We start from the raw sequence: 72,089 nt of genomic DNA, 5'->3' as shown, positions 1-72,089 counted from the left end.
AAGGAACTAGAAGACATAAAGAGTATCACGTGCTTGACCTCACACTACCCAGATTCAAATATACCTTCCGAAATATTTTTCAAAATTACTATGTGAATCCCACACTTGCAAAAATGTTTGCAAACAACCAACTTTTAAAACAGACAAATTTGTTAAAGTAAGTACATTCACAGACAGTTGCTGAGGGTCAAATATATCACTATTATAAAACATGACAACATACACCAGGGATGTTGATAGACAAAAAATACAAGAATACATGCAGGTCAATGGGAAAAGGTGGCACTATAACCTTAACATCAGCCTTGGAAAGAAAAGAAAATAGAAGCCAGGGAAAACAACATTAAATTAACTTCAGAGAACTAGATGCTGAAAAGCAGGGGTACATTTTTGGGCAGAATTCTTTACAGGACCTGCCAACCAGTTATGGACCCTCACAAATATTGCCCCAGAGAGTGGTTGCAAAGGAAAAATAAACATTACTGAATAGGATGGAAACCTAAGAAAACAAGATATTATTGCTTAAATGGTGAATTATGGCTTGCACACTGTTCCTGTAACTAGTAGTCTGAAGATAGTTTAGGGGATGGAACAATATGTTTATGTGTGGCAGAGCGCCTCTTGCCTTCCTTTCAAAGCTCCTGGTAGAGAAAGTACAGATATTGTCAATTCTAGTACCTCCTCAAACATCAGTCCTAAACAGCTTCTGAGATAGAGCATATGATGATACACTTTATTTCTCTTCTCTTCTACCTCTAGTTGATGCACAGATGGGAAATGTCCATAGCCTTATCTGAAATGAAGTGAGAAAAAACGTATTCTGTAAGCTCTGACATTGATTTAAGATCCAAGAAGCTAAAATGCCAGTTACTTCATGAGGGAAACAGCACAATTAATTTCAAGGCACTCAGTATTCATTCCTGTTTCTGATGAGTTTTTGCTAGGATACCTATTAAATCTACATTGGTCTAAAAGTGATATTGCTAGGCGTGTGTAAGGTTCAAATGGATTGATGTTTAATTGGTTGAGACAGCCTGACGCCCATGCTATTCTACTGAAAGAATGAAAGATAAAATATCATTACACTATGCAGATCCATCTCCCAAGAAAGGAACATGACTAATATAAAAGCTTTTCAGCCCTGCATTAAAGTGTCAATGAGACATAGAATAATCCAGAAGCAATTTTTGTCTATGAACAGGCTGAAAAGTTTGCTCATTTATAATGAAATACCAAATAAGCATCCATCTTATACCCATGTCCAGAATTAAAAAAAAGAGTGGATGATACTGTAAGAATGAGTAGAAACAAAGATGGATATCCTTGACTAATAGGAGTGGATGCATTGCTTCACTTGTTTCTCAAACACAGCTAGTCTGCATAATGCCTAGTTTTCTATGACAGTATGTTTCCGGCACTTACAATCTTAATTTTGTATAGGCATGTACCAAACATGGATTAAACATCGGTTAAATTATACTTTTGTTCTCTAATTACGCTTAAGCAGACAAAGTCTTGCATCTTCATTCTCCAGCAGTTTTTCAAGCTTGTTTTTTTTTTTTTCTTAATAATAAAACAAGATTAATTCTAGATGGCTCTGACATTTTATGCAGGCAGAATGTGGAACATCTTTATTATGTCCTTGGGGATGTTGTCTTCTTCACATATGCTCTTCTACCTCCCATTAGTTTTAATGGAATTTCCTTGTGCTAATCCACATGAGAACAAATATGTATCTAATACATGTAATCCTTTGTTTAAAGGCCACAGTCTTGAAGCATTATTCTGAAGGGCTTTTGGTACATAAGGATATACAGTGCATATCCTTCAGATCTAAACATATGTGTTTTGACACCTTTTTTTTCATGTGTTGAAAAATCCTGAGGAGATGGAGGATCAAGCTGAAAGTGGGGGGAAAAAAAAAAAAGTTATTTTAACAAAGACTATTCACAAAAAATGCCAGAAATAAAAGGGGGGGAAAGATGTTAATATACGACTTCTCAGCACTACGGTATTGCTCTCTACATTTCTCTCCATAAGGAGTCACAAAAAGTCAATGAGATATAGCAGAATGCTAACGTGGCAATTGGTAGAAATTTGCTATAGTTTCTCATAACTGTGTTTAATACACATGATAATAACGGTTCATTCTTATCCGGAATCTTGCATTCAACAACTCTAAGCATAAATACATTAATTCTCAGAGTCCATCAGTGAAGTTGTCAGCATTGTTATTTTACAGAGGAAAGACAGATATGCTGCTCTCCTCTTGAGCTACCTAGAAAGGGCACCTGAGTATTGAAAAGCTTCCATAGGGATTCATTCATATGCTTTTCTACTGAATCTACTCTAGGCAGGACTGCATCTACAGAATTGCTTCTACCTTCAGCAAAATGTCAAGACTTGTAGAGATTTGACTGACAATAAAATTAAAGGTGTCTTTTCTTTATTTGGGCTAATGTGCTTACAAAGGCTACTATCTCACTGTGTAAGGGAGCCATTGTGGCATTGATTAGGCAAAAGAGAACAAAACAAGTCCTTATCTGAAATTGTAGGGATTTCTTCTTCATAATATGTGATTGCACACTACTAAAGGAATGACAAGTTTTTTTCATTTTATGTAGATTGGCTAAACACCATGATATTTTGGTAACAACATTATTATAGAAACACTGAACATTAATATGTTACATGTAGTCTTACCAGAATTGCCTAAAAGGAGTAGCTAATTGCTAACTAATTTACAGTTACATGGAAGGAAGGAGAACTCTACTATAGCTAAAACAAACCCTCTCAAATTAAATCTACAGCTTCTTTTAGACGAAAATAATTGATAGACAATTTATTTTCTTCCTTCTGTCAAGAAACAGAAATTTCACAGCTGCAAAACTCTGTAACAAGCTAAACAAGATAGCTCTCTAAATTAAATTTGGTTTTAGCTATTGACCAAAATTTAAATGTGGTTTTATTTCTAAAGAAGATAGAGCTTCTTAAAACAGGTTTTGTCACCTTTGGGTAAATACTAGCGGTATTTCCCAAATTGTTTTTATAACTTATACCCACATCTCATTGATATGCTTGTAAATCTATCCCTAGTTGCTATAGCTATACAGACTAGCATAGCCTTCAGAATGTATTCTATATGCACACCAGTTCTGAAAGTATTTCTAGTCCTTGTACTGTTACAAAACAGTTCTCAGTATTTCAATAATAAAAAAAAAACAAACCTAAGCTTCTGAAGATTTTTGAGGAAAAAAGAAGTGCATTCCTGTAACTGCTGGCTCAACAGCGCATTGATATTCATGAAACACTTCTGGCATGTTTAATGTTAGGTTTTCTCTTAAAGCCAGGTTATCTTTGTGGTATTGTAGCATTTTCATGAAATTTAAGTATTTTTTCTTAATGGATTTTTTTTCTGAACTGAGGACTTGTCCCTAAATGCTGCTTATAACTGAGATTTTAAATATACCTTGTGTTGCTATTCTGCAAGTCACTTACAATCAGTTATTCCCAAGAATATACCTGCTGGTAAACTTAAATTGAAGCACTATTTAGAACTCACATAAAGGTTTTCAAGTACAAGCACTGTAAATCTCTGTTTTTAAAACTAGAATTACATTCATGCAGAAACAAAATGAAAACTATAGTCACAAGCTAAACTGATACCTATGAAAGTAAAAGCATCAAGGAGCAGAGAAAGCACGTCATTACAGCTTGCTGAGCCCACACACCAGCTGTTTTGAAATTCAGTGTGATTTTCAACTCTACACCTGGGCAATAGCAAGAATTCAAAAGTGTGATGTTAATGAAGCCAATCATGGTGGCATGAGGAGAGGACCTCTAGGTAAGTCAAAGCAATTTTATGCAGGGATAAGTGCTCAATCCTCTAAATTCAGACTATAGCTGCACTTTGAAAAATTCAACTTTTAGATAAATTCCAAAATTATTATATTTCTGAAGAAGTATGCCTCACTATTACAGTTTGGGGAGTTTTAGGAAGAGATTTTTTTATATGCAAATACATGCATATTTAGAAGTAATAATTATAAATATTGGTAGCAGTGGTAATTTAGCTACTAAAAGCTAGCTGTGATGGTAAATTACCATCCAAATTGTTCTTTGACTAAAAGTATATTTTTCACTGAATTCAAATATTCTCATTTTTCCTATTCCTGACTGAAGCCAGCACTCAGTTTGGGAAATTCTAGTGATATAATTTGGTTTGCATCAAATGAGTATTCTTATGTTGCATTAAAATGTTGCAGTTTAAGATTCCTCTGTCTTAATCACACCTCTTCTGATCTGCTGTAGCTCTCTTGTGCAATAACATTTTGACTTTGCCATTATTTCATTCCTCTGTAAAAGTAAAGATATCCATCTAGATCTATACACATAACAGTGTACTGGCATTTTCCATAATTTGCAGTGAAATTGCTAGAGGCAATCACAGACAAGAGGGGTTGTACTGATAACCCCATCCACACGAAAGAGTAGGACCATGAGATATTCAAAGAAAACCTCAAGGTAGCACTATGTATGCAAGTGGTTTGTCCCTGAAATATGTGTGCTAGATGCTCATGCTATTTTAACTGAGCTCATACTATTTTAACTGAGTGCTCAAGTGTCAAGCACCACACATCAAGGTTGGTGTAAAGGCTGGCCTGGTGTCTTCAGGAAATACTGGCTTTCCATCTTTCACTGTCCTAACCAGCCATGACTGGGGTGCCAATTTTCCAGCAAATGTCTGCACCAACAGATGTCTCTCCAGACAGGAAGGAAACGGGTCTCTGAGATGACCTACTGGAGCAAGCAGAGTGTCTCTGGGAGATGACATTGGGCAGAAAGTTCTTGCTAAAGGTGCAGTAATGTCAACTGCTAGAATTTAAATTGTTAATAAATTTAAATTTTAATTTATTTTTCTTTTGATTTTAATTTTTAATGATATTTAATTTATTGATGCTCTCATTCTTTCTGGGTTACCTGGAAATCTGTAACTGAAGTCTGTAAAATACTAAAATTATCTTTTTTTTTGCTATTCTGTACAATCCTTGGGAATTTTAAAATGTGACACAGAGAAACAATTAGCTTCAGGTAGTAACACTGTGATTTTTGACCAGTATTTCACCTGACAAAAAAATGGAAACACAGAAGTTATGTCCATTTGACTTGCTCATTGAATCTGGGTGGGGATTTAGTTCATTCATTTGGGGAAAAAAAGCAACTCCTTTCAACTCTGACCAATAGAGTAGGAAAGAAAAAAACATTATATGAACTTGCTACATAAATGTGGACTGTGGACCCCCGGTACACAAATCAGAGTCCACAGATTGAGGTGAGGCAACAGAAACTCCTTCCTATAGGCATAACCCATTCTCACATTTTAATTAGAAATCGTAAGGGCAGATCAGAGATCTTTTACTCATAGTAACACATGGTTATGGGTCTCCACTTTTATTTAGTGCCTGTACAAAACCATAAGGTTAAAGAAAATGTCATAGTTATTTAAAAGCGAAACAAGATGCCAAGCGGGGTTGCTAGACCGCCATGATTCTATGAACACCTCATATCTACGAATTCAACAGAAATATTTCTTTCTTGTCCACTGCTGGGATAGTCACAGAACTAAGAGCCACCTGGCCATCCCCTTCCCAGTTTGTATTGGGTTTAAATGGCCAGTCATGAGTTACAATAGGATGCAAGAAACAGTGAATTCGGGGAAGATGATACAATCAGTGTCTATCTGCATGGTCTTGTGGGAAATAGAGCTTTTCAAACTTGTTTTGTACAAAAACAACTCAGATTTGGTAGAAAAAAAGTAGCCAAAATACAACTTATATCTGGAAGTTTCAGAACCAGCAAAGGAGATTTTCTTTAGAAAGTACTAGATTTGCATGCAGCTGACCATGATTCAGGTTCAGCTCTCTTTGTCACCTTCTTCATAGAACAACAGCCAGGATATCTTTCAGATTCAGGGTCACTTTCTCAACCTTCCCTGACTCCGTGGTATCAGCATCACCTGTTGTCATGTGAGAAAGAGAGAGAGAGAGAGGGAAATCTTCTCTGTATTCCACCACCCTGAGCCTTCTAGACAAGTGCTTCCATGGAGGAAGACTGAGGAAGTTTTGAAAGATGTCCTTGGACAGATAATCTCCAAAGCTGTTTAGAGGCAAGAGCCTCTCAACGCTACTTGTCCAAGGTGCCTGTGGTTTGCTTCCTGCAGCAAATGCACGAGCAACATAAAAAAAATTATATATATATATATATCTTTGTCAAGTGTTTTCAGAGCTTCTGGATAACAACAGGGTACTGAGGTCATGAGAGTGCTGTGCTTTAAGTAAGGTCTTTAGTTTGCCTAAACTGTGTGCCCAAATTGTTTGCCAAATTTGCTCTGCAAAGGAGAGCAAAGACAATAGGTTTGTAAAGGTAAAACAAACTGAATGCCAGCTATTCTCTTGCTTGCTGACTGTTAGTCCTAGCAAATGGCCTTACATAAATCTATTTATTTTTAACTCGGGAAGGATCCTCTTGTCCTCTTCTGCATGTGTTGGACTGTGTACTTTTTGTCGAGGCATATGAGATTATTCTAGGGAGACAGTGAGTCAGACTTGTTCTCATCACCCACTGAGAACATGTCAGAGGGGAGCTTCTAGGTCTAATCTAGCCATTAATGTGAAGTGTCTCATACAGGCCTGCAGGGTCAGTAGGGAATACCAAAGGCCACATGGTCAGTGTGTGGACACTGGGCTCCTTGAGTAGACACTGGAATAAGAGAGGGCAGGTGAGTTCATGGATACACTGAGTACTGGGAAAGTCTGATAAGGTGTCATGGCCCTGAGGATACCCACCAGCTCTGCCTCCTTTCTCCTTCCCAAAAGACTCAGTGCCCGTGATTCGATCTGACCACTGACTTGGCTTTTCATCAAGGATTCTGGTGAAACAGAGGTATTAGTAGAGCAAGTAAAAGTTTCACAAAGCATTTTAAGAGATGCAAACTAATTTCTATGCAAAATCTATGTCACAGAAACATCTCATACTCTCTGTTTTTGTTACTGAAATTAGTTATTGGAGCTTGAGAAGATTAATAGTGACATTTTCTTTTTTCCTTCTAACTTTTGTTAAGAAAAATAAGATGTCAGATGTTCTTCAAAATATTAATGCTTCAGCAGATTATAATCAAAATGAAATTTCTAAAGGCATTTCCTATTATCTTTTAATTACATGGCTCATGACTGCCTGTATATTCCCCCAGTTTCTTATACATCAAGAAACAAAAAAAAAATCATGATGAAAAACACAGAAAATTTCTAAAAACATTCCTACTTTACCTCAATAAAATTCTATTTAAAATGTTCTTGGAAGCTGCTTTTTATAGAAAATAGCATTTTAAGAAATATTTTATTTTATTTTTATTTTATTCCAAGAAGTATCCAAAAAGGCAGTGTCTCCATGACCCAGGGAAAAAAAACTTACAGGAAAGACCATTGCACAATAACTAGTTACAAAAGGTGACGGCAGATGCATAGGTGAACTCCTTACCCTGGGCAGTTGAATATCAATGAAGACATATATGAAATATATAGGCACTCCCTAAGGTCAAAGTTAAAACATTTTTAAAATTAAATCAAAACCTTGTTTATCAGGAGTGGCATCCACTATCTACTTGAAGATTAAAATTTTCTAAAGAAAAATCTTGAATTTTGTAAGGTTATTGATTAAAATATCCAAAGATATTTCTTAGAGTCTCAGTGTTACTCTGTGTTGAACTTTTTCCCACCTTATAAATGTGGACTCAATACTCTAGGTAATCAACTAATGTCCACCGCTTCTCTGTATCAAAGTGTCCCACATTTTAATACAACTACATTCCAGTGAGAACATGGGTGTAAGGGAAAATAGTTCCTTTCATATTCAAGCACATTAGAGTCTAACAAGTAAGAATTGAAGTGTATCAGTATTGCACAGCAAAAAAGTCTCACAGTAGGCAAGGCTTGTGAGGATTACACCAACCAATACAAAGAAGAACATAATATCAGTAAAAAATACTGCCTTTCATCTCAGACCTTGACTTTTTTATATTCTTTGACAGTCACAGCTACCATAAGAATACTTTTACTTTAGGAAAGCACTTAGCAGGCATGTCTGTGGCTGAATGCTGAAGGCTTTAAATGGGCATTATTACAAACTGAAGTGCTTATGCTCACCTAGTGTATTTGGATCCACAGCACAATAGCAAAGGCTACCATGTAAGAGGCTATTGAAAAAAAAAACAAAACCCAAAAATCAACAAATAAGTATTTCCTTAATCTATATCATAGAAGATTAAAAAAACTTGAACTATATATCACTTCATTCCTCCAGTTGTACTGATTCCCTGTTTGCTTTATTTTTTTTCTCAGGTTTTGCATACGTACTAAGATTAGTACAAATTTCTCAGAAAGAGAGCAAGTATTTCTCCTTTCCAAAAAAGTTGATCGAATGGGATGGCTTGCCCAGTTAGCCAATCACAAATATATATTGGAGGGCATTTAAGGAGAAATTCTTTTTTTTTTTAACCATAGTGGGAAATAAGGAAATGGTTGCAATTTTTCATATTTAAATAGGAATCTTAAAATAGCCTCAGTAAAGGGATTTCTTTTTGTGAATTTATCTCCTATTCAGAAACCATTTGAGAAATCCATTTCCTCACGCTATTTTTTCCTCATTTTAATCCACAGTTCAGAATAAGTTTTCACACTGTTTTGTAACATCCTTCACTCAAATTGCATGATAATACACCGCTGTGTTGCTAGTTGCAAGACTGCTTATCTTGGAAAGCCTATTTAATACTGATATGCAAATTGTTGTACTCTGCTTTCAGAGGAGCACCATGCTGATTCTTTGTGGTGTTGTCTGTGATAAAAATGCATGTGAATATAGAGATAGAAAATTAAATTTGGGGACTGCATACATTTTAATAGTAGCCTTTCTACCCACTTAGAAGCCTCTGTACTTCCTCCTTTAAGAGCTTTTGGGTTTTTATGCTTGAAAAATGTATAAACTGCTTTAAAAAACACCATATTCTGTGGATTAATATCCTTTTTTTTAAAAATTCCTTTCATTTTTAACCCATTTAAGCTAATAGCATATGTCATAGATCAACTGGACTCTTTCAGAAATTAGGACTCCCAACAACTGAGATTTAGCTATTTATGTCCCTCGGTAGTACAAAGTCCACATGCTTGGAATACTGTTATTTTTCAGAGGGAAAGATCAAAAAATCAGCTCTTCAGAGATCTGTCAAATGTTCTGTGACTTTATTCCTTTGTGCTTCTGACCTTTATTGCTTTGATTTGAGTGCTCTAAAGTGGCCAAAGTTGCCCTTGCTGCAGCTAGTCCCAGCAGCAACAAGGAACATCCCTCCCTGGATCCCCTCTCTAACATACAGAAACATGAGAAAGAACCTTTCCAGCTAGCCAAAAAGCAGTGCACATTGTAAAGAGTAGGAATGCAACAGACTGGATCCCTAGTCCACCAGCACTTTACTAAGGAGCTCTGCATCGATGATTATCACTGTAATGGTTCCCCATAATCAGCAGTTCATTCAGTCTCTTTAGATAAAATAAACTTTGTTTCCTTCCAAGAAAAGGAATTTTCTCCTTCTCACATGATCTTATATATTTGCAGTATGTAATGCTCTATAAAATTGCCTGAAACTCTCATATTTCTTCTTACTAGCTATCTTCTGTCATTTTATATTCCTGACTAGTGGGATAGCTAAAATACCTATCTTCTCTCAATCTTTTCAGCTAGAACTGTATCTGCCTTGGTGCCTTTTGGAGTACTTTGTTATATTTACCTCAAAGTTTGTTCTCCTTTACTGACTTGACATAAATCCAGTTAATTCAAACCTTCTAAAGGGTTGTGTAATATTTTTTTTTTTTTTTAATCACCTTATGTTTCAGTTCCAGACCTGAAAAGAGAGATAGTCATATACTGCTTATCCATGGATTCTAGGTTGTAGTTAGTTTGGTTTTTTACAGCTGAGAAACTTTTCTAAAACAATACTCTTTATCACTGCTTTGCCTGAATAGCAGCTATCTTTTTGGTACTCTGCATTTTCTTTAAAATATCTTTGAAAATTCACACATAATTTTTGTATTTTCAAAGGAAACAAAGACTACCGTTCCATTTTCTCTCTGAAAGGTCTGCATGTTTTGATTGCCTGTGTTTTAACACTAAATACGCTACCAAGTACTCAGTGGCTACTCCTATGGAGAGGGGTAACTTGATTTTCCTGAGTACTGGATTTATAGGATTAACCAGTTCTAGAATAAGTCATGATAAATAAGTCATAGTAAATCAGTCCTTGAAGTTGAATCGCATGACACAGATTAGTCAATGTAGTCCATAACTTTCAAATATACTTTGGATGTTAACCTGCCAGAACAAAGAATAATGTCTTGTCTCAAAATTTCCTGAAAACACTAAAAAGCTCTGAACAATAAACAAAACAATACAAGACAAACAAACAACAAAAAAAAAGAAAGATAATTATGAATTTGGAGGATCAGGGTTTAGGTAGCTATTGCTACTAATTTTCACCTTGAATAATTCTGGATTAGACTGCTGTGACTCTTCACCTGTCTTCAAAAACAAAATAAGCATTTTAAATAATAAAGCTGCTATTTGTCTGTCTTGGAGAATTTTATGGTGCCTGACTGTTACGTTCAGGCATTTTTCATCACCATTCCACAAATAGGTTTTTTTGCAACAGTTCACTGCAATATTTCTCTCTTTACTCCTTGTAAAAAACTTTATTTTGACAAAGACATTCAAACCTTCTAATAGTTGTAGAATATTTTTTTATCAGTTCACTGATTCCAATCTAGTTTACCACCACATATTCTTTCATTCTTTTTATTGTGGGAATATAATTCCATTCCTGTCACATAGTCCTTGTCAATATTTTCATGGACTGCTAAGTACTTACCATCAGTTGTAATAACATATGTATTTATTAGCACTTTCTTCACCTCCTTTTCAGACTATACTCCTTCAGTGAGATTTGTTTTTTAAATGTGAAAATCATGAGCCTTTTCATGAACACTTCACTCTGCCTATGTATTGCCAATGTAATACACCACAGAACTAATGTCTATCAGATCCAGAAGAGAAAGATTTTGCCTAATAGAAGCTTTTTCTCTTCAGAGAGATATCAAGTGAAATATTTTAAAATATTTCTAAAGTTCAAAAGAAAATTTCCAGCCGCATTGACATTAGATGTTGGAAAAACCCAAATCCACAACCAATGGAGTTCAGAAACATTAAAAAATCAGAAACATTTTGTTGTTTCCAGTGACAGTCTTATATACCTTATTAATAAATTTCTCATAGAAGATTGCCATCAGACATTGTGGCTGCTTTGTACTACCCCATAGACACTATAACTAGACAATCCTAAACAGGCAGAACATGTTGGCATAGCTGGAGCTATTTCAAATCCAATTTATTTTGCAAAAATATTTATGCCTATGAAGAGAAAATAAGTTAAGTAGAAAGGAGTAACAGCATAAAGAATTTCTGCACTTTCAGGATTGGGGAAATTGCATGTTATGATTTTTTTTTTTTATAGTAAAAGCATGCTATTCCTCCTGCTCTTTCCACAATAAGCACTTTTGTCACCTTAAAGATTTCCAATATTTTCTCAAAAGCTCTTTATTTTTACATGTATTCTGCTTATTGACAATCATGCCATACAACCTATTGAAATGTTGTTGATTCACATCTAGTGTTTGGCATTTAACACAATATTTTCATCTATCAAATTGTACGAGTCATGGTACAATCAAAAATCATGTTAAACTTCAAATGTTTAGGATTTCAATTTTTCTTCATCTTCTACCTTTGATCCAGCCATCATAAGAATGTGTATTTTCTGTGGCAATGCAAAATAAATCTTAATAAATCTAAAATATTTTCTTGCTGTGCTGTCAAAGAAGTGGCTAAAAGGACATGGATTAAAATTCATCTTTGCTAGTTAAACTCAGAAAACAATTAAGGTGTCTATGATTATTTCTATCAGCTTAAAGTATACTTGGTTTTGATTGATATATAGAACATGAGACATTCATTAGCTAAAAATCTTTCGAGAGCCTGAGTCTAAGAGGTATCCTGAACAGAGTATTTGTCAAATTATTAAGGATATTCATTATTCTTTCAAAAATACCAGCACCCATTAGAAATGTTTCTTTGTCTGATTTTTGAAAAGCCTCTTCATGCTTTTCTCTCCTGTAATAAAACATATTCACCAATGTATCTGAGCAGTCTAAATTCTGAACAGCTTCACCATACAAAACTTTCCCTTTAAATATTTTTATTGCTGTGCAATGGGATGCCATATTCATACCAGATTCTTAAAAGTTAGGTTAGTACTAGTGCTAACGAGTAAAATACAAAACTTTTTAAGAATTCTGAGATAAATGCAGAAATTTGCCACTTGGCAGTCTTTAATTAAAAAAAATATTCTGTTTTACAGCATAGTTCATCCATGTTTCTTTATTACTTTCCTTTACTAAACATGCTGCTTAACAGCATTCATGGTTGAAAGTCATCTTTACAGTCAAAGTGGCTAGTTTAATATCAAAGAGGAAATGTTTACTAAAGAATGTAGCAGTTAAAAAAACCCAAGCAAACATGAACTATTAGAAACATGAAAATCACCAGATCACAGAAAACAGATTTTATATCTTCACAATTCATATGATATTTGAAAGGAAACCACTTTGCTCAATTCAAAACATTTTTAAGTGCCCAGCCAAAAGTCTTCTCACAAATCATAAATCTCTACCCAAAATTCTCTACCAAAATGTATGTCTTTCCATCTGTTCTCTTCTGTCACACATACCTTCAAAGTACAGTCAGCCCTGGACCTTTAAGGCAGACAGATCTCCACTTTGAACCAGAAACATCACTGCTTCCTCTTAGTTTTACATGGACACTTCGGCTTTCTCAGCTGTGAGTTTCTAGAAGATGAATCATCGCACATCTTGAGTACCATTTTCCCCATAAGCCATTACTATTTTCTGGTCTGTGTGTCAAGACACAAACCCCAAAGCCTGACTGCAAAACTCATCCCCAAAACTGTCTTTGGAGCTTCAGATGTATAAATATGACCTAGATTATCTACTGCAACAGGACGAAACGTTGCATAGAAATCATCACCTGGTCGTTCCCTCAGAATGCTCGTGTCCATCCAGAATTTTGTCTCTCCCACCATCGTTCCTTCTCCTAACTTTTTTCTTCTTTTTTTTCAGAAGAACATTCATCTTTCAGAGTAATTTCAAAGTATCATTAAACAGAACTTAAAAGGGAATACCCTTGCAATCTTAACAATGGAACAATAAAGACTTCATTAAAAAGCAGTGGTAAAGTGCATGTCATTGTAGTCCAAAATTACTGAGTGTGATGCACTCATTTTCTTCAGAACTAAAGAACACATCTGTTTTCACATCTCATTTGACGACATATTTCCCTCTATCACATTTTATTAAATTTGTTATTGTATTGTTATGCAGTGGGAGTGTAACCACACACAAAAAACCCAAAGCCATTGTTGCTCTGCTGTAAAGCAGATGACAGGTTCAGTTTCTTTTTTGATAAATTCCTTTTTTTTTTCTTCTTCCTTTGTTGAGGGAACTAAAACATACATTGCTGCTGCGGCAAAATTCTGCTCATGTAGAAATGAGGCAGCATTAAGACATTTGGTAACAATTTGTTTCCCTTTTGTGAAAGAAAAATAATGAAAAACTAATGAAAACTAAAGAAAACTATTAGGATGAGCAGGTTGGAGTGAGTCTGCTCAAACAGCAGTCTGAGGAAAATGATGGAGTGCAATTTTTATTAGAGTTTAATTCCATTCTCTGGTTTTTGATCTTACTGACGCGAGTATTACTTCATTGACTCTACAATTTCTTTTTATTAAAAGGCCAATGTAGCCCAGCATAATTATTCAGTATGCTCCATCTGCTTAACCATGCTTTTGCCCAACGGTCATTGGGATCTAAATATTAACTTAAACTCCTCTGCTGAATAGAGACACATTTACGTGTCCTGTGGAACTGAAGCTGGGAAAGGAGGCCGGGGGCAGGAGAGATGGAAGGGAAAGGAAGTGACAAAATAAAGAGGCATGATAGGTCCATGAATAGAAACATCACTGTGAAAGAGAACTCCTATTTCCTTGTAGTTTTTTTCCACTGGGGAGGGAGGGGGAGAAACCAGCATAATTTTTCCCAGCAAAGCAATGAACAAAAATTCACATCTCTGTAACACAGTGCCACATCAAATTTCTCATCAGATATATTTTTTCTTCTAGCTCCTTTCCTTCTGTGGATGTGCTAAGAACCTGCCTACAGCTTTCAACCAGAGCCATAGCAGCTGTCTCTCAGCAAAACACAACCACTGATCCTGGGGGAGCAGATGGTTTCTCTTTCAATGGGAATTCGAGGTTTCAAAAAAGGAAAAGTGTTATCTCTAGAAGTTAAAAAAGCCAAAGCCTTTTGAAATGGTAAAAAGAAACGCAGGCTGTTCATCACAGAACTGTTTGCTGAACTGGTTGTCTGGAACAGAGAAGGCTGAGATGCAAGCCCCAGTCCTCTGTAGCCCACAGTAGGGACATGAAGATAATGTTGGATGAATAGCGACCATGTCTCTAGTTGGCCTAATTAAGATTGCCAACAAATGGACAGTGATACTGAGATCAGGTTATTAGCTTAATTGCCACAGTCTTGTTTCTCGCTAAGGTTATGCAGGTCCTCAGTGTGACCAGAAATCCTGTCCATCTATTCCAAAACCTGCATATAATGACAACAGAAAGTTTCTGTCTTTGATTTTTGTTGCCTGACTTTCACCTGAAAACTCCCAATTAATACTGTCTATTGCAACACATACCGCTTCCCTGACATCTGCAGCTTGAAAATTCAACCAATACCTATAAATTCCATAAATATGGGTATGACACAGGCTAAACAATATACCTGTCACTTCTTTATACAGTCATGTGCAAACATGTATCTTACTTTCCACAGAAATGTTCAAAGCTTTTTGAAAGTGACACTTTCAACAGAAGCTTCTGTTTCTCGTGAGCTATTTAGAAACTATGCATCAGTTGACTTTCAAAGTTAGGCAAACTATTACTGTCAGAGTCTTGAATGTCTCTAATTTCATTCTGCTTTTTCTCCCTTCCAGAAGTCATTAATTAAGGACATTACTCTGAAACACTAGTGTCTGAATATGCCAATGAAAATTCACTTAAATGACTCAGCTTCTGAGAACAAATTTGTTTCTTTTTAAACAAAGAAACACTAGGCCTTCATGAATGCAGAAAAGCAAAAAAGTTTAGAGCAATCTGTTCAAATTTTGTGAGCTTCTTCCAAGCTTTGCTTGCTGCCAGTTAGTCTGTGACTTTCTCAATCTGCTGAAAACTAAACAAAAGTCAAAATCATTTGCTTTTTAACCTAAGAACTTCATAAATCACAACTCTATCCACGGCTTTGGCCACTGTAGCATGCTGCCTTCCTATAACTCTGTCTCTCATCCTCCTACGGAATACTTGTACTTTCAGGGAAAAAAAAAAAAAACAGAAAAGCCCCCAACAACAAAACACAACCAAACAGAAACTTTTAGTGGTGGAGTCATTTCCATGTAAGTAGGAAATATGGGTAAAACAGACCATTAGACAACCTTTGTAACAACTGCTGTAGTCTATGGCAGGGACATAAGGAAAACAGATTAGATCCATAAAGCACACCTCTTGTCGCTGTCTGCAGAGTCTAAAGAGAATGGACTGTTTCATTTCCTAGATTCATGGATCCCTAATGAAGTATAATTGTATCTCCATGATGGTTTCATGCTAATTGAAGAGACTACAGAGGAAACAAGCTTCTGAAAGGAATTTTTTAAATGGGCAGTTAGCATTAGTTTTGTTTCAAGGTAGTTACAGCTATTCTTCTTGCCAACATTTCAAGCATAACCTCATTTTTTAAGAGACATAGAAATAACAAGCACATAAAATAATTTTTATAATAAGAAAATATTGATTTTTTTAATATATTGTTGCAAAACTGTCATGTTTTTAATTAGGTTACAAATTTTCACTATCTTTCCTAAAATGGCATAAAGTCAGCCTCACATTCTCATGCTACACAGTTCTAGGTCCGTATCACTCTCTACAACTATGACAGTAGATTGTAGTGAGGTGGGAGTTGGTCTTTTCTCCCAAGTAATAAGCAATAGACACTGGGGGACCACTGCCCCAAGGACCTAGTGACCCACATAATAGCTAACCTGAGTAAGCACATTTCTGTGTGATGCTATGTCCAGCATGGCCTTTAGGTTGTGTTGTGCTACACAGCTCCTTGACCACTGGATGAGCTCCACCAGCTCACTGTAACAGAGGACCCTTCAGGCAGCTGAATTTTGTGGGATTTTCACACTATTTTTGTGGCATTGCTTTCATCTTAAAGTGAAGCAAGAAGTACTCATTGAAACATCCGTTATGAATAAAGCTATTTTCTTGTAAGAAAATTATCCCATCCATGGAAAATTACCATCATGGGTGGGATCTGCAGAACATGCCATGGGAAAATCAATCCAGGGTCTATCCAATCCTGCATGAATGTGGGGTTGCCAGTAGCTGAAGGGATATAAGAAATACTCACTATGTGTATTACTCATTCTTATTTTGTCTAAACAGTTATTTTATTAAGCCATTTATCAACAAGACTTTCCTACTGAGATCCAGACAGAGCTCTTCATAATCTTTCTCCCTTTCTTACCTCCTGACCACCCGTCCAGTGCAGAGCAGGCTCATTCATCATTTCTACTTCTGACTACTTTTTTCATTCCAAAATTGTTAATTACAGATGCAGAGAACAAAGCCAGGCTCTTTCTAACTATTTTCCCCCCATCTCCTCAGACAAGCTAATTATTCTGGCTCTGAGGCTAAACAATAGAGATTTTGGAATTGAAAAGAAGTTGCAAAGCAGAGGTGGTGTAAACAACGTTGCCTTCATTATGACAGTGGAGGGTTAAGATTTCACACACTCAGTTCACTTAACTGTGGCTCAGACATTGAGCAGTATCTTCTTACACTGTGACAACTTAATTCATTTTCATTAATTACATCACTGTAACCTCAGACCCCCCTTATACTGCTGAAGCAACATAAATTATCCTTAATGTGGCTGTACATAATTCACAGGGTTTTTGAACTCCATTTGCTTGGCCACAAAGTACAAGCAGACCCTAATGTAAGCCAAAGTCTATCCTGAAACCTCTTCTAACTGCATGCTTTGTTTTCCCCTACTGAGAAAGAGTTCCTATGCAATTGTGAATAACCACAGCCCTTCCTTCACTTTACTTTTAGCCTGGAGAAGAGAAGGCTCAGGGGAATCTTATTAATGTGTATAAATATTTGAAATGATTGTGTAAAAAAGACAGAGCCAGGCTCTTTTCAGTGGTGCCTACTGACATGAACAGAGGCAATGGGAACAAACTGAAACACAGCAGGTTCCCTCTAAACATTGGGAAACATTTTACTGTGAGGGTTACCAAGCTCTGGCACAGGTTGTCCAGAGAGGTTGTGGCATCTCCCTCCTTGGAGATGTCCAGAAGCCATCTGGACATGGTCCTGGGAAACCATCTTAAAGGAGGGGTGTTGGGCCAGGTGACCTCCAGAGGTCCTGTACAACCTCAACCATTCTGTGATTCCCCATCTTTAGCAGAAAGCCACATTAGTCCTTGTCCTTCCTGTTTTACCTCTTTTTTTTCAAAGCTGAATGGAAAAGTCTATATGCCAAACTCAGCAGCTTGTGAGAATGAGAAACTTTAAAAGTCTGAACTTTAATGACTGCTGGGTTATCACAGTAAATCACAAACAAGAGTAGAAAAACTCTATATTTGGTAATAGTTAGTAGTATCTGTACCCACGTTTACAACAGGATAATCCCTCTTGTGGAAAACAGTTACCAACACCCCACCCAACCCCACCCCCAGTAAATATTTTCTGTGTTTCCTAGGAGCTAGATAAACTTGCTGGCCATTTTAGAGTGATAAAATATTTTTAGTTTCTAGGAGATGATTCCTTATGTCACAGATTCAAAGTGTGTTTATCTGTATATCCTATACACAAAAATCCCATACCCTACTCTTGCAGTCTTCAGAGGTGTCACAGATTGAATGACCAGAAGGAAAAGCATGCTCACACCCCCCAAATATTTGTTTAAATGCTGCTCTGAAGTGATATTTTTGATTACATAAAAGTATTAATAAAAAAAGCATAATCAGTTCGGCAACTTACAAAAAATACATGCATTTAAGAAACGTCCAATGTTTAAGAAACTCAATTTTTTTTTTCTTATACAGATATCCCAGATGACCAGTTATACGGATGTTCTTGAGCACGCACAGAAAAACAAAATATACTGTCAGGCTTCATTTTGCTATTTCAGCTTTTACGTCTGCTTTTTCAAAAGAATGGTATTTTAGTTCTGTGGAAAAACTGTGCACACTAACCATTCTGTTCTCTACACTACTTACCTGGAAAGTATATCTTGCCTACACCTACTCAATTGACTCTGTGATGAACCTAAACTTCACTCTTTTTCAATCACTTTGGAGTTCTCCTTATTTTCGTAGAGAATTATGGAGGTGGCTCTGACTGAATCTAATTATGCTCCAAAAGCTTTTGAAGAGAAGTTCAGTCTCTCCAGGCATTCAGAATTCTCTTCTGTAGGCTCAAAAAGCTGGTGGAAAGGTTTAATCAGGTTTGATCAAAGGATCTCTCTTCCAGGGTTCAGATTTTCCGAAGTAGAGTAGAACTGGCATAATGAACCTTAACACTGTTACTAATGCATATGTTTAAAAGGAAAATAATTCTAAGATTTTTTTCTTTTATCTTAGAAAATGTGTGTGCATTCTACATTTCTACATCTGCCGACATAATTCGATTCCATTACCTATCACTAAATCATTTAAAGTTTCTATAAATTATTACAATTTCAATAAAATGTCACATTTAGAATTTATAATTCAAAGACATAACCTGGAAAATTAAGAGTGGATAACATAACCAATCATGACAGTAAAAATTAAGACAGGCATTAAGGGGAATATAAACACTGTAACTGTTTCTTCATGAGAGGAATTTGTGCATTTCATGTTTTGTTCTCTCAGGTGGTTTTCATTTTCTTAGATACGCTGCTTAACTTCATCAACTGCTGATTCTATAGTTAAGATCCTGCCATGGAGAGACCAGACCCCCACTGAAGTCAATAGGGCTCTTCTTGGGCACCACAGTTCACCTCTGTATTATCAGCCTGAAGAATTAATATATTTTTGGCTGCCTAGCCATAGAAAGCAATTCCACTAATCTGAGGGAAAAATATTCTTACGGGGTTGGATTTATTGCTAATGATTATTACTAATGATATTCTATGATTCTATGATTTATCAGTGAGCTAAAATTTTGTTTGGAAGGCTCCAGACATGTCTGAAACAAATGTTGCTGAAACTTTTCAATTACATATTTAATACATCCAATATTCTGATCAAAAACATTGACCTCTTAATGTTCAGATTCTTTCTTCAAAAAAAATGATATATTGTCAATCTGAGCTTCCGCTGCAGTCCTACGCACAGAAAAATTACCAAGCTAAGTCCAAATTGCATTTTTTCACCCTTAACCCTCCAATGCTATCAATTCATCTCTATACTGCTGTCAATTATTTGCACTGAGATATCCATTTTCAAAAAGCACATAAATTTTCTGTTGCAGCAAAATCTCTCTGGTGACATGTGGGAGGTGCTTTCACTCTTAGCTATCTGATTTTAGAAATGTCTCAACCTGAAGAGAGAGCCAAATGCTTTATTTGAGTCACTGGAGACTGTAAGTTTTCAACAAATGTTGAAAAATAGTTTTAAGATAAGTCTCAAAATGTAGCTAGTGAAACTGGTAGCTACTCTTTTTGCATATTCTTGGAAGGTATACCTGCTTAGTGAGATGAACTGTTATCTGCCTGCCTTTACAAACCAGTTTGAATGAGTGATTCAGAATAAATTTATCTACCAAGCTACTTATTTTCACTAATCAGCCAAGGAACCTGAGGCTTTTGAAATAGCCATAGAAGGGTTCTTCTATCATTTCTTTATCAAAATAGTAAAATATATGGAATTTAAGAAAAATAAATACTCTATATTTATTATCAAAAACATTGTGCAAAGATGTATTGAAAAGAAAAAAGAAAAAAGAAGAAAGAAAAGAAAGAAAAGAAGAAGAAAAGAAAAGAAAAGAAAAGAAAAGAAAAGAAAAGAAAAGAAAGAGAAAAAGAAAAGAAAAGAAAGAGAAGAGAAGAAAAGAAAAGAAAAGAAAAGAAAAGAAAAGAAAAGAAAAGAAAAGAAAAGAAAAGAAAAGAAAAGAAAAGAAAAGAAAAGAAAAGAAAAGAAAACAAAATAAAAGAAAAAAAAGAAAAGAAAAGAAAAGAAAAGAAAAGAAAAGAAAAGAAAAGAAAAGAAAAGAAAAGAAAAGAAAAGAAAAGAAAAGAAAAGAAAAGAAAAGAAAAGAAAAGAAAAGAAAAGAAAAGAAAAGAAAAGAAAAGAAAAGAAAAGAAAAGAAAAGAAAAGAAAAGAAAAGAAAAGAAATCTTATTTTTATTCTTCCAGTCTGTAGATAACTGTGAAAATCTCTGCCTGACTCAGGTTAACACTTAGCCCAGTCAATGGCAGAATTCCGAGAGAGCTGTTCATGAACTTACTCAAATATACTGTGAACCCAGAGCAAATACATCACTGGCATAGTGATGAACTAGTTACTCCTGGGAAAGTGGCAGACCCTACACAAACATATCCCAGTATCTACTGAATTAGTAAATTTAGTTGTTAATTAACTGTTATGCTTTACAAGAACGTTGTTCATTATCTGATTATATACATACAAAAGAGGTGCTGTTCCATTATATTTACATATTATTTTATAAGGACATTTTAATGCATTGTACAAGTATAAATTAACTCCTATTTGCCCATAAATTGTTAGAAGTTCAAATGCATATAAAATATTTATAGATGCAACTGATACCTCACGAAAGCTTTCCGCAACTGACAGATTCTTCACTACTGACTACAACTAATTTCTATATTTTGTTCAATTTGTATTGCAGCTGATTTTAAGTGAGTCCTTAAATTAATATTAATTGTTAAACTTCCTGGAAGTCTTTTAAAGATTCTTTTTTAGTGTCTCAACTATGAGTACTTCATTTTGTTTCTAACTAAATTAACATGAAACGCTTAATAATTTCAACTTTCTAGTCCTCTGAATCATAAAAAAATAAGGTTTTTTTTTAGTAGAAATATTAGATTATGAACACCTAAAGTCTTGTTCAACATCGTTGTCAGTGACATGGACAGTGGGATTGAGTGCACCCTCAGCAAGTTTGCCGATGACACCAAGCTGTGTGGTTCGGTTGATACGCTGGAGGGAAGGAATGCCATCCAGAGGGACCTTGACATGCTTGTGAGGTGGGCTGATGCCAACCTCATGAAGTTTAACCATGACAAGTGCAAGGTCCTACACCTGGGTCAAAGCAATCCCAAGCACAGCTACAGGTTGGGCAGAGAAGAGATTGAGAGCAGCCCTGCGGAGAAGGACTTGGGGGTGTTGGTCAATGAGAAAACGAACATGAGCCGGCTTCAGTGTGTGCTTGCAGCCCAGAAAGCCAACCGTATCCTGGGCTGCATCAAAAGGACAGTGACCAGCAGGTTGAAGGAGGTGATCCTGCCCCTCTACTCTGCTGTCGTGAGACCTCACCTGGAGTATTGTGTGCAGTTCTGGTGTCCTCAACATCAAAAGGACATGGAACTGTTGGAACAAGTCCAGAGAAGGGCCACGAGGATGATCAGGGGCTGGAGCACCTCCCGTATGAAGATAGGCTGAGAAAGTTGGGGCTGTTCAGCCTGGAGAAGAGAAGGCTGAGTGGAGACCTCATAGCAGCCTTCCAGTATCTGAAGGGGGCCTACAAGCATGCTGGGGATGGACTCTTCACTAGGGACTGTAGTGATAGGACAAGGGGTAACAGGTTAAAACTTAAACAGGGGAAGTTTAGATTGGATATAAGGAAGAAGTTCTTTACTGTAAGGGTGGTGAGGCACTGGAATGGGCTGCTCAAGGAACTTGTGAATGCTCCATCACCGCCAGGCGGTGTTCAAGGCCAGGTTGGACAGAGCCTTGAGTGACATGGTTTAGTGGAAGGTGTCCCTGCCCATGGTCTGGTGGTTGGAGCTAGATGATCTTCAGTTCCTTTCCAACCCTATCTGTTCTATGATTTTATAAAGGGTTTGAGTTGTATTGAACTCCTTTTCAATTCATACATAAAACTTGTTCCTGGAACATAAGGTAAAGAACATTTTGAATGTTCACCTTATTACCTTGAAAAAAGGTATTATCTTGAATCATGTGCCAAAAGTGCTGCAATATAAATATGTTTTTTTAATATTTAGAAAATCTCCTTTCTCTCAAATAGGGCAATGAATGACAGATTCTCTTAGCTTTTAAGTGTCCTTCCCTTATGTTTTTTTCCAGTTAATACTGGAAAATCCATGTGTCATTAGGTTAGGTGAGACTTTTCAGTTGAAATATAAGGAAGAAAGTGACAGTCACTGGAACTGCAAAAAAGCTGAGTGCAATGACTGCCAAAAAAGTCATGTGTATTGTAGGCTGGCTAGAATATAAAGTGTATCTATAGGCCACTATAGGAAAGTGGAGTTAAGTCTACACAAAGATATTCTTATCCAAGTCTAATTGAATTACCAAGCATATCACTTTATCTTCTGTTACTGTTTATAAAAATATCATTTGCTATCACATCTTTATGATTGCATAAATTCATACAATAAATGTTTTATAAATATAAGTATATATAAATTGGATTTTGCATGTATATATATATAGTAACTGTGATGTACCTCACTTAAGCCTATATCTCAATCCCATTAATAGGCTCTCTTTATTGTTATTAGTAGTTTAGTTAAGAGAATGAAGGGTGGGGAAAGGGGAAGAAGATATAACACACCCCTTTCATTCTATGGAGGAAGGGAAAACACAGCACACCCTTCTCAGGCTATAGGTCCAGAACCTAAATATTTGTGTTTCTTCCAATCCAAGAAATCTTGTTATATTTGAGCTAAATCGAAGAACACAATAACAGGTAAGAAAGGAAAGCTTCAGCATCAGGTCTCCGAAGCAGAAGTCAGTCATGACAATATACATATTTCTATAAGTTCCTGCATTTACTGAAGAAGGAAAATTTCAAAGGAAAGTAGGCATCTAGGTCCCACTGAAGCTGGGTACTGAGTTTTGTGAGGGTCGCTGGGGTCTCACAAGCAAAAGTATTTTAACATAATCACTCTGACTTTATATCATAAAAATAAGATTACGCATTAAATTCTCACAGATGGTAACTAGTAATATTTTCTTCTTTTTCTATAGTTTATCAATTGTCCTGATTATTCTTAAAAAGAAGAGATACTTAAAAATTATAGATTTAAAAAGACCTGTCATGACATAGAAAACAATCAATGAATCAGGGGAATGAGCTATTTACAAATGCAGCTGAAAGTAAAGAAAAAGCAAAAATTCCGTTTGATAAAAACAATCCTTGCATTTCATTTCTGAGCAAAACAAGCGAATCAGTGTGACTGAACTGTCAGGCTTTAATTGCTCCAGAAGTCTAATGACAAAAGGGGAGAAGTGCCAGAAATTCACATGATTTATTATCTTCTTACACTTCAGTTTCAAGAAAATGTACAATCCCAGAGGGATTCTCAAGCACTTCCTGACAGCCCCTCAGTGTTGAATTAATACACAAGGTGAAAGAAAATTTAATGTAGAGTATCAGAACTGATTAATGGAAGTCATGTCATCTGTCAGTTCTCTGCAAACTAATTAGGCAAAGCACTCAAGAAAACTCTGCACTGCATATGAAGGTTGTCGGAAACTTTAAAGGGGAACATAAAAATATCAGTAGATGACTATTAAAATATTTTTTTAATTGGAATTTTTTTCTTCCAGTGTTTAATCTGTATTTATTTGGCCAACCGATTTCGGCAAAGAAACTAGAATATCAGTCCTGCTAATTAATTCTATTGATTTCTGTTTGAAAATCTGTTTCTTATCTCTGGAGTAACATTTTACTTTGAGGCCTGTGTTTTTTCAGCAGAATTCTAAAACACTCCTGAAGTAATAAAACCCAAACAATTCTGAGTAAAAATAATTTCATTCACAATGTATGCATTTACATCAGGATGAAATAGTTCATAACACATGCCAGAACTACTGAAGACTGAAATATTCTGTCTTGAAAGAACCTCCTTCAAGAATGCCCAAAAATCAAACTGTTTAGACATAGACATACTCTTGGCCTTGAACCATGTTGGAGGTGTCATGTGAGAGGACATAGTATGCCAAGGGAGAAACATGCAATGCTTCATATAAGACAACATAGAACATCTTATCAAACAGTCTGAATATTCCTACAACAAATTCCTACAGCTGCTGCTTCTTTTTTATATATTGCCTGTTCTATGAAGCATCAATGAATCCTTTTCATTGCTGAGGCCCTTAGTCACAACACATGGCATTCATGAACATTATTCTCTCAAAAACGTTAGACTCAGTTCAGGCCTCCATCTGTTGAACTGTTCAAGCTACTGCACTAGTACCAAGTATTTCTGTTGAGTGCTATCACTTCTATCACAGAACAGTATCACCTCAAGGTATTTTCTCTGTGGAAAGCACATCCATGTGGAAGTGTCAGAATTCAGAGCTCACTGTAGCTTAGAACTGTGAGCAAAACTGAAATGTCTACTCCACCAGATTGCCTTTATTTTTTTATGTATATTCTACATATAATCCTATATGGGACCTTTACTGCACTACTGGAGACCAAAATGTGCCAAACACCTCTTCAAGAGCTTAAGTCCGTGATAAATTTAAACTTAAATAATCCCCACAAATTTTGTTTTTAATTCCTCACATCTCTGTGGCAACCAATACCTAATTCAAGCCAAAATATTGTCTAAGTAAAAACTGCCTAGTATGGTCACAAACATGTCAGCTTGAAATCATTAACAGCAGAGCAGCTATTACTTATGGTTCCATTTGCTGATAGATAATTCTTCAGTAATATTAAGTATAAATATGTCTTAAGAGTTACAGGCAGGTCCTGCCCTCTCACCATGGTTGTCATATTTTGCCAGGATCACCTGACCTCTTTATGGGTCTCCTCGGCTGTCCTTTGGAAAAAACAAAACCCCCAAAAAACAAAACAGATTAAAATATCATGGCAACCAGGGGCTACAGCCTGCTCTTATTTTACAAGTGATTGACATTGAGTTTCCTGGAGAGGAATCAGATCCATGCTGGGAATAGAGCCCTACACATCCTGTCTGCAAAGGCAACTTGCCCCCTGTCTGTCCCCAGGCATCCTGGTGAAATGCCATACTATTAAACCATAGGGACCAATCTTCAGCCCTGCCGCCCTCAGTGTGCAAACTCAGCACAGCAGCTTCCCTAAACCTCTTGAAAAGTCCATACTCCTTTTGCACATGGAGGCTACTACCACCATTACAGCCCTTAAGTCATGCCTACCACTGGCAGAGGCTGCAGGATAATGGACATGCAACTGCTGTATGCCTGCATCTCAATTCTGATTTCTATAAGCAAACTCATAGTACCATCCTAAATATCCTGCCAAGCTTGCTTTTACACATCCAAGCATGTTACATTCTTCAGCCAGCACATCAGATGCTCTCAGGGTAATTATGTCAGTGAATCTAAGCAAACACTTCACAGCAGGATGAACTCACCCAGGCAATCCATAAAGGATTATGCACTTGCCAGTGAATGAACATTTTTCACAGACTAATCATTCTATGTCTAATCTTCAGCCCTGCAGCTTAGGGAAAAATTGCAAAATACCTTCCAAAAATGAGCATGGGAGCTAGAATTCTTAACTTTACTGGATACAAAAAAATGCGGACTCAGCAGAGCTAGCATTTGTACCACGCACAATATGATCACTCCCTCCAGTAATGCAATGAACAGCCTGATAACTGTCTTTCGCTCTTCCCATGATATAAATATCTTATCACCTTTCTCCTTTTACCCTTTCTTTTCAAGGTGGCCTACCTGCTACATAAACTAACTGAACTCGAAACAGGTGTTCTCAAACTGTGTTTGGTTTTGAAATCTTCCACTTTTCTTTCAGACCTGAAGTGTGCCCAAACATTTGTCTAAGTTTTCCAAATGAGGAAAGAAATTTGCCTCTACCAACTAGAAAGCAACATGATGAGGACCTGTAAACTTCTATCATTTTAAAGGTCTTGCAGGAGAAAAACAGTATTTAACAAAAGGGAAGAAAGGGACATTTGCTAAAAAAAATATTTTCTGGAGCCATGATGTCCAGGTGAAAATGACCTCTGCAGGGCTTTAATTCCATACCAGGCTGGATACTTGTGATTATTTCACTTTATACTGACCTGAGAGTAGGATGTTATCTTGAAACAATCTGTCAAGGATTGAGTACCAATTTTTTATTCTCTGTTGCACTAGTGGAAAATTTCTTGTCCTGACTATGATTCTATGACTAATTTAAAGGAAAACTGGATTTTTTACTAAATAAATTGTTTCAAGATAAAAAGAGTGAGGGTGTGGCTGCTCACCTTGCAAAATGCCAACTTCTACCAGAAGCTATTGTAGCTTTTCAAATACTTTCCAAGCAAGAAGTGACAAATACTCAGCTTGTGGACAGATCTTTCTTTTTTCACAAAGGCTGGAAATTTCTATGGGTTAAATACTTCAACCAGTTCTATTTCCAGTCTTGGCCATTTTGTGAACTTGTATCACACTCTGAAGGAATAACTCACGAGTTGTGTATTGGCATAATTTTAAAATATCTGCACAAGCCATTGGAATGGCATAAACACCTTTTACACAGCTGACCTACAAAAAACCCAAGCATGCTACAAACTGCAGATGCATTTGGCAGCATGGGTCTCAGTCAATATAGAAAGCTGGTGAGTGCCTAATGAGCTGTACAAGAACATGACTTGAGGGGGTATGTTAACTAATGCAACATCAGCTGTGACTCTGCAGTCAGGGCTAACAGAGACAAGTCAGTGGTTAGTGAGCAGCTGCAGGCTTGTCATCGCCAGCGTTTTTGAGCCAGTGGTCAGCGGGTAAGGCAGCGACCAGAGAGATACAAGGTTTGCAAAGGTAACAAGTGACTGCTCCCTTTCCTTCCTACAGGCAGGGACGGTATGCCTACACAGCAGCCCCAGAGCCTGCTAGACTCAATCTTCTGACACTTTCATGAGCTTAATAGGCACTTCATTTCATCATTGATATGATAGCAAGAGACATCAAGCAGAGTTTTAATTTTATCTTCTGCCTGCTGGCCACTTAGGACATTTAACCCTCCTGCACCTCCTAATGCAGCTGACTAAACCAGATCACAGTACCAAGCAAAACACTTCTTTTCAGGCAAAATGTGTCAAACACTTCTTTATCCATGCTTTTATTTAAAAACAAAACAAAAAAAAAGAACAAAACCAGAAAAAAAACCAACCAAACAAAAAAAAACCAAACAAAAAAAAAACCACCACAAATGAAAACAAACAAACAACAAATTAATAGTGGGATTGAAGGTCTTTGAAATTAAATAAAGGAACAGAACATACAAGTAGTGACAGATGACAGCGGTTTGAAATACCTTCAAAATAGCTCTGAATTTTTCTAAGCCTTGTCCATGCCAAAGCTGTTGAGTTGGACAAGGCAGCCTACAAAGCAGGAAATGAAATGGAGTCTGAATTAATTTTATTTCATCAGCTGCAGCAGATGTTCAGGTGTACTGATGCAAAGATGTTTAAAGGTTGTTTATCACAGAAGCTTATCACAGAAGCCTACTACCTGCAACAGCAGTTAAAAGTGGTAAAATATGTCTAAGTAACAAGGAAAAGATCCAAAGGAAGAGAGTAACTAAATCATTCTCTCTTGATTGGCGAGACATGACTGCCATCCTTCACTTTATCTCAACTTATTTTAGTCTTATTTTACTCTTTGACCCTAGCCACTGGGAGAGGGGAACATATTTCTTTCTATTTGCTCACTTCAATATACAACCACAAAAATATCTGTAAAAAACAATGAAAAGTACAAGATTTTTGTACAGACATTAGTTAATAAAAATTATACTGTTATGATATTAGTAAAAATAGGAGTAGTTTGACTCCAGATATTACCATATTCACTATATTCTAGTACAGCCACCAAAACACAGCAAACATATTTATTATACATAGTGTTACGATACTTAAAATTATAGGTAAGGCATGCATAAATTGCTTCCATGGTAAATAAAATTAAAGCATTTGTATATTTCTTCTTTCATGCTCAGAAGATTTTTATCCTCTAAAATATTCCACACTTTACACTGAGAAAATTCAGATCTGAAAAAAAGCTAAATTTATTGACCTAAGGAAAACCAAAAGAAAAGTAGTCTTATTCTTTTAGTTTATTTTCCTACTATAAAATTATTTACAGCAAATTTTGCTATCCGGTCCACCTGGAACAAGTAAATGCTACTGGGAGTTCAGCATATTCAGGAACAATAGAGTGTCTGTCAAAATTGCCTATGCAGACCTCAGAGAAGGATGCTGACCACAGACAGTAACTGCAAAGCTTTCCTGGTTGGTTATTTTTATTGCTACTCAGTACACTACAAAATATCATGTCAGAAAAGACAGTTTGGGCCATTCAGCCTATCCTCTGCACTCTGAACTTCTCCCTACATCATTATATCACCTTGTTATTTAACCTCTTTAGTTTCCCCACCAGTGTTGCAGCTGCCCCAGCTATCTCTTGACTTCTTCCTTAGTGCGCAGCATTCTCTGCAACCCTACAGCACTTCAGCCACAGGAAGGGGCAGCATGTGTCCCTTGCCACATACCTATGAGCCTTTAAGCCCCACTCAGGGGTATATTCAAAGTGAAAATGATACAGATCTCTGCTACTGGCCTCTACAGTTGGATACCATCATGCCCTGAGAGGTGATGCGCATTCCCTCTTGTCCTTCATCTTCTGTCCACGCATGTGCTTTTCCTCCATATTCTCACAAGCTGAACAGAACAGCTGCCTATTGCAAGTCAATCTACACATTTTTCCATTCACTAGCTTTAGATCATAGAGGAACAAACATGCTGCCCCAGCTGGGAGGTTTAATGTTCAGTACATTGCTCACACGTTTGTATGGGAGCTGTGCACAACTGAAAATGCAGTTCCCTTTCAGTATTTGTTTTCCCAGGTGAAGTGACTAAGTATCAGTACATGGAAACATTTAAATATTTTTAGAGATATTTTAAATACCTGTCAAGTTTTATTTTTTGTTTATTCTCTACAGGTAAAACCAGAGGAACTGAGCTAGCTAAAGTTATGGAAGAAAAATGCAGAAAAGAATACCGCACATTTTTTAAAACAAACTGAACACTTACACGCCTCGAAAAAGTTTTACTTGCCCTCAAATAGAATGAATTTGCAATTTGGTAATATTTAATGATTGCTCTCTAATGCAAAACAGATGTGGAACAGACTTCTGGAAGTTGTCTGGTAAATGTCCAAGCAAGGTCGATGATACCCAATGTTTCGAATATCGAAAGGTTGCCGTGTCCAATATCCTCTTTGTAAACAGTCCCACTGCTTAAGAAGGCTAATTCAAGATTTTTTTACTGATGTAGAGGCAGAAATCCCCTTCCTACCGTTTGAAAGCCACCACCTTTCTTCTTTATACTAACATGCATGGAGACCCATAATTCCTTTTTTCTTTGTAGCCTCCTTTGCATACTTAAGGAGTGTTACCACATCACATCACCATCTCTTCTCAGCTTTCTAAACTCCTCCCTCACAGGCCACATTTTCTGTTCACGTTGCTCTATCCTTGACTTACTGCATTTATCCACATCAATTCACACCTTCAGTATTTTTCAGGCAATGTATCCAATTTGCCAGTTATTCTGAATTCTAAATACTGTCCACCAGAGTTCTTCCAGCTGCTTCTAGTTTACCATCTGCATGTGAAAGAAATATACCCTTTAATAACTAAGATATAATAATAACAATCTTTAAATACCCTTTAAATTAATGGAGGTAGTGAGCAACACTGGAAAATCAGTTTGAAACATCATTTCAGATATTTTCTCACCTTGACCAGGAACTTTTTGATGTATTTTGTGACACAGCTGCCCAGTCCCTTTTTCCATGTCATGGTAATTTCATCAAGACAATTTTGCCTAAGGTTTTCTAGGAGAACAGGGTATGACAGACAGACAGCCGGCATACAGTTGGGTTTTTTTTATTCTATCTGGAAAGCCTACTGTTCTTCATAGAAACAAATTTAGTTGCTGTGACATTATTTTTTTTCACAAATGTACTCTGGCTGTTATTTGTCATTTAGCTATTCTCCAAGCTTTTTGATTATTTCTTCTGCAACCATTCTAGACATTAAAGTTGAGCTGACTAGTCTGTAATTTCCTTTTTTACTACGGCTAAAGACAGGTAATATGTTTGCCCTTTCTGGAATGTCATCCTTTCTGAATAAATTTACAGAATAATAGTTAATGGCTCTGACATTGCTTCTGTTTGTTCTTGAAGAACTCTTGAAGAAGTTTTAAGTTGATTCAGTGTGAAGACACTAACCTATCCAAACACTCCGACATATTCTTTCACCAGTCTGCTGTTCTGGGCGTCCTGTCGCTGGTGTTAATGGTATTAACCATCTGATCGACACACACTCAGTGTGATGGCCACAACAGGCTGTATGCCAAACTCTTTCCACCTTTTTAGCATGATCTGCAATTAGGTGTTTGGGGGAAGGGGGGGAGGTATTATTTATTCATCTTCTTCTTACTATCAGTGTACTGATAAAGTGTATTCTTGTTATATTTTACACCCCTGACACTTGTGTCTCAGTTCTTGCTTTCTTGGTGCTGTGCACATAGGGTCCTCTCATCCTCAATACCAGACTGTCAGTTCAACATTTTGTTCAGGCCCAACAAGCACTCATGATCTAGTGAAGTTTTTTCATATCCATCCTTTGGACAGACATTGCACACATTTCTTCCTTTTCTGAGGCTGCTAACTCTCCCAAAATCTTTTTCCTTGACCTTCCTTCTGCAGAAAGGTTATGACTTGGCATTTTAAAGTCTGTCCACTGTCTTTATTCTTTTGTTGCTTCTCCATTCTTTCCAAAGAATCATGCCTTTCATCTTTAAATTTCCTTTTAATTTTTCCCTGTTATTCATCATCAAGAATAAATAGTTTTAATTACTTTCTTTTACTTTCCAGTCTCAAGAAATTGCTTTCAGCATATTGTAAGAGCTTTTCATATGGTTTGGTTGTACCTACAACTCATCTGATTGGTAGTTTCTGGTACTCCTATAGCCTTTGAAATTGTTACTCATTTTCTTGAGGGCAGTCAGGAATGCCTTTTTAGCTGATTTTTGCCAGTGCTCTTCAGGCCCAGGATTTCCTCTCTGAGGATACCCACCACCTGATACTATTGCAAGAACATGTGCAGTATGAGAAATTCCTGTGTCTAAAAAGAAGGATGAAAGATACTTCAAGTTGTCTTCAAGGACTATGGGCTGTATCACCCCAAAGCTGATGCTGCTTCAAAACAAATACGGGCTGTCACCCAGGCTGGAAGCCTCTCCTGCATAGCAAAGTAGAAGCAGCTTGCTTATCCAGTGGGCTCCTTCCCCAAGAGATATGCAACTCTTTTTGGAGAAATGTTAGTTTTAATAAAACAAACTTTTGCTTTACCTCATCAAAATTTTCATCACAGTTGACACTCATAAGGACAATTGCTTTATTCTCTCCTCCTTTTACAGAGTGTTTATATCTCTGTTTCCTCTTTCATTATATATTCTTAACTGTAGACCAATATATTTTTCTCATTTTATAAGCTCAAACTTCTTGAGCCAGCTAAACTCCTGAATATCAATATTTCAGTCATGTGAGCTATCCCCTAAAGCCTCTGCTATGCCAATTAGATAATAATTTTAATTATGTGTCTGCTCTTTCTAGAGACACCTTATTGAGCATGTGCACCAATAAAGCCTTCTATTCAGTTTTCCCATATTTTAGCTTCTCTATTTTTATTCAATGTTTGCATTACCCTTGCCTGGATACCAAATTGTACACCATGCACTCATTGGTCTGTTCTAGCCTATTAAATGTCCCTGAATGAGAAAACTACACTGTAAATTAATAAAAAATACATTTTAAATTGCAGGTAGCAGTTATGATACATTGTTAAGATACGTCAGCCCAATAGGCTTTTTGTTATTTGCTATAAACAGAGCATAGGCTCACATAGGAAAAACAGAATTTTGCTTATGCAAAATGAGCAGCTGAAGGTCTGCTTTAATACAGCAGTACTCAAAGTGTTAAATTCAGTTTCCTGAACAGAAAGACGCGCTGTTGAGAGTGTGGGGGAAAGCTGATGCTCAGTTTGTTATATTTCCTACTGGCTCCCACAGTGCTAAATCAATTTACACCAGTTCATGTTCTCTTCCTAGGTCATGACTGCCTTCTTTGTATCTCATTCGCAGGCAGTCAGAAATAATAATTTTAAGATATAATGTGTTCTTTAGCCAGAAATCTCTTCTGTGTCCACTAGTGCCTGAAGAAAAGATTATGTTGCAGGACATGACACAGTTGTAATTCCATTTCACTTCTTTTTGTTTAATTTTTGACAAGCAGTGGTTCCTGATAAAGGAATCCTCTGTGCACATTTTCCCTTTAGATTTTAGCTGTAAGATTTTCACTTGAAATAAACCAACATTATACCGAGGAAAATCTGTAAGTGGTAGCTACAAATGAAACACAGAAAATGAGACTAAGTGTACAAAATACCTAGAGGCAAACTCTGCTTTCAGTTCTGCTCAGTGAGGTTGGACTAGTACACTAAAAAAAAGAAAAGACTTACAACCTCAGGACATGGAACAAAAGAAGGGTTATGTTAAATTGAAAAAGCTAAACAAAAAGATGAAGGGTTTGATGTTTTCGAAATAGTATCTGCAGTGTTACTGAAGCCATTGGGGTTGTAGGGGTGTTACTAAGAACAGTGCAAATCAACAGTAATGTGTTACATAGGCTGCACTGCCAATATTTGTTACATGAAAATACACATTCAAGATACTTTTAGTTGTGTGTCCTGTTCACTAATTCCAACCACATCATATTAGAGGTCTCCTGTGATTCAGCCTAACAACTTTATCTTGCTCTTCTAATTCTTTGTCTTAAGACATTGTGCAAATTATAATTACCCAGATTTTCATACAGCAGCATAATCTTCTTAGTTGATTCTCCACAGGGATGATTTATTCAGCCTGCTTTCCCAGCTCTTGATATAATGTAGGCAGTAACCTTTTTCCACTTCTCTTCCACTGAAAGAAAAAATGTTTTTGTTAACAAGAGGCACCAAGGTTGACGCTGATCATTGAAAAATCCTTCTAAAGAATGCTTATGATTTATTCAATTTTAAGATTCAGCATACAGGTAAGGTATACAAATTGTGCTATTTAATACTGAGCAGTACTTTTTAGAAGGCTCTCTAATCTGTACAGTTATTAAGTGTAATGGGATTTACTCCAACAGAGTCTAACACTAGGAAGGAAATTACATGTGGTAAATCCTATTGTAACTAAAGAGATGGGTTGAATTTCCTTGTTTATTTTTAAATCTGCCTTTGGCAGGACACAAATTTTCAGGTGTTTGGAGTTTTTTCCCTTGACTGTCAATTTGATCACTTGAAAGGAGGGTGAAGGTTGAACACTTCCCTTTGAATTGGGCAAACAAGACTCTCATGAAGTTTAACAAAGAGAAACGCAAAGTCCTGCGCTTGGGCAGGCACAACCCCAGGAACCAGTACATGCTCGGGCCAACCAGCTAGGAAGGGTTTTGCAGAAAAGGATCTGGAGCCCCAGCAGACACAAAGGTGAACATCAAGCAGCACTGTACCTTTGTGGCAAAGGAGGCCAACAGCATCTGGGACTTCATTAGGAGAAGCACTGCCAGCAGACCAAGGGAAGTGATCCTTCCCCTCTGCTCAGCACTGATGAAACACATCTAGAGCACTGGGTACAACTCTGAGCTCCCCAGTGCTAAAAAGACATAGACATACTGGAATGAGTCCATCCAGGGCTTAGAGCACCTGAAAAACATGAGAAGCTGACAGAACTGGGACTGTTCAGCCTTGAGAAGGCTCAGGAAGATCCTGTCCATGTGTATAAATTCCTGATTGGGGCAGCAAACAACATGGAGCCCAGATCCTCCACAGAGGTGCCAAGGACAAGAGACAATGGACACAAACAGAAATAGAGGAAATTCCATTTAAGCATAGAAAAACTTTTACTGTGAGAGTGGTCAAACACTGGAAAAGGTTGTGCACACTCCATAGTCAGATCTACTCAAAACCAAACTGAAACATGTTCCTGAGAAACCTGCTGTAGATGACCCTGCGATAAGCAGGGTGTTGGACTAGGCCATCTCCAGAAGCGTCTTCCAGCCTCAGTGATTCTGTAACCCTGTGAAGTCATCCATTAATTGACTGCAAACCTAATATGCATTAACCTAATAGAATCTCACTCCATACCACTAGTTTTAAGCACAGGAAGGAAATCAGATTCTGTCTTTCCTACCCCTTTCCTGGATGGGTAGGAAAATGGTTTCTTCTTGGTGTCCATCCAAAGACAGGAAACACAAAACCTTACATCAATAGAAAGTGACACCTACTTAGGCAGCTTGTGGTCCTAGGCACCAAAGAAAATAAAATGTAACATGAGACATACAGGTGGAAGAGAACTGGGAAGGAATTCGGGGGGTAGGGGATTTACACACTAGAAAGGGTGCAGGTTTTCGATAGTGAATGCAGTTCACATTTTCCAATTTGACAGTCTTCTGTCAGTCTTTTGTCTTACAAGGTAATTCTTAGTTTCAGGTAAATGTACCTATATTTTAGGTATACGTACAAAATACATTGAAATGTACAGACATGCAACCACATCCTCTGCAGTTTAGTTTTGGAAAAATAGAGATGGCACCAGCTGTGTTACTGCAGACAAGGCTTAGTGCAATGTATACAACTTGTGTTTTAGTTCATATTGCACAGACTGAAATTCTAAGGCATTATACTTAAAAATAAAATTCTCCATGACTTCAAAGTGAGGGCAATTGCGTGTTTCCTACATTGTGTGCATGCCTACAACACCAATCCATTCTAATTACAGACTATCTTTTGTAGATATAATGATACCAGTAAGGCTATGTCCTCCTATTCATCAGATTTTGATCTGTGTACTTATTGTTTCAGTATTTGGCCAGGATGGGTTGGCTGATGCAAGATTAAATCTGTATGATTTCAAATGTTGTTTCTAATAGGGGTTTTTAGACAATTGTCACAAGTAACTTTTATTTATCCTTTGCACACTATTACATACAATAGCATGCCTGTAGCTTAATTTATAATACAACATAAAATATAGCCTTTATATGGAAATCTTGAAACTTCAAAAAATTTCATATGTAAATATTAAATCAAATAAAACATTGTTCATAGATTATACTTGATATCTGGTATGGCTTCCTCAAACAATTTTTGGAGAATAAATAAATGGAAAATGCAACATATACATGAATAATGGATATAAACAACTTTAGAATAAACTGATTTTGCAAAGAAACCACAAGACAGTTGGAGTAGAAATTGTTATTTGTAACAGTAACAGAGTATCAAGAGGAAAAAAATGGGTTTTGGTTCCACTAACAATACAACTAGAGACAAAATACCACATATTCACCTCTTCAGGACATTTGCTTCTGTGTTTCTGACAGCTTCTCTCGAGTCCCTGCAAGTTGAGAGGACTCAGACAAGTTGGGCTCTTTCTTCTTCTTTTAGCGGAGGCTCTTGTTGAGTTGAGCACCTGGCAACTTGCTCCCCAGGAGGCATGGGGCACAGTCTCTGCCTCATAGCACAGCTCACTGTGGACCTCCACTGGGAGTAGGAGTGCCCACCCTTCTTGACACCAGGCCGTTTCAGCAGACCAGAATTTATGTTTGGTAAATATCAATACATCCTGGTGAGCTGTGATGAGAGAAACTCCATGTGTGGCTTTCAGGGGTAGCAATTACTCCCCTGAGGTTTCACTTGTCCGTTTCAGGACAAGGTATCCAACTGAGTGACCTCTGCTGACCCTTGAGTCAGGATTACTTTAAAGCTTTATTCTGCTGCTGATCATGTCACTTTGCCCCACTCTTAAATTATTGAAAACACATAGGTCAACCTTAACATAAAGCTCTAATGTCAGTTTCACAGCAGTAGGCCTTCTATAGAGGTTTAAAAAGGGAGATCTTGCTCTATTCTTAGTATGTAGTAGAAAGAAGAAAGAATAAATAGAGAAAAAAATACGGTAAAGGAGGCAAGACAAGCCAAAATCAAATAGACATAATTAGTATAAAGAAAAGAAAAAAACTGTGCTGAACTATGACTTCCTCTCCAGACAGCTGTTCCACCCTGCATTACTAGATCCTGCACAGGAATGATAAAACCAAATAAGCCTGTCAGCATCTTCACACTCTGGTATGTTTTAAGGTACCTACTTAATAGCAAAGGCATTCTGCACCAAGCATTATAACCTCCTGTTGCAAAGGGAATGAATTCTCTCTAATTGTTTTTTCCATGCCTAATTATCACATTCTGTGTGTCTGTGACCCATTAAAGAATAATAACCCTGGAGAGGAAACTGCTATAAATGCACGACAGAATGTGTATATACATATATACAGTTCAAACACCCACATGTATAAAGATGCATTATTTTTTTACAGTATATATTATGCAACAGGATGCCAATACTGCCAATAAGAACACTAGTGTTTTGCAAATGCTATTTATTTGCCTTTTAAATTGGAAACAGAGCGACAATGGAATTTATTGGTACCACTTAAACGTCAATCCTCAATGAGGTACTTATATTTTCCAAAATTAGAGCTAACACCTGCAGTTTGGAATATTAATTCCTGCTCTGTAAAGAAAAATCACTGAATTAAAGATTGTGTTGCTGCTATTTAGAAATTCATTTCAAAAGATAATGTATGGAAAGCACAATGTAAAGAGAGCAGGGTGAAGCAAGAAGCAGCATTCCCTATGGCACTACTCTGTTCTAATTCTGTTGTCAGTATGGCACATCAAGTTTTCCCTGCATTTTCTGTATGCAGCTCCCCAGTGATTATCTACCTGGCTTTGGCTAATTGTAACGTTAGTGGAATGGAGTTCTTTAATTTGTGTATGGAAGTTGAAGATTAATTAAAAATAGTTTTTAAGCAATGACTCATTTCTGAGTGGGCCTTGTGGTGAGTGGGCTCTGTGAAAGGAGAGGGTGTCATTATCTCTGAAACAATCATCTTATCATCCTGAGACTCTGAATACCAACATGCCTGGGCAGAGCCAGAATGGCTGGTGAGCCCAGTGGTTTAATTCCTCTTCCTGCACCAGAAATATGACTCGTGAGTACAGCAGGAACTTTTCCTCTTTTGCAATAATACCACCATAATTTTGAGTGACAAGTGGAAACAATAATACTGCTACAAATCTCTCTGGGTTATTTAATGGCACTAATCAGAAAATAGCATTCGATGGCTGTTGCATTCCTAAAGTGGTTTTTGCCATTTATCCCGGGAGCAGCTGTCATTACCTCTTGTTAGCAGAAAGCCTACACAAATTGGGTCTTTAGGGAAGCCAAGGTCATGCTCAGTCTGATCTCTCTTCTGGCAGTGCCAGTGTTGTGCTTACGTGTGCTGAGCACACCCTACTCTTACCTCTTCCCTTAAGTATACCACTAAACACCCAGCTTCACTGTACAGAAAAGCTTTTTAGTAGGTAAGTATTATCAAAGGGCCAGATGCTTTGCACCTACTTTCTGCATGGGTCTGTTCCCATGCATTGGACCTGCGCACAGGCTGCTTGCAAGTTTTCCTTGCATTGCTCACACAACAGCAGGAGGCAACGACAACTGGTGAAATGTAACAACTTCAAGCAAGCAAACAAGGCATCAGTAGAAATCTTACACTGCACAAGACAATGTGCCTACATTTGTATTTTGCATAGTTTTAGCAAAGTAGAGGACCCCCTTATGTGATCTTAGCATTTTAAATACGAGTAGGGGCATATTTAACAAATGAAACATTTAATAGGTTCATGAAAAAACATGGGAATTTGCTGTGAGCCAGACCGAAACACTTTACAATAATCTTTATGGATCTTTTTATATATGCTGTTCTTTAGGTACAGTTCAAGATTTATCTCCAGTTTACTTTTAAATCCTTTATTTTAAGGGAGGCAAGTGACCTCCCTAGGGTAAAAAGAAGAAAATCCCATCTGCTCTTTGGGTCATATACCTTCAACACTGCCACTCACTTCCTCACAAAAACATATCCAGAATGTAGCTGCGTTTGGAATTTGATATCAGCTTTTTTTAAGATGAACTTTTCATATAAAATTCCAGTAAAACTGAATGATGTTTTCCTGCAAAGCTTCCAAGTCAGAGAAGAAGTAGGCTTAGGAAATATACTTCCGTAGATAATTTAGGGACAATTCAAGGGACAATGACTCACTTTGAAGGTTCATGATCGACCCAAAATTTGTCATTTTAGGTGTGGGATGACTCTAAAACCCAGTCAGGAGAGCAAGTTTGACAAGTGCATCAGATCTATATTTCTGATTCAAACTGAAACAGAACATATATTACCCCCTTGTGTAGTAAAACTGGATTCTCAGTACCTTATTCTTTGGGCATCTGGATTCACTATTGCTGTGTCATGAAGGTTCTGAAGAACCTTATCCTGCTGTTACCATGTTACACAGGCCACTAAGCACAGCAAGACCTATGTTTTCATCATTCATCATGCAGAAAACTGTTAAAGTGATAACATTGCTTAATAAATTACCTGAAGATTCAGTGCAAGGCAAAGCAGGAGGGCCTTTAAGTAAGAGCAAATCCCTGGATGTCAACAGTAGGACCTATCCTACTGTTTGGGAATGCTTCAAACAGTAAATTCAAATATGACTGGTTTCCCTGTCTTCCTTTCCACTACAGAGATGAAAAATGGGCTTAAGTAGCTAGGTCCAAGAGAGGACATGAACAGAAATGGTAATTGGCACAATTTGTCTGGCTGATGTCCATATGCTACAGTATTGCCTGCAAACTCATGATATTCTATCTGTTCATACATGTGAATGCATCTTAGACTCTAAGAAAGCCTGTGATTAGCTCTGTGTGAAAATTTATTGTTTTTTTTTTTTTCCCCTAGCACTAAAATTAGAGATTTTCCTGTTTGCCACAGCAAGCAAGCCTTTTAATCAGTCTGGCATGCTGCCTGGCTGAAACTGTTTGGAAGGTATGGGACAACCATGGATCTGGCAGACCTCTTTATGGCTGTGGCCTGAGTGATTAATCATGTGGAGTAGTGGTGAGACTGGGAAGCTTTTCACAACCAATGGATCTGGGCCAGGCCGGAGGAAACTAAGGAGGGATCAGATATGATTGATTTGAAATACCACATTATGAGTTAGGAGATTATAATGCTAGTGACAAATTCCTCCTCATCAAGCTAGCATTTCTACATCAGGAGAAAGCAACGAATGGCAAGTTTTATAGACATGGCCTCTGATCTTCCTTATGAGGAGGGAAACTTTCATAAGGCTATCTATCTGTGGCATTTGTATCAGTGCTACAGCACAGGGATAGATCAGCAAAGAAACCATACCTCTATATAAGTACATGCTCTCCTGTACATGGCGTGGTTAGCCCAGAGTATAACTTGCCCCTGACTAAGCAGTTTCAAAGCCAGTTGTCAGAGTGAAGGTTTGTGATGCTTGCCTGGCATGAGGGAACATCCAGCAGCAGAGAACTGAGGGAACATTCAGCTCTGCCTTGGCACTTTTGAGCTGATGGTGGAGCACACACCCAGAGAGATGCCAGGATTTTGTCACCTGGAAGCCAGCATAGCAAACCCAGCATGTTTGGCCACTCTGTGGCACCCTATATAGAGCCTGTGGAGCTGAAAGTTGCTGCAGGAACCAGTGCAAAAGAACACTGATAGACTGGTCAAGTAACACACACCCATAGAACAATCACAGAGGTAAATGAGAGTGGTAAAGAGGGATTAGGGAAATTAGACATGTTGAACATTCAAATCCATGTTAATTGGCATGGATAATGCACAAGCTCCTACGCTATTTTGCAGGTCATATCTTGCCATCACCAAGGGCTGAGCCTGTGCTGTTTTGGTATTACCTCTACCAGTCATGCACATAATTTTTCTAGTGTATCTGCAGCACACATATGCTCATCACCACTATAAGCAGATACTCCTGATGTTCCTGGCCTGCCTCTCCTTCTGTTTCCCATGTTTAAATCTAGCCTCTCAATTTCATCCAGTAAATCTTCTTGTTCCAATATCAAGCACCTAAAACAGAGTTTGGCTTTTGACATATTTCTTTCCTCAGAGGGCTTCTTCTCAGAAGCAAAGTTTATTACCCCTGACTAAAGCCACAGTGCATCATTCCACACTGATCGGCCATGTAATAGCATATCCCCTCCCAGACCAGCTCCTACATCAGGGCTTTCCCCAGGACTATCAAAAAGGATGGTGGGCAGGAAAACTGAGTCTGGTTCCCTTTAATCTAAGCAAGTCAGAGTGCTGCCACAACGTAGTGAGAGAAAGCTAGTTTTTGAGACTTTCTGTATTCACCTTTTTCTGCAAACAGCAGAATGCCAGATGAATAACAGATGAAATAGGTACGCATCCAGTAGCTGAGCAGTCAAATAAGTAAATAACAAGGCACACTCTTGCAAACATCTGTCTACCACTACAAACAAATCCTTCCTACAGAAGATCAGCACCCCCTCGTGCCTAAACACTGTGCCTTTCTCTGTAATAGTTTAGGACTCTGCTCATCAAAATGGCCAGCTTTCTTACCTCAGTACCAGATGTCTCCCTGGAGATCCTGTATGGTGAAGTTAGGCAGAGTATTTCACCCAGGCATAAAACACTTAAATACCCTTAAGGAACTATTCCTAAAGATCAACATCAAACATGGCTGTAAGCAAAGGAATTGCATTTGAAACCTTGGTTTGGGAAAAAAAAATAAGAAATTTTCAAGTAAATCAGCATATAATTAATCCAACTGATAATGTATTTTGGGGACACAAGTAACAGGCACACATCAGCAGCTGTCACACAGTCATGTTCAGCCTCCTTTCCCCATGCCCTTTCCCCAAAGAGCTTCACTCTGCTAACCACTATGCAATGACAGAGCTGTCTGAAAATACATCTCCTGAATATAACAAGCAGATACATGAAAAAAACAGCCTCGGTGGATGCTGTTTTCTTTGTCACTGCTTTTATTTGTGAAAAATCTTAGCTTTTAAACTCTGTACAGACTCTGTGACCTGGAGGCAAAGGAAAGACAATAATGGAGTAGGTCAACTTCTCCTTTAACTGCTTTCAAGAAAAAGTTCTAGTGCTTGTTGAACTGATGAAGTCCAGTTTTTCTTAGCTTGTGGTTGGCTGCAAACCCTGATTAAAGCCTCTCCCAGGGAAAGGGTACTTATAAGAGCTCTCTCCAGAGTGGGTTCTTTAATGTATTGAGCTCATGCTTCAATCTCCCTTTTAGTCAGGACACTTTAGGAATCACCAACCTACCTGGCTGGCTATTTCCACAGAATTTATAAGGATATAAGTATCTTTGAATTCGTTTAATTTGTCTTTAAGTCATCCAACAAAATCAAAAGTTATTGCTGGCAAGAGAGAAGCACAGTGGCTGGGCTAAAAACCACTGCAGGCCTCCCCTCCTTCCCTCTCTCATGCATGCACACAGACACACACATACAAAGAGGGAAGAAAATGTGTAAAAATGCCTTAACTTATGTGAGGAGGGAAATGAACCCTGGTAGGGCAGGCTTCCCCCCATCTGTACTTTCACCCCTGAATTGCAGTGATTTCTGAAGAACTTCCCACTAACATACAGACTGGGGGGAATTGCTTCTGCTGCTGCTTCCCACCCTGTGACTCCCTCCCTGCTGTCCTTGAGTGGTGGAAGCATCTCCACTGCAAACAAGACATCCACTGGTACCATTGCTGGAGCAACCTCAGCTATTACCAGCAGCATCAAACCCTCAAGGCCAGACCCACAAAGCTGAAGGATCCTTCTGTCAGGAAAAATACACTGTGACCTGGGGGAACACAAAGAGAACCATAGAAAGCTTCACTGTGTCTTCCCTTGTTTCTTGCTGGTCTGTGTCACCTCAGCTTTGTGTGGAGAGAGAAGTGGAATTAATTTTTTTAAATTATGTTTCTTCTTTTCTCACCATAAAAATAGCTCAAGAAAAATTCTAAAGGATGTTCCTTCCGTGCATTTTCTGCCATAAATCTAGCTGCTGTTCCACTGTTTGTTGCTGCAGTGGCTACTAATCTATTCAATCTCTTTATAGCAAGGGATTTCATTACAGTCCCTTTAGGAATTATTCGCAAGTTTTAGAGTGCTGTCTCCATCCAGTGGTAAAACATTAAAAATGCTGCTTTCCTGGAATTTCAGTCTTTCAGACTTTCTGCAAAGCATGAAATACATTATCTCCAGATTTTAAATTGCACAGTTAGTAACTGGATAATTACATTAAAAGAATGCACATGAGACCTAAAAATGCCCATTCAATCTGCAACAAAATGCGACATTTTTGAACATAAAAGTTTCACCAGCAAATGGTGTGCGTTTTAATTCTTATCTTCCTTCAATTTTCAACTTCGCCTTGAAAGCTGATATTCTTTTGCCAATATAAATGTGTCTGGACACAAGAAAGCAGCATGCCACCCACCCTCCTCTCCTGTTTCTCCTCCAGTTTCATACAACTACATCAATAACCTTTTTGCTAACATAAGACATGACCATTTCTGGCAGTTCACATTTTTCAGACATGGCAGCAGCTGAGCACCACAATGGAGAAAGTGGGGGTTTGCCAGCAGAAACTCAGTAATTAGTTAAGCTCCTGCTTCATTGCCCTTCTTATGCCATATTGATTTTAGCTGCCACAGACAGAAAAGACCACAATGCAGGCAGAGTCAGTTGTCTGTACCTAAAGACATGCCAGGTTTATTCCTCACCGTAGCAGCTTGTGCTTTAAGTGTTTCAGAGACAGGATGCCCTAGCTTGACTCTTACCTCACCCTCCAGGAATACATTCTTGTTTTCCCTTCTCTTTGCTTTTGGCCTGGCCTCAGCAAACATTTGGTTGTAGATTCTCATCACAGAGATTAAAAATCACGCTGTCTCAGTAGGGCAACAGCAACTTTACCAAAAAATCTTGTCAAAGGTTAATTCAGACAATAAATGGCCTATGCCAGGCTCTCAGCAATGTTACATTGACCTGCTTTTTGTTTTGTTTTGTTTTCCCTAATTGCTTTCAAGTGTGCCAAGGTCTGGCTGATCTCCAGGAGCAGCAAAAGAGTGCAACTCCATTTCTAACCCATCTCCTTGGAGTACGCTCAAGGCAGTGCTGGCACAGTTCAGACTGAGGGTCTTTATAGTCTGAGGACGCTGCTGAAGCCTGGGCAGATGCATTGTGTGTTCTGCATGTGCGTGAATGTGAATCTTGAAGTGTGCATCTGCATCATGGGATTGGGAAGAAATCCATTTTTTCAGTGTTACGTTTCAGCATTCTAAATCCATGTGTGGTCCATTGTCTTTCAAAGGTATGATAGCTCTGAAGTTGATAAACAGAGTTGGCAGTAAAGCTGTGCCTGAGATGTTTGAAGAGTGTGATGCTGAACTCTCAGTTGCCATTCCCACCAGCTGCCAGGTCATACCCTTGATTCCACAGAGTTTTGAAATTGGTCTTGCTAGAATGTTCAAGAGTGTTTGAACCACTTCCTTGTTTTGGATCAGCTCCTAGGTTACAGCCTTAGCAAACAACTCAATTCGTTCAAATGGTCTTCCTAAACAGAACAGGATTGGCAAGATACTAGGAGCATATGGAGTTATGTATACAAATATGCTGAGAATCTAGTTTTAATCTCTCATTGGACTAGGGTGCAAATCTGGAAGTACTAAGGATAATTCTCTTTTCATTGTTGAAGTGCTAAGGAAAGCTATTAATTCTTATAGAATGAAATCTATTTCCCTCAGGAAAAGCATCAGTTTATAATAAAACTAAGGATTAAACAATCTTCCTTTTTATTTCACACAGATTTCTTTAAAATAGAAAATCCGGTTTTTCAGAGACATGACCTTTTGAAAAAAACCCTCCAAATCTCTGTGACTTCTCTATATCTATTCCCAGCCAGCTGTACAGCCACATACAACACCTTCCACCCTCAGGCTCTACTGCCAAGGAAAGCATTCAAGCTGAAGTTGGCTGGTTTTGCTGGCTGTTTGCAGAAGACAGAAGATGCTGAAGGGTATCTGCATACTTCTAAGAAGCCAGATGAGGGCACCTCAGAGCAGTCCCCTCTGCTCAGGGTAAGTTCTGAAAGCCCAACAACAATGCTACTGGAACAAACCTGCCCCTAGACAGGGGCTCCTGCCCCTGCTGCTATTTAGATGGACCCCACATGAACTGTAGTGACTGAAAAGTATGCGTATTTTCTACTGAGACAATCAGAAAGGAGACAAGATTATTACCTTTGCCATTCAAGGACAAAAGTACAGTGCCAAAGAGGTGATTTAACCATTAATTAATCTGAGAGCTACCGGCAAGTGCAGGTAGAAGGCAGACTCCTTCCTGAACAGTTTGTATTTGGTGGGCACTTGATGTCAGGTTCTCACTCATTACATTTACTGCCACCCTCACCTCCATTTTTCGTCTTTAACAGATGCATTCTCCTAAAACCTTGCTGTAAGAGACACTTGTAATCACCTACCTGCGTTTCCAGACAATTACAGGGTTCATAAAGGTATACACTCCTGTTGATGAGACAGAGACTGACTATGATATTCAGCTGATTTATCAGTTCCCAGCCTTGCTCCCCTGACTCACAAATCTTCTGGCCCCATCAACCTGCAATGACCTGAAAGCTCTCCACCATACTTTACACAGAAGTAACTCAGGCCAATTTACAGTACCCTTGAGATAAGGCTCTGAACTGCCCAAGCTCCCACATAAGTCATTCATTGCATTTAAATCCTCCACTACATGGAATATTTCATGTAACCTTTGTCCAAGGAAAGAAAAATTAGATCATAGAAATCTTTTGATGGAAAGCTTCTTCTGTCTGTTAAACTAAAAAATGTCAAGGCAGCTATCACCCATTTCTTCGCTCTTATTGAAGAGTTTCAAGACACCCACAGTTACTTATAGTGCTATCACCAACCTTGCAAGGCTTTTTTTAAATCATACCAGTCTTGTTCTGAGCAACCAGAAAAGCTGTCAGTGACCAGAAATCACTGGATCCTTGCCTAGTTTTGTTTCTCAGTCGTCTTTCTTGCTCATGCCTGCAAATAGTTCCACGCTCAAGGATAAGAAGAGTCAAAGATTTTACATACCTACCTCCAGCATGCAGACACTCTTGGCTGTCACTCTTTCCAGCCAGCCTCCTAATCCCTGCTAGGGAACCCCTCTAGAAGCCATTGTTGACTTTTTTCTTCCTCTAGTCCAGATGATGACTTTGTGGTTGAGTCTTTTAAAAGGGTAGTGAAGAGCAAGCAGTAGCACCCTGAATGAACATCCAAAGAATCTCTCCCTTGGAGCTGGCTGCATATCTAAAGCAAAGTTTGCTGTCTGACTTCTAGGTCTCTACTGCGCCACTGTGCTCTTCTGTGCTGAGTAAAAACATTCTGAGCCCTTCCAGCATATCATTAGCTACAGGGCTGGTAAACATTGACTTCCCTCCTATGAGTAGAGGATTAACTTCTTGCAAGTGTAGCTTGTGGTAAGTAACTGAAACTTGCTGGGAAAAAAAATCTGTTGTTAGAAACCCTCCCTGACACAGCATTATCACACTGTGAGCTGGGATTTCTCCAGCCCTGTCTCAGCATTCCCAGGTTAGGACATATTTGTGTCTCTGGGAACTCTTTTCACTGTTGCTCTGCTGTTTTCTCAAAACAAACACCAATTCTGGACAGTACGGAGGACAGGACACCCTTTAATCTGTCTGCACTCCTCACATCTCACAGCTATGCGTGGCTGTATCTGTGCTTACAGCTCATCAGAGGTTTAGACACAGTGTTGCACAATAACTAGAAGACCTGACAGCAACCACAAGGCACTCTTGTGCTTGTATTCTTACGGATGTATGAGTTTGTATAAGAGTAAATAAAAAAGAGGGCACAACCCCAGATGTCCCTGAACAATCCCCAGGCTTCATAAAAATAACCAAGTAGAAGCGAAGATCGATTACAAAAGGGGATCTGAATTTCAGGTACCTTCCCTGAGAAGATTTTTTTTTTTTTATCCATCTATTTGGGTTTTTTTCTCTTGCATGGAGAACTGCTTATTTTTTTTACTTTCCTGGAACTGACTGGTCCTTGTAGTCCAAAAGACAGGGAACAGCCAATCCCTATTCATTATCTCATTACCACTGATGATTCTGTAGGCCTCTATATGTCTAGCTCATAGCCACTTCTCCCAAGGGTGAAGAGTGCTAATCTGCTCAGTCAGTCCTCGTACACAGACCTTTCCTAATCTAATTAACCTTGCTGCCATTTTCCAAATCCTTTCCAGTTCTAACAGTGTCTATAAGCAGCTCAGAACTGACCACAGTAGTCAAGAGATAGGTAAACCATGTATCTATATGGTGACATATAAATTGGGTTCTCTTTGTTGTTCACTCCTTCTTAAAATCTGTTTTGCTTTGTTCATTGCTCCTAAGCACAGAGCTGGTATTTTCCTGGACCTGTTCCCTACAACTACAAGGTCCTGTTAATGCTAATGGTGAAATCTAGGCACTCTTTTTTTTTTTTCATTTTACCCCATGAACATCACCTTACATTCCTCTAGTTTGAATTCCATTTGACACGTTATTGTTCAATCATCCAAGATTCTCAAAAGCTTCCCAAAAACAAAAGAAATGAAGCATCAGAATTACTTGCCTTGCAATAAATACAAGATAAATCTGACACAGCATCGCTGTGTTATTAGTTTCAGTGTGTTATAAAAGATACATTTGAGAACCCTGTACAGGGAAAATACCTAACTCAAGTAATTTTTCCACAATTCTATCTGCCTCAAGCCATAAATCGTGTTCTTTACACTTTCAAGTTTTTAATATTGGTTTATGTGTGCTTTAGATTCATAGAGCTGTACAGATCACTTAGCAAATATGACAGGCTATGTTCCCTAGGACACCACTATATTCACAGGAAGTTACAATATTCACTGATATTGCTAATTGACTTACAGAAGAAATAACTGTGAAGAGATCAGTCTTACAGCTGTTCTTTCACATTTTTGGTGCAATAAAATTTTAGAGGTTTTTTTTTCCCCTTCTACAACAGAATAATCCCAGAGTCACCATTTTGGGTACGTGTTTACATGTTTACTTGCTGGTTTTTTGAGATTTGAAATGGAGTAAAACCATAAAGCATGTTCAGAGGAAAAAAGCCGGTGTTTCTAGAATGTATTATATCACCAATATATTTTCTGAACCTAATTTGTATATTTGTAATACCTAATTTGCATAATCTGCCTTGAAAAAAATTGGCTTACAAAAGATCAACTGAAGGATGGCTTGTTTATTTCACAGGGGAATACTGCTGTGCAACATAGTGTTTCTGTGGTCCTTAGGCTTCATGGCCAGCGTGTAAACAGATTTATGATATTGTTAGAATGGACTGTGGTTCTCTTGAGCTGTGACAGTTGTTATTTTATAGTACTTAAGTCAGTGTGAAGTGCAGTTGGCCACCTACTGGAAATGGCACATACAGGCATAAATAATGTGTAACCACATGATTCCTGCAGCGTATAAAGGCAATAATGTAGTCATATTCCCCCTTTCAAATGCACTCTCCCTGGCACATTCAGACTGTTTATCAGGCAGCTGTGATGCTCTGTGACAAACTGCCCATTCTCCATGCTTGTCCATTCTTTATGGCATGAACTACTCTTTTTCAAACATACAGTCCTGTTACTTTTGCAGGTTTTTTACCATCCACATCCTTTTTAATACACACACTGATTGAATTGCTGGTAAATCCACAGATATGAAAATAACCACCTATGTCTTCTCCAGTAAAGATCCACACATGATAAAGATATATGACTATCAACACAAAAAAAAAGAGGGTAGTTGCTTATCCACCTTCACCACAACAGAAGAAAGGTATTTCAATAGTACTGCATATGGAGGATGTGTTTGTAATACAGCCAAAAACATTGCCTGATGCCACATGTTAATTTGACACTGATTCAGGAGAAATTACTTGGTTGACTGGAGTCAGAATAACCTCATGATAAGGGTACAACATCAGGAGCCAAGAAATCTGGTCTCTCCTCATGGCCCTATCTCAGATTATTTATGTAACCATGAGTAACCCAAGGTCAGAGCTCAAATGCATGACTGAATTATGAGCATCTAATAAGTTACTGTGGGTCTGAGCAGTGATAACTCACGATAACTGCTTGCATTCTCACAGCCAGTGAAGGACATGTAAGTTGATCCAAACCCCTTGTATCTGGCAGACTTAAAACAGCACTTAGAAACAGTTAATAAAAATCAGCTGACAAGGGGATAACTTCATTAAGAGCCATATCTTGCTTTTTTTTGTGTGCAAGTGTAAAGCTACCTATGGAGGTCTAAGTGCTCTAGTCCCTTCACTCCAATATCTCCTACTGATGGTTCAAATTGTTTATATTTTTAAATTTGATTTTTAATTTTGTACCTGGTCTAGAGGAAGGTGTCCCTGCCCATGGGGGGGGGGGGGGGGGAAGGACTGCCACGAGATGATCTTTAAGGTCCTTTGCAACTCAAACCATTCTATGAGTTATCACGTGTTGAAAGTTCCATTTCCCTCAACACAGAAGAAATGCTGCAAGAGAAAACAACAGTTACCCTGCTCAAGTTAGTCTACACACTCACCAAGGTGGGGGCGGGGGCTTGTTTTTTTGGGGGGGTGGTGGGGGTTAGTTTGTATTTTGGAACTTCAAGGTCATCGTGCAAAGTGCTGATCAGATGGAAATTCATCCTGACAGGTCAACTTTTTGATCTTTTTTTTCTAAAACACTTGTAGGTTAAATTTATATCAGCAGATTTTATGCAAGATATCATCTGTCAGCACCTGTCTCGCTTTATGCAAGATTGGGTATCAATTTGTCCTTCCACAGAACAGAAGCAGAAAACCCATATAAAACCCCATGCTGTGCACTTGGCACATATGGGGAAACACAGGGAGAAAGTAGGCTGCACTGAAATGGTTTGTCCCATTTCAAAAAATGGCATTGGGCTGCAAAATCTGTTTCACATGCAGACGCTGAAGCGAATTGACAGGCAATTAGAAACATAGTAACTATAGACATTGCCGAGTGGGAGAAGTAGGACTGGAGCAGAGCAGAGTCCTGACACCAACAGGAGGGAGTGTAAGAAGGGGAGTGTAAGAACAGGAGGAAACAGTGTGTTTCTTGATATTAGTAATACTTCTACCAACAAGCCTCATTTTGCATTCAGTTGCCGCAGAAGTAAGCTCTATGTTTATATGCTCCACCCGCACAGGTAATGGTTTCATTTATAAGTGCACAAGAGATAACATCTGCATGCTGATCCCAGCAGCATTCCTCTGCCCTGCCTCCCCATCTGTCTCCAGGTCTGAGTTACCAAGAGGTAGCAGAACCATCAGCCCAAGCGTGTGTTAGCTTGTCTGACCGGTCAAAGACCCATATTATGGTAAAACAACGTTCACGTCACCAATTTACATAGTAAAGCAGAAAGACTGAATTAAAGAAATGGTTTGGATTCTGTAAGGAATTTGGGTGGAAATTCTTCCTCAGCTGGAATTCTGAACGCTCAGCATTACCATCAGGGCTTAAAGGAAATGGATAGAAGTCAAGTGGGACCACTCAGACAAGGCTCACTTCCTCTTTCCCATTTCACATTTAACTCATTCACTCCCGTGTCCGTGGGAGATGAATCACAGATGATGGCAATATCACCAGCAAGTAACCACTCAAAATGTATTCTTTCTCATGTCTAGATAAAATTCTAGTAACTAGTGGTGCCTGTGTGAAAAGGTTCCATGTGAAACTGGAAACTGAAGTTTCAGAAGACAGCAACACAGGCATAGCCCCAGGGTAAGCGGATTACTCAATATTCTGCACTTCTGGAGCAGGCTGACCTCATCCACCCTCAGCAGCAGATGTTCCAGGCTCTGAAACAATACTTTACCCTCCACATCCCAGATCAGGCTGAGGACACTATCCTGCAGCTCATCTATACCCCGCAGCACATCTGTAATATCCCTGAAGTCACACCAGAACTAATATCTCTATACACTGCCTGCCTCACAGATCATATTATTAAAACTGCTCCATTTTGCATTGCAGGAGATTCATGTTTTGATAGACAAACTACACCAACAGTGTTTATGTCCCCCCTGGCTCTTCCACAATTCCTGGTCTTTCTCTGGAGTCAGTCCAAGTCCCCACTAGTAGCACATGCTCCCTAGCCAGGTAGCCTTACATAGAGAAAAGGGTCATACAAATATTTCATCTAGGTCTCGATCAACAGTTGAAACAGAAACATTTATTTCCATCCTGACTACTTCCTGGAGAAGTCCCAGGGTAGAGGCTGCCATCCTCATGCAGTGAGGGGTGCTGTGACATAAAAACCTGGTTGAACCATCACAGCCGAGCAATCGCTGCAAACATTATTTCCTCCAGTTCCTCTACAGCCAGGCTGTAAATGTTTCTGCTTGTGCTTCTGGCTTACAGATGTATGCCACCCACAGTTCTTCCACTTAGAACTTGGAGTAAGCAGCCCTAAGATCAGGCTTGCGCTCTCACAGGCACTGGCACCACTCAGGGTTACTGCCAGCCTCCTTCCTCACTGCCTGCGGCTGGAGAGCAGGCATCAGAAAAAACAGGTCAGGCACCTCTCTTTTTCTGCTCATGGATACTTTTGAGGAGTGTTGGGATTCTTGCTAGCCTTGAGAAATACACAACTCACAACCTCAACAGACCTGCAACACAAGTCAAAATAAATAAAAACATAAATATCCCCCCCCCCCCGAAAAAAACAACACAAAGCCAAAACTATGAATATACATTTATATGTTGATACCACGTGTACATTCATTCCTTGTTGGACTGCCCCAGAACTGCTTGGAAAAGATGGTCCACCACCTCCAGTTATTGCCTTTAAGTCTCAACAAAATACCGCAGCTCTCCCAAGGGGCCTCAGCTCCCAAGGGACCACAGCACCTTCTGATGTAACTTCAACCCCAGTAAGAACAACACTAGCAGCAATGTTCATTTCAGTGTCACCATAGCTCTTAAAATGAATACTGCTGAATCAAACACCACTGCTTCATAGGTAACATGTCATATATAAAATGTCATTTCCCACTGTGCCTAAACTTTGGAGTACCTTACTTCAAAGCAGTTTTTTGGGGCATTTTTTAAGCAAACTGGAATCCAGGATGAGTTGCAGCCTTAACCTAGGATTGATTCAGACTCACCCTGGTACTGACTGACAGCCAATTGATACCACAACTGCTAAGAGTCATCTACAAAGCTGGTCTCTGTCTAGTCCCTGAAGCAGCAGGCACCCATACGACAGAAAGCGGTGGCAGGGCTGTGTGAATCACTGTTCGAAGGCAGACTGGTTGGGCCCAACATCAGCCACCAGAGCCAAACGCTCCCCTGAAGAGCATTTTATTCTGAAGTCGGACATGTACAGAGCACAGTCAAGGTATACTCTACACAGGACTTTTGTTTCAAGTCCAACAGACACCTCTGTGGCGTTTTCAATTTCTAAATAATGAAAAAAAAAAAAAAAAAGCAAACCACAAACCACACACCTCAGCATAAAAAGCTAGCACAGATCTTCCACTGTCTCCAACACATTTAGTCCTCAAAACCTGGTTTTGTGTTGTTAAGACAGCAGGTTTGCCAAGGTTCCAGGGAAGACTGTTCTGATGAGAAACAGCCCAACCAGACATACTGAACCCCAAAACTTTCATACCCTCCACCTTCTAAGGGTTAGACACAGAAAACAAGAATTTCCAAGCACAGTGCAGTCAGCTTTCAAGTTGACACAACAGCATTCTAACCTTGGCTTCAGCATCTGCACTCAAATGGCAATCCAGGCCAGTTAGCACTGGTCATCCTGCTCATCCATGTCTCAGCAGAGCAGCCAGAGCACAGGCAGAGACCCAGCAGCTGAAAGCTTTCAGCTCTTGCACCTACTGCCTTGCAGAAAACCTACCTTCTGCACAGGCTTTTTTATTTGCTTGGCTTACAGGCATAATAAACTGAATGAACAGGCCTGAACTGAATGAACGCATTCCCAACATCCCTCAGGAAAAAAAAAGAAACAAACCAGGCAAAATTAACTCAGCTTCTTTGAACCCTGCTCCAGTCTCCCTACAAACCCTCTCATCCCATCCAGGGAAGATGCAGTGGTCAAAATGTTCCACAAGACACAAGTGTCACAGAACCCACTTGAATTTGGCTTCAATATAGGTCTTGAAGAAAAAATAAAAAAAAAAAAAAAAAATGAGATCACGCACAAACAATTCTCACATTTAATGTCATGGCACCCTAATTACATTTACAGTATTTTCGTCTCCACCAGATACTGTGTTTCAAAAGTATAATGGGGGGGGGGGGGGACAAACATGAAAAAGCACTGAGGTTTTTGGTAAAGTTTTAGAAACTCAACCATTTGGAGTTACATATGCACAAACGCCTTTCAACAAATCACAAAGAATTGTATTTTTCACCCTCACACTACAAAGAATAATAGGTTTTGATAAGTCTTTTCATAAGATTTGGAGATCAAAGATGGCCCTTGTAAGTCAGGGGTGTCATAGGGTTATGTCAGGGCTTCCAGTGGAGAGCCTGCCATGAAGCAAACACTATAAATAGGCAAAGAATGTGCAAGAGCTCTGAATAAGTGAGAAGCACAGCATGCTTGGCCAGCCTGTGCTCTGACAGCTGTAGTTCTGAAGGCTGATGCCTGAGGAAAGCCTGCCTGAACTTACAAAATCATAGAAGTTTGAGTTGGAAGGGACCTTCAAAGGTCATCGAATTCAACCCCTCTGCAATGAGCAGGGACATCTTCAATTAGATCAGGTTGCCCAGAACCACATCCAGCCTGGCCTTGAATGTCACCACGGATGGTGCATCCATCACCTCTCTGGGCAACATGTACCAGTATTTTACCATGCTCATTGTAAAGATTTTTTTCTTAAGTGCAACCTGAATCTCCCCTATTTTAGTTTAAAACCATTACCCCTCATCCTATTGTAACAGGCCCTGCTAAAAGTCTGTCACCACCTTTCTTACAGGCCCCTATTAAGAACTGAAAGGCCACAATAAAGTCTCCCTGGAATCTTCACTTGTCCAGGCTGAACAACCCCAGCTCTCTCGCCCCATTCTCATTAGAGAGGTATATTCCATCCATCTGATCATTTCTGTGGCCTTTCTTCAGCTAAATTCTCTTCAAAGCATACCCATCACAGAAAGTCACACAGCCACACATCGGACTACAACACTAGCAAAAGGCTCTCCTTTGGATTTTACCTTGGATCAACCACCAAAAGCAGCAGAAAGGTCACTTGCAGAAGTCACGGGAATAATATGAAGCATTTATTAGTTTACCTATGAGAAGAAATTCAGAACTAATACGGAAGCAGATAAAAATAGGCTAGCTAGAAGTCTTTCTAAGATACTAAGGTACTGCTAAAAAACTAGCAACCCTATTGTTTTACCATCAGTTTCATACTTTGACATTAAAGAGTTATGGAAAACAAGTACACTTTGTATGAATAAAGTTTGGAACACCCTTAAAGAGGAGAAGCTAGCCTAGAAGCAGGCAAGAACCCTTGATTTTCAACTGAAAGCTGAGCCTGAAAGACAGCGAACTCACAGTAACTTAAACTTAATTTTGGGAGTGGCTGTGTTTCCTACAGTTTACAGTGCTCATTTTAGGTTTATTCCTCTGATTAAGGATTACAGAACTGACCCAACTTCATTAAGTGGAAAAAAAAATGTTTGAAGAAGTCAGCGGTTTGGTTGTAGTAGGAATTTAAATATTCATTCTCTCATGCTTACGAACTGCTTGTCCTGATGTTTCAATTTTTTTTCCCCTTTAATTAAGAAAATATTCACTAGACTAAAGTAGGCATTAACATTTTACCTTTGCATCCTGCTTCTAGAGTTGCCTCCCACATCTATGCTCCAGCAGTCATCATCCCTGAAGGACATTCACTAATACTCTTCTATTTAATACTAAAGGCCACGTCCTTCCAGAGTTTTACCAGCATGAACAATTCTCCTCGAACGCATACAGAAATGCCCACTTAAAAACACTTTGTGAAAGAAAGCAATTCAGAACATTAAGTTCTTAATTTGTTCAATTGGATGCCCATATGATATGAATCAGACAGATCACCTGATTCATGCACAGGACTGATGGAGTATATTAAAGAAAAAAATGCAGAAATCTACATGAATTACAACTTTTGGTTGAATCATATATTAATCATACAGAAGAAACTAAAAATCTCTACTTACATTAAAAAAGGGTGGAAATAAACACACTCCAGCACTTTTCCTACTAAAGAATATTGCACATTCCAATAACGTTGCACAAATTACTGGCTTTTTATAAAGACCATATATGAGGTATTAGTCTATTAATAAATAAAGAAGAACATGGAAAAGGAAAAGCACTTAACATAATGCAACAATCCATTCCAAGTATTTAGTGAGTGAAAACTGAACAAGCAATACTATGTACCCCTTGGGGAAGGTTACTTAGCAAACAGGCAGCTTTCAATATTCATCCAAGAAGTGAAGGGTTAAATCTCTTTTGGTAAGGATTTTAAGAACTCGAAGTCTACGTAGAACACTGCTGTTTAAAATGCTCATTTTGCTCATGCAATCAATCTGAAAGGCAAATTTTTATCGCGTAATTCTACAGAGATGGTAATATATGGGTGACAGTAATCTTATCAAAGGGAAGCAATTTACAATCATAAACCTGTACTACTAGTTACAAAATAAATGGAATTTTTGGGTTGACATCAGTTAGAATATTCAGGGTTTTCTTGTTTGCTTTCTTTTGTAGTTTTAAATAGTTTATACAGGTCATTCATCTCCATGGTGCTGAAACTTATGCCCATTTAGTACTGTCCCTATTAGCAGACTGCAGCACCACAAGGCATCAGGTAAATACAATTGTAATTTCCACTTTTACTATGTGTTTATGCTAAAAATTCACCTTTCAAATCACAGTGCTGAAAAATTCCTGATGACAGGTAATAAATCTGTCAATCAAAACAATCTATTTTTTATTTAGACCCTTCCAGAAACACTAGAAATCTGTAGGCAAGCTTGTCTTGTTAAAGTTCACAAAAACACAGAGGAGTATTTAAGTTCAATAAACTGAGCTACAGAAACAACACTGCACACATGGTAATGTAATAAGCATAAAACAAAGAGTGTTTTCGGTGTGCTCTTCCACACCTGTTTGAAAGATATTTGTATGTTGCAAGGAAAACAAACAAACAAACAAACAAAAAAGGCTTTGTGTGCACACAAGCTTATATGCACAAATATCCCTTAACTCTGGGGTTATTCAAACCCTAAAATCTTTCAGGCCAATGAAAGGCTATTTGTAAATAAAAGTTAATGACTACATCACTCTCCTAGGCGAAGCACAATCTTAACATTCTCTCTTGTTATTTTCCAGCTTTAAAAAGTATTTTTTTCATTAATACATTTGCAAAGCTGGACAAAGAGTAAAAAAAGACCCAGGTAAGTCATATTTCTGCCACTACTTTGTGTAAATTATCTAACTTGCACAGTAAGTCCTTATCAGATAAAAACTGCAAGTGCAAACTTGGAAAGACGTGATAAAAAAAGAAAAGCAGCACTTCAAAATTAAAGTATCATCTCCTCTGCTGCAATCCACGCACCAGTAACTTAAAGTCCTGAATTGGCATATATGAAAAAAAAATATTTCTGAAATTAAAAATACTTGTGTTGAAGTTCAAAATTACAGAAAGTATTTACTAAACTCAAATCCATAGCATTTTCTGTCCTGTGAGATTATTTCTCTCCCATTTTAAGTACTTACTGAGACATTTACTTCCCAAACATATGTTGTTTCTATTCTGAAGATTAGTTTCATCTACAATTTCTTTATTGCAGTTAAGTGTTTTTTAGAACAGTTAAGTTTTTTTTTTTTTTCCAAGTTAGGACAAAGTTAAGAAAGATCATGAAGATGTTGGAAGAAGAGATGAAAAGAAAGGAAACACTATTGTCCTGAACAGTCTGTGTACGTGGTCACCATGTTTCCTCGTCGCTGAGTGACAGTCCTGCAGTGCTTGCTGGATCCGTGAAACCTGGAATCAGTTCGCACGGCGTGTCGGTGTGCGTTTTCGAAGTCACTAAACGAAAACATTTTTTCCATGTTCTCAAACACATCATCAAACAGTCCACCTCCAAAGGAGAACTCTTGGAAAGAACGTCTTTGCCGGTTGTGAGCTTCCCGATGACTCTGGAAGTGATTTTCAAAGTGCTTTTTTGACCGTGAGTTTTGACTGAAGAGATCAAAGTCTTTGAACAGATCGTCAAAGTTGAAATTAAATGACTGACGGTATGGGCTTCCATTATTCCCTTGTCCTCCATGACGGCCAAACTGATCATATTCTCTTCGTTTGTTCTCATCTGATAATGTTTCATACGCTATTTCCAGAAAAAAAAAAAGAAAAACAAAAGAAAAAAGTTTATTTACATTCCCAATTAAAAAAAACAACAAAATAAAAGACTGAAGGAGAGAGGATGAGTTAGGAAATCTATGCAACAAATGCCTGCATTCCTACAGAAGGCAGAAACACAGTGCAGTGCCTGGAAAACTATTTTCCAGCCAGGAAGTTCTAGCTACACTGCAGTTACAACTAAGCAAAAAGACAAACATCAAGGAGATAAAGGGAATTAATTTCCCCCATGTCCAAATATTCACTTTTTCAAAAGTTCACCAATAAACCCAGATTTTGTGATTGGATATAAATGAAATAGAACAGTTTCCATTCGGTCTTGGGTCCAGAACTATGGTTATTGGTGCTCCATGGCAGATAATATACCCATTCTGGTAACATTAAGTATTTTGAATGCTTCCATTTTCTCATCTGTCAAAGGCTGTCAATTACTTCATATACTTCAACACTTAAAGAGTTCCCAGTTCCTCCTGTAATCAGTGCTAACAGCTGCAGTAAATAAGACCCTTCCTCCTCTTTATCTTTCAAATAAGAACTTTTTCAAAAGAACTCTTCTGCAGGCAAGAAGGTAAACCCCAGAAATCTCTTATTAGCTTAGTCAGGAGTACTACAAACACAGATATATGTTATAAGAGAGTCTACAGGGAGCAGAAATGAGAACAGCTTATCTTTTAGCAAGTCTTTTTCTATTATTGATTATTTGCTTCCACCATTATATTTTATCACTAAACACTTACGAATGATGTATTCCTAGGATCCCAGGATAATTCAGGTTGGACGTGACCTCAGAAGGTCTCATCTCCAGCCACTTGCTCAAAGTAAGGTCATTTATGAGATCAGACTTGGTTATACAGGGCTTTACCCATTCATGCCTGAAAAATCTCCAAGGCTGGAGACTGCACAACCTTTCTAAGCAACCTGTTCCAACGCTGGCCTATCCTCAAGGTGAAAAAGTTTTTGCTTATAACCACTCTGAACTTCTTGCACCTGTTGTCTCTTGTGCTCCCACCATGAACCACTGAAGCACCCTGCTGTGTTCTTAATCTCCCCCCAGTTACTGGAACACTGCTATTAGGTCCCCCTGAAGACCTAGTAATCCTGAGCTGGATCTTACTAGGCAGATCAAAAGACAAGAATTAACCTCCTAGGGCTACAGTTGTCCTACCACCAGGTATTTTTTGTGACTAGACACATAAGCCAAACAGCCTAAAAACCAGCAACAAACAAGCTGTGTAAAAGGCCTGTCTACATGCAAAGTCACAGAAACAAATCAGATACCGATGCTGGACATTTGACAGCACAGTAGAATCAGGAAAAACAACACTTTTTACTTCTTATTCAGCAAATACAGAATATATGTAAGTTGCCACATTTGCTCACAGATGCAAGCTGTTAAGACTAAGGTTAGCATATATTACCTTCAGCAATTTCTCTAAATTTTGCTTCTGCACCAGGACTCTTATTTTTGTCTGGGTGGTATTTCATAGCCAACTTGTGAAACGCCTTCTTGATCTGGCGGTCAGATGCAGTTTTTGGAACTCCTAAGATATCATAATAGCTTTCTGTAGCCAGTATTAATTCAGTTATCATTAAAATGCAGAGAGCAAACGTGAAGACAGACTGTGTAGTGGCCATTTCTCTAGTTCCTAGAAAGAGAAAGAAATATACTTGAAGAGCAAGTTAATTCACATTCCACAATAATTTAAAGGTGCAACTATAAGCTGGGAGAAAACCTGCACGTTCCATAAGTCACTCAGTGACAGACATGTAAACATGCTGTTACACACATTAACCTCCATTCCTCTGGTTTCATAATCACAGAACATGTAAATGAAAATACTGTAAATTCACTTTTCACATGCATAACAAGCACACTTCAGTGTTCACTTTTGTTTTACACCTACTGTTAAGCGTACATTCTCCCACCAAGCTGTTGAAGTAAATATATAATATATTTCACTGTATCAAACAGTTCATACTGGAATACCTGAATTAGCTTTAAACTAAAGCTCAGATTTTAGCACCATAAATGCAGCAGCTCTATCAAACAACAAAAAAAAAAAAAACAACCAACCAAACCTCAATACTGGAAAACCAATTCAATGATTATCTTGTGCAATAATAAGAACCTAAAAACACAAGTAGTCTAGAGATCAACTGTGAGGTGCAGGAAAACAAGACTATCAAGACACTCATGCTCAGCTTCAGAAGGTCATTTAAATGACCTAAGGTGACCATGATAAAGAATAAAACCCTCACGTAGAGTACAGAGGTCAGTCAAGTAGGCACATTTACTTTACAATGGGCTAGGCTTAGCTTACTTTCATATTAGATTATACTATAAATAAAAACACCTACCATTTCTTTGATATCACAGAATTCATCTGATAAATAGCACTGCATATAAGGGTTTACATATGACACTCTCAATGGCTGAACTGAACTAAAAAAAAAAAGTTTTCTAGACAAGACAAGCAGCTTCAACAGCAATTAAAAGTTATAACTTTTTTTCAGCAATGTATTGGCAAAAAAGTTACAGTGCTATAAATAAGAGATAAGAAAAATCAGTTCCACGTAGCCACATGATCTTTTATGCCTTTTATGAAGGACAGGTTGAGCTCTTCCTACCATAAGAAAAGATCAAACAAATTATTTTCCAAAACACAGAGAATAGAAATATAAGTGTTTGAAGACAGAATGTTGGCTGTCACCTGGCCAGCAGGATGTGCGACGAGGCCCTGAACGTACCAGAAGAAACACATCTCCCTCACCAGATTACACTGGTACCGTAAATACAAACTAAAGAAATGAATGGCATTACTTTTCTGAAAGTTGAATAAATTAACCTCACAGTCCAAGCACCATTAAAGTCAGAATACTTTTAGACTCTGTGTTGCCCAACTATTTTTCACCCAGAGTTCTAACCCTTTGAAAACCAGGCACACAAGACAATTAAATCTTTAACAGGAAAGTCTATATCCTCTAAAGAAAATTAACATCCAAGAACTAAAAATGGAAAAAAATACCACTTCTAATAAGTAGGTCAGGGGGCTAAAATGAACATTGTGAGGCAAGAGCAAGAAGCTCATAAGTACCCATGACCCCCTAAGCATTTATTTGGCTAGCAGCCTGCATGGTAGCAAGTGTTAAGGAGCAGCAGTTGAAACAAACTGTATTTCAATCAGTGTATTTTGATATCAAATGAACAGCTACCTTCAATATTCTTCGTGCATGATACCAGGCATATTTTTAGCTCAAGCCTTTCCAAGGCTTTTCCATGTGCCTTCTCTCGCCATTTCGCTAACCTGAAACTTTGCCACTTGGACACTAAGAACCCTGTATGTTTACACCCTTTCACACTTCTGGGGCTTTCTTCCTGTCTCTGCTTTATAGATATTGATTTATGCTTTCATCTCACATGTGAGATTGTTTTTATTTAACTTCATTTCCCCACACCTGCATCATGCTTGTATAATCACCTGCTGCATTCTCCTAAGGCTAAACTCCCCACTTCTCCTATTAAACACTGAAAAGAGCTAAAAAGAGCAGCTGATGCCCATTATTGAGCCAAATCCTCTTTTCCGACCCCCAAGAGCTGAAGAACCTCAAGTCACTGGTTTGAAAGTTGTTTTTTTTCTTCCCAACCTTCTCTGCATCTATTAGTCCTGATAATTAATTACACCTAAGTTTGCCCTGTTCTGCACTTTTACACTAGGATTTCTGTAATGCAGTTCTATGATATACTGCCCCTAGTTTTATTTGGATTTCTAAAGCATATTTCAAAAAAAAAAAAATCAGTAATTCAGTTTCACTGGTTTGTTGTTTGTTTGGTTGACTTTTTTAAATAATGTAAACAGATTTAATGCTGCCCTTGAACAACTCAGGAAAACTCGAGTAAAAGGAAGTGTAAATGAAAATCAAATATAACCAAAATTCCAATAAAAGCAGCATTTTAAACTTATAAGGGTATCAGGAAGAAATAGTAAGACACTATAATTAATTATTCAATTTACTTTTAAGAAAATAAGTATCTCATATGCTGTCAGCATCTTAGCATTGCTACTGTTCACATGCTAAATGCCTAACCTCCATCCCACCTCCCCTACTTTCACAACCCCTTTCAAAATAAAGTCTCTTTAAACTCTTGTATTACTTCTGTCTCTTCGCCCTCAGTTTCTCAACAGAAAAGGGCAGTGTTTAACTTCCCAGGCTACGCACAGTAGTTGCTTAAAACATTCCAGAATGTGTTAAGTTCTATATAATTCCTGACAATAAACTCATGTCACTACAGTCTTTCCTAGCAACTATGACAAACTCCATTTAGGCACATCTATCAATAAAGTTAGAGATTTTATTAATACAGGTTAACTACTTAACGCTGTTAGGTAAAAAGTTACAGATCTCAATTGGTATTCAGCTTGGTATAAGAGGTATAGTGTCTAATATTTATCAGAAGTATCACAGTTCTTCATCAGTTTTTCAATATTATGAATAGCTACACGATGAATTGATGTTTAATTATGATATACCTGGAAGAAAATATGTCACACATAGAAAATAAGGATCCACTTCCATCTGGCAATGCAAATGCCCCATTCCACTCCTCTCTGAAAGTAATTAGCAGATGCTAGGTAAATGCTTATATTCATGAAGTCTAACGTACTCAGAAAACCCACAGTCACTATTATTCTGATCACAGGAACTGTGATGCCCTACCTAATGGAGTCCTAATGTCACAATTATTTTCACAAACAATTTACTTGGTAAGAAAGTTACCAAAGCCTTCCACTGGTTCTCATATCACGACTAAACCCAATGAGTAAGCAAATCGCCAAGTACACAGCCACCTACATGAAAGGCTGTCAAACATCATGGCTTGTATTTTTCCTGCCCTCTCCTCCACTGACCCGAAAGCAAAAGTAGAAGGCTCCCGAGTCTTGCTCTGGAAACGAAACGGAGCCTTCCCCGGCATCATCCTCCCTCTCCAGAGCTAAAGAGCCTCACTAGAGACGAGCCAACATAGCGAGGCCGAGCCAGGGCTCGGCACACGACACCAGCGACACTGAACGACACTGACCCACCTCCCAGTCCGCCAGGCTTGGCAAGACCACAGCAAATGGGCCCACGGAGAAGCGAGATCCCGGAGAGCAAATACACCCACCAACTCCCAGTATCCTCAACTCCCTCCCCCAGCCGCTCGGCGCACCCGCACCTCTCGGGCCCCTCCGCCTTCCCTCCAGCACCCCCGTGCCTTCCCCAAGCCCTCCCGCAGCGGCCGCCCCGTCCCCACGGGAGGCGGCCCGGGTCCCGCCGCGCCGCTCACCTCAGAGCGCGCTCAGCACCGCCGGCGAGCCCGCTGCCCCTCGGCGGACCGCCCGCCACTCCCGCCCAGCGCACGAAAGCGCGCGCGCGCAGACCTTCCCCCGCGCCCCGACAGCGATTCCTACACGAAGCGCTACGCCATTGGCTGCTCAGCCCCACGTGACTCACCACAGGCCGGCGCCGCCACTGGGCGGAACTTCTTCCCCTGACGAGAGGGGCGGTGGGAGGGGTTATTGCCGCTGTTCTCGGGCCTCCTTCCTCCGCACCCCTCCTGCCCGGATGGTTCCGCCCGGGTCCTGGGGCGCTCTGTTCCGCTATGCCGCGGTACTGCGCTGCGTCCACCTGCAAGAACCGGGGAGGGCAGAGCGCCAGGGATCGGAGCAAGCTCAGCTTCTACCCGTGAGTGCCTGCGAAGCGGTGTAGGGGCTGGCCCCGGGCCTGCTGAACGCCATAAGGGGCAGTCCTCGGGTGAGGCGGGGCCCTCAGGAGCCGGGGTGAGCAGTGGGTAAATGACGGAGAAGTAACTCTAGGGGCTGGCGGTCGCCTCTGAACCGGGCTCGGTGCTCTCGTCTCTGGGGAGGAGAAGGCGTAGGGCAAAGTGGTCGACAGGTTGAGCATTTAACTGCCCCCCACGAAGGCTGCCAGCACTTCTGGTGGCAGGGGGGATGCAACAGCATGGAAAGGCTCTTGAATAGTGCGAGTATCTGGGAACTGAAAACTGAAGAGATTCGACATTCGCGCTTATAATCGTGAGGCTGTTTAGTGTTAGAGCTAAGTAGCACCGGTACACTGGTTTTCTGAAGTGTGGCTGCCTTTGTGGTAGGGGTGTTTCAGCAGGGCAGGCATTCGTGGAAGTGTTGGCTTAATGCTAAAGCAGCCGGGTATCCTGCGTCTAACAGCTTGAAAGCCAAGCTAAGGACCCTGCAGAGTAGGAAAGTAAACATACATTGGTTCTTTGAATTTAAATATTCCCACTAGGATTATTATCTTGCAGACAGCGGTATTGCTGGGCTGTTTAGAGGCTCCTAACTAGCTTGGTTGCCAAAAAGCAGTTTACGGTGGCTGAATGGTACTATCCAGCCACCTAATTGATTAGTCACCATTCCAGGCCCCTAGTAACCGGTGTACAGCTGCAGTTACGTGGCTGTTGTTTCCCAGATCCTGAGACCCAGAGTAGTGAGTTAAAAACTGTTTCCCAAACTTAAGAGGAGCACAGTGCAAGTAGCTAAATATTAAATTGTTTCTGTTGAACAAAAGTGTGATGAGAATTTGTCAACAAAAGGGTTTTTTTGTAGCATTTAAGAAAAAATTCAATAAATTTCATGACTAGCCTCAAAATCTGTTTTAATGAAGTTTAGACCTCAAGCCTTTTGTTTCAGTTTTGTCTCAGTTGCTAAGTAGTCAATGTTATGCCATCATCAGGAAGGCTGTGCAGGAAGACTGCTTAGAAACGGATTTTAGCTTAGATTGAAGAAAAAACTCTTTTTCCTGTTAAGTCTCTTTAATATGTGATTCATTCTAAGACAACCACGAAAATGAGGGGAAATAGTTTTAGATAATGTGAGTGCCACATGGATGATCAAAACACATTTACGTGCTAATACATATTTATAAGCAGATGTATGGCATCAGTGTAAAGATGACTGCAAAACCACAGCTGTTTCATCTAGCCATTGAATTGTGCTGCTGTGGTCCTGAAGAAGGGGTGCTGAGATTTGATTTATGGAGATCTCTACATTACAACTGGTACTGATATGAATTGCAAGTTTTATTGCCTTCCCTCTTACCACCCCAAAGAAGTCCTCTGCAGCTCTGTGGTTTTGGGTCTGAGCCCCTTCTGAACTTTCTAACTGTGACGTAATCTCATGCCCTTCTTTGCTTTATTTCTTCGCCGCTCTGAGTTGTGCAGTGGTGGCAGCTTACTGGATAAATTCTGTCTACTTCCTATTTTACTTTTTTTTTGTGCCTTGTTTACACCAAAGAGCAGATTCTGTTGATGCGTGAGGGGGTATTGAAGCAGGAGCAGGTTTTGACGAAGTCGCCCTGAAGCTAAAATAATAATTTTTGCAATGAGCCAGTGTCTCTCACTACGGATAATTTTGTTTCTCGTGTGAAGCTGACTGACTTGGGAAAGCAGTGAGTGCTGCATTGCAAGAGTAATGGCAGTAGAAGTAAATGTTCTCAAGACCTTGTGGAGAGGGTTTATTTGGTGACATGATCTTCGATCAAAAGAAGACATCCTCTTACAGAGCCTTTTTGGACCTCTGTATAAAACATCCCAGGCTAAGCTATGTTACTCATGGGGCATGCCTTGTAATGTATGCAGTGTTGCTATTGCCTGTACACGATCTAAGGAGGCAGGATTTGGAAAACCAGAACTTCTAAGCTGTCCTTCAGAGGTTATTGTGTTCGTACCAGCAGTGATCCTTGCATTCTTGCAGATGCTCAGAGCCAGAGGCATGAAAAGCTTCCTCTGTTTCGTTGGTAACTTGAAAACTCAAATGGCAATAAATTCAAAAGATTGGGGAAGGGGTAAAGACATGCACATTTATCCTCTGAATCTCAGGTTTCTTTCTGTCAAAATCAGCCAAGTTTGTAGTTTTGGAGCACTGTGGGCCTATGTGAGAGTGTCATTGCCATGTGTTGCTTTTGGAGGAAACCTGCAGCTTCAGGGATTTGAGAGGATCTAGGGCTTGTCAAGAAGCTGCCTGACTAACTGGTGCTTTTCATAGGATTGGAGTGACACAGCGCTCCAGGCTCTCTCCCCAGCCTCTGTTGTATGGGAATACCTCACTGCAGAGCTGATTTTTTTTGGTGTGTGTGTGTGCATTAGAGTTCCATAAATGCATGGTAATACGCATAATCAAAATAAATCATTGGTAATTGAAAGGAAAAAAAGAGTTAAGGGAAGAGAAATTGAGCTAAAATGCTCCACTTCCATTTGTTACATGGTAGAGTTAAAATAAACTTGATGTGCAGCAGAGAAATCTGTAAGCAGATTTCAAATGCCCTGATATCTGCCTGGGAAGAGAAGAGAGCCAAGAGTGGTCTCAATGCTTATGTTACTATTGCTACAACTGCTTCACTGTACATGCATCATAGTGAGCATTTAACTTCTCTTTGTGTATTGTGATTCACTGAGTAAATTACACATCTTTGCCCATTTTCTTTTAATTTAGTTCTCTTTCCCATGTCAGTGTTTGACCTTTTGAGTATATTTTCAAAATCAATTTTTTTTTATCTATGAACATGCATACTCTTCATTTTCCTTTTCAAGTAGGTTAGATGGTTGTAAAGTTAGTTACGGATTATATAATATCGTGTGGGCTCTCAATACTGTACGAAAGCTTACTTGCTGAAACACAAGATACAGAAATGCATTGCATTTGTGTGTATTTACTATTTGAGCAGAAATTAAATCTAGCACTGGAAATATTCACATACTTCAGATTATCTGATAATTTGGATATGACATGTATTATAGCAACAAAAGATTTTGTTACCACTTGTGTCAAGTAAGACAAAAAAAAAGCCCCACAAATACTATTTATAAAATGAAAGTCAGACCTGACTTTTTTTAAATGAAGACAGTGTGTTTCATCTTGCTTCAGCAGAACTTTCTGAGCAAGTGCTGTAGGATCAAACCTTCCAAAACATCTTGGCCGTGGGTTCTGAAACCTCAGCTAGCAGAAATCAACAGAAATTCTGCTGCTGAACTCTGAAGTAAATATCCAACTAGAAATAACTCGGGTAATTATTGGATTAACATAGAAGTGGCATCCTGATTAGCATGTCATATTTAAATTCTTTTTCAAAAGGCTTATTTTTATATTTTTGTAAGGAAAGACTACCTTGTAAGGAATGATGAGGTATTCTTTATTTGGAAAGAATAAAGAAACAACAATAATGTTTTTAATTTTTGTTCGTTTGTTTCAATTGCTTTGAAAAAGGTTTCCACTTCATGATAAAGTGAGACTTGAGAAATGGTTGCGGAATATGAAACAAGATACGTGGACTCCAAGTAAGCACCAGCTTCTGTGCAGCGATCATTTCACCCCCGATTCCCTTGATGTGCGATGGGGTATACGATACTTGAAGCATACTGCCGTACCAACAATTTTCTCTTCCCCAGAAGATGAGGTAACGTATTCCTATCTTTTTGAAATTGTAGTACAAAGCTTATCAACTGTTGATGCCATACAGGTGTTCTCATTATCTGTACTATATTCATATTTTATTTAAAAATAAGATTCACGTCCATTTTCAAGATATCCAGTTAATTGGATGATCATATTTTTTGGTTGCCAGTTATTTTTTTCTTTTCCATTATTATCTGTTTCTTTAGCCTGGCCTCTTGGTTTGTTTCTCTCCCCTACCACCCTTCTGTTTGTTGTTTGGATTTAGTTTTTTGGGGGGTTTTGTTTTGGGTTGTTGTTGGTTGTTTTTTTTTCCTTTCTCACGTTTTTGTTGTAGGTTTTTCTTGTTGGGTGTTTGTTTTTTTTCTTTCCCTCTTCATGACTGTGGTGCACCTGGACACCAGGTGCCATCAAAGTCATTCAACCACTTCCCTCCTCAGCTGGATAAGTGAGGAAAAATGTAACAAAAGGCTTGTGGGTTGAGATGAGGGCAGGGAGAGATCACTCACCAGATACTGTTATGGGCAAAACAGACTTGGCTTGGGAAAAATTAATTTATTACTAATCTCTGCTCCAGCACCTGGAGCACCTCCTCCTGCACTGACCTTGGTTTCTGTAGAGATATTTCTCCCATATATTCTCACTCCTCTTTTCAGCTGCAGGTGGTTGCAAGGGGGTTTTTCCCCCTTCTTAGCTGTGTTTTCACAGGGGCACTACCACCATTACTGATGAGCTTAGCGCTGCCCAGAAATGGGTCCATCTCAGAGCTGGCGACAGAAGCCACCCCTGTAGCCCCCGCTACCAAAACCTTGATGCGCAAACCCAGTACACTGGCATGAGCAAAGTTGAAGTTACTCCTTGTCCTTTTTTATTCTGGTCATTTTGGGGTTTTTGTTTTAGTACCAAGGCCTAACAGGAGTACAAGTTCGGCAGCTTGGATTCTTCATAATGAAGCTTATTAGAAAAAAAAAACCCAAGACACTGTTAGTTTATTTTTTGTTTTTGTTTCACATACTAAAAAGCTCTTTTGGATACTGATCTGAAATCTAATCATGTGGTGATGTAGTTTATGGGGGGGAGAGAGGAGCGGAAATAAGGTGGCTGAAAAAAGATAAGATTCAAACCACCCGTCTTCTGTAAAAATTGATCCTTCTGCTAAGATTTCTATCCATAAAAAAAAAAGTTCTCTTTCTTTTTCATGAAGTGCAAGGGTTTAGTTGTGAGCTTTTCACTGGTTATTTAAAAATCAGCTTGTGGTGTAGTACGTCAGTGTGTTTCACTATTGTGCAAGCCTGTGTTCATGATCTTTTTTTTTTTTGTTGTTAAGTTCTCTTTGGGTTAGACTGCATGACTAAAAATTTGCTATATCCTTCTAAAACAACATTGTTGCATCTTTAATGCAAAAATCTTGTACTGTGCATATTTTATATACGTATATTTAATAGAATGTTTCAGGTGGTAATAGGAGATGCTTGCCAGTCTTTGTCAGACACATTTGCATAGCCAGCTGTTTTCAAGTGCTTTTAAAATAATGATGACTCCTATAAACCAGTAAAGTTCCTTAAAAGTTTGAAAAAAAAAAGTATTATTTCCTTTAGAGCTTTAATATAGTATTTTAACATCTAGGACCTGAAGCAGAAGTTGTGGAAGGTGCTTACATGAGTTTTTGGGTCTCTTGTATAAGTTTTAAACAGTGCTCATCTGAATTACTCCTTATGCAGTGCCATGCTATAGAATGAGATTTGCCCAATTTTTTCATGCTCAAGTGAATTCCTAGTTACAAGCTGGTTTTTTTTGTGTTATTTTTACTCTAGGAAAAAGATTCTTCTCGGAAAAGCCCACAGGAGAGAAAGAAAGAAGACCCAGAAGAAACAAATAATAACGTAGTGTCAGAGAAAGCATTTGTACTACTTAAACCTTGTACACCAAAGAAAAATCCTGTGCTTGCAGAAAATGTAGATGAAAAGGCAGTAGTTTTTTCAACTGCATTGCGTAAACCTTTACAAATTCAAAAACTGCAACTTCAAAATGGAGAAGACTTTCAGGCAGACAGTTTTGTTCTTGATAGTTCATCGACACATCATATACATCAACCTGATCCTGTTCTAATGGCAGCAGCAGTTCAGAGCATGGAAGCTACCAGTGTTCATACTTCTGTAGAGGATCCAGCAGGTTGTGCAGCTACAGTGCTGCAATTTACAGACCCTGACTACTTGAACTCATCTCTGAAAAATGCTTTAGGTTCAATTACTGACTATGCAATTGAAAATCCTAACTCTCATATTGTAGGATGCTCTGTTGAAGTACAGCCAACATCTGAAAGCACAGTTTTACTGAGTACAGTGACACAAACTATTGAACAGTTCAGTGGAAGTGAAGAATCTGTCATTGCTATTATTGTGCCAGCTGAGAGTTCAGAAGAGCCTGAAATGGTGAATAGTTCTTTTCTGCCTATTAAGCCAGAGTTACTTGACATAGAGGAGACAGAAACAGATGCATCTGTGTATATGAATGCATATAGTGGTAATGAAGTATTACAAAATGAGCATTCATACTGCAAACAAGACATAGACAGAGATCTCCTTTGGCAAAAAATTTCGAAGCTTCACTCTAAGATAACCCTTCTTGAAATGCAGGAGGTAGAAACTCTGGGGAGACTGAGGTCCTTGGAAGCTCTTGTTGAACAGCTGAAGCAAGAAAACCTGCTTTCTGAAGAAAAGCTGGGGATTGTAGAAAACTGCTTTACAACACTTGAAGTGACGGTGTTACAGTAAAGGCTTGCAATGATTGTTCTAAAGTATCTTTTTAGCCTCTTTGACCTTTTGGATAATTTTAAAGCTTTTTTTCATTCATGGTATTTTAAGCATCTAATGCAAATTATGTGAATAGCAAATATTCCTTAAAATGTTACATCAACCACTGTCAGAATTGTGTAATAGAATATTGCCTGTAAAACATGACTTGCAAGTAAGCTTTAAAAAAGTATTAAGCCTGTTAAAGTTTTATTAAGAAATATATGAATCAAATAAAGATTAACTTAAACCTTTCTAGCTGCTGGCTTCTCTGAAACATGCAACTCCGGCATTTGTTGTAGTAGTAGAATGGACAGAATAAGAGTGTAGGATGGACAACTGTAAAACTGTTGTTTAAAGAAAAAAAAAGTGTTCCATTTCTCTTCCGAGTAAGGAGTTAAATAATAGTCATTGTCCAGAGAGGCCACAATTGCTGTGTAATTTTCTGTTCATCTAACATATGTTCTGATAGTTTGTTGTATACTTTGACCTTATTAAAATTGTTTCTGCAATAAAAGGTGTTTCATTTTGTTCTGGAAACAAAAATTCTTTAAGAATATTGTTACAGTGAGCAGGTCCATCTCCTTTTTGGGGAGTGGCATTATTCAGCTCAAGTGGAAACAACAATCTTAAATAGTGTTATTTTTGTTGGTTAATAAAAAAAAAAAAGATCTAACTATTCTGTGACTGCTACCTGCTCAGCATTGCTCGTCTTAACAGTCTGTAGGTGGGTAATGCCTATACCCTTAACCACACACTGGGGGGAAGAAATGCTTTGTGAGGCAAATTGTTAGGGAAAGTAACGGAATATGGCTCATTATTTTTCTATATCTGACTTTTCAAGAAATCTTAGAATCATAGAAGAGTTTGGGTTGGAAGGGAGCTTAAAGATCATCTGGTTCTACACACCCCTCTTTTGCCGCTCCACAGGAAGGGACACCTTCCACTAGATCAGATTGCTTAAAGCCCCATCCAACTTGGCCTTGAAAGCTGCCAGGGATGGAGCAGCCAATGCTTCTCTGGGCAATGTGTTCCAGTGTTTCACCACTCTCCTAGAGAATTCTTTCCTAATACCTAATCTAAGTTTTTCATCTTTAAGCTTGAAGCCATTACCCCTTGTCATGCGTCTGCATGTCCTTCTAAAAAGTCCCTTACCAGTTTTTTTTGTATGCTCACTGTAAGTACTGGAAGACTCTGACAATGTCTTCCCTGAGCTCTCTACAGGCTGAACAAGCCAAACTCTTGGCCTGTCTTCACAGGAGAGATGCTCCAGCCCTCTGATCATCCTTGTGGTCCTTTTCTGGACTTGCCTTTTCTCGAATTACCAGACTAGAAATCCATTCCCCTGTGTTGTTTTAATTAACTAGTTCCTAGTGCAGAGGATGCCACTACAGTAGAAAGGTACTGACAAATCATTTGGAGGGAAATGGATTTGCTTAAATAACTTCTGCTTATTCTGTCTTTGTGCCACCCCTTGGATCTGGAGTTCCTTGTACAATCTAGTACAGTGAACCAGTACTAGATCATCTAGTCCAACTACACATTGCAGTAGGACTAGATGGTCATTGTAGGTCCCTTGCAACACAACCACTCAAGTCTATTCTACAATAATGAGATTACTTGAAGTACTCAGATACATTTTCTTTTATTCAAAAGTGTGTCCATACCACCACCAGCTCTGTCTAGGACTGGAGCAAGCAGGCTCTTTTGCAGTCTGTTACCTGTATTGTCTACCAGACACATTCTAAACTGTTCTGGTTATGTTTTCATAAGGAATTGAGGATCAAGTAACACTAATTACAAAGCTGGCCTCCAACTAGATAGCAAGCTGCAAATTGGTCAAACTAGAGTATTTTGAGACTTGGGAGTAGCTGCCTGCAAGTTGTTCTGGTAAAGCACAGTGCTGTAAGAGGTTAGGCTTTATCAGTAACCACTGTAAAGGGCCTGGTTTGTCCTTACTCATTAACTAATTTCAGTCTCAGGATATGCTTGGGAAAATTCCTAAAGAAGGCAAAGGTCAGTTATAATATGATGAATTATTTACCAGGACTCCATGACCCACTGTTTTTTTTCATGAATGTCATTACAAATGCTCTGCCAACACTTACGTATTTTAAGGCCGCCTATCCAGTTCAAAATTCCACTGTAGATCTTGAATGGCAGTGAGAGCTCAGACATGGCAAAGGAGTTGCAACGCTTTCAACTTGTCTCAGCAAAGCTGTGTTCCCGAAGAAAATGTGGTTTTATTTTAACATTTGCATTTATGAAACGTTTTTGCCTTTACTAATAGTTTCTAGTATTAAAATTGAGAATGTTATTTGTGGAATAGATTTCTTTAAACTGGGGGGGAAATATACTCAATTTTCCTTTTTTATGGAGTTTCCTGAGACTGTAGCAGAAAAACTCAGTAAATCTACAAGCCTGTCACAGATACTATAAATTTCCCTCCTAAGAGGTGATTCGGGCCAGTGAGCCTAAGGTGTATGTAGCAGGCCCTCTGCCTTTCTTGCATACTTCACACACAGCTTTTTATGCCAGATAGGTCATTATTAAGGCCTACAGTTAATTTCTCAAGTGTGCCTATTACCTAACTGCTGCCTAAAGTAACCTCTACTCTCTTACCAAGCAGAATATTACAGCTTTTAAGCAAAGGTGCCTAAGAAAAGATGGTATATAACATAACATTTTACTAACCTGGGGTTGTCAAACAGGGCTTTACAACTTGGGGTTAAACTTCCTAGTTTTCCTTGATTCTAAATTTGACGTGATCGCA

General features: G+C 38.6%; 2 protein-coding genes and 1 long non-coding RNA gene across 3 annotated transcripts; 1 reads left to right on the top strand and 2 right to left on the bottom strand.

The window, feature by feature from the left end:
* Positions 1-32,802: 32,802 nt before the first annotated feature.
* Positions 32,803-46,334, bottom strand: LOC134159052 (uncharacterized). The gene is made up of 2 exons (XR_009963014.1): positions 45,676-46,334; positions 32,803-33,519 (listed from the first exon to the last, which is right to left on the bottom strand). It is a non-coding gene; the product is annotated as an uncharacterized LOC134159052 (long non-coding RNA).
* A 6,518-nt stretch (positions 46,335-52,852) lies between these two features.
* Positions 52,853-59,827, bottom strand: DNAJB9 (DnaJ heat shock protein family (Hsp40) member B9). The gene is made up of 4 exons (XM_062609553.1): positions 59,778-59,827; positions 59,146-59,195; positions 58,485-58,712; positions 52,853-57,034 (listed from the first exon to the last, which is right to left on the bottom strand). The coding sequence occupies exons 3-4, from the start codon at positions 58,699-58,701 to the stop codon at positions 56,604-56,606; spliced, it is 648 nt and encodes a 215-aa protein (XP_062465537.1). The 5' UTR covers positions 58,702-58,712; positions 59,146-59,195; positions 59,778-59,827; the 3' UTR covers positions 52,853-56,603.
* A 2,826-nt stretch (positions 59,828-62,653) lies between these two features.
* Positions 62,654-69,833, top strand: THAP5 (THAP domain containing 5). Its single transcript, XM_062609554.1, has 3 exons — positions 62,654-62,787; positions 66,339-66,528; positions 68,339-69,833. Exons 1-3 carry the CDS (start codon positions 62,705-62,707, stop codon positions 69,296-69,298), a joined length of 1,233 nt encoding a protein of 410 aa, XP_062465538.1. The 5' UTR covers positions 62,654-62,704; the 3' UTR covers positions 69,299-69,833.
* Positions 69,834-72,089: the final 2,256 nt, after the last annotated feature.

This window comes from Pezoporus occidentalis, unplaced genomic scaffold (genome assembly GCF_034315485.1).
Source record: "Pezoporus occidentalis ecotype Australia unplaced genomic scaffold, CSIRO_AGI_Poc_V1 ctg14, whole genome shotgun sequence".
NCBI classification, from domain to species: domain Eukaryota; kingdom Metazoa; phylum Chordata; class Aves; order Psittaciformes; family Psittacidae; genus Pezoporus; species Pezoporus occidentalis.
The sequence above is the reverse complement of the archived record's forward strand: the minus strand, read 5'-3'. Positions and strand labels throughout refer to the sequence as shown.

Coding starts and splice junctions, on each gene's coding strand:
- THAP5 (XM_062609554.1), top strand. CDS start 62,705: ATGCCGCGGTACTGCGCTGCGTCCACCTGCAAGAACCGGGGAGGGCAG. Junction 62,788..66,338: donor AGCAAGCTCAGCTTCTACCC/GTGAGTGCCTGC, acceptor GCTTTGAAAAAG/GTTTCCACTTCATGATAAAG. Junction 66,529..68,338: donor TCTCTTCCCCAGAAGATGAG/GTAACGTATTCC, acceptor TTTTTACTCTAG/GAAAAAGATTCTTCTCGGAA.
- DNAJB9 (XM_062609553.1), bottom strand. CDS start 58,701: ATGGCCACTACACAGTCTGTCTTCACGTTTGCTCTCTGCATTTTAATG. Junction 57,035..58,484: donor ATTTAGAGAAATTGCTGAAG/GTAATATATGCT, acceptor TTCTGGAAATAG/CGTATGAAACATTATCAGAT.